Below are 72,089 nucleotides of genomic sequence, written 5' to 3'. Positions count from 1 at the left end.
ATATATATATATATATATATATATATATATATATATATATATATTCCAGGTGAGGTGGCACTCAGGAATTTAAGTGAATTTGTAGTCTGTATCAAAAGGGTGTATTTAATCCATTCCATCCAGCATAATTAACATACCTTACACCTGCTGCCATGTGAAACAAGCTGTCTGAAGTGTTTAAAGTGCTATCCCAGCATGCATTGCAGGGGAATAGCACTCCACTAGATCAAAACTGCCAATAAAAAAGAATGCAATGCAGGGCAACATCTTCATAAGGGGCGTGGTTAATAAACGTCACTATGGCAACCCAAATTGTAACCATGCAAAAAAAAACACACACAAATTTTCTAATGCAAAGGTATTAAACCAGCGTCTGTTTACCCACTGATCGCTGGATGACCACTTAAAGCGCAATAAGTATTTAAAACTACATTAAGTAAAGACATTTAAAAAGAAGAGGAAAATGCATATATGTTGATATACAAATGGCTAAACCACACTAATTGTACAATATATCAGTGTGACTTATCAATATCTGCACATATATGTAAGCTATATTTGATGAATGAAGAGAACTCTTACAATTATTAATTAATGCATATATTAACCATTAATACTACCAAACTACCAAAAGCAGTTGCAATCTGATTTTCTGTATAGAATGATACTATATAAATACATCATCTATTTTTTGCATGATCATATCTAAATAAATAAAGCACCTATAGACCACTAAAAATACATTGTATATTCTAATGAATGTTCAATAATGCATGCCCATGGGAGACCACCAAGGCTCGGACAAAAGAGCCTGGGAAGTTTCACAGGCAGCATGCATCTAGATCTCCATGAAACAATTTAGAGGGAGATTCTCATTACGGGAATGTGGAGCCACTGTATTCAAGCGATATATATCCAAGTAGATTCCAATTGCATTCATTTATTATCTCACCTCTAAGCAATGGTGGGACATGGTCAATAATTTTATACCGGAGCATAGCCATATTGTGTCTAGCATTCAAAAAATGTCTAGGAACTGGTTGTTAAGTGTTGTGTTTTTCTATGGCCATTCTTATAGCTGGTCTGTAAAGGGCCATCATTTCCTTGTATTTCCAAGAAGTTTAGTCCACGTAGTAAAGGCCACATGGGCACATGATGATATACACTATGTATGTACTGGTGCAGGATAGCATAAAATTATTTTTGTATTCTTTGCCTGAGTGAGGATGTTTAAAGGTATTTCCTGTCCATATACTGACATGTTATACAATTTGGACACTTAAAGCAACCTGTGCGTACTTTTGTAAATCTATCAATATTTTCAGATGATTTGATGTTTGTAATATCCTTGTGCATCACTAGGTCTTTGATGTTTCGCCCCCGTTTATAACAGGGCATAATGGAGCCTTCTCTTAGCGACGACAGTTCTGGATCCGTTTGGAAAATTTGCCACAAAGACTCCACTTTATTAGCTGTACTTGGACTTTATGTGCTATAACATTGTACTCATGGTTATTTATTAACCAATTTTGCCAACTTCTTATTCATAAGTGTATCAGGTTTTGGTATCTTCAAAACTTTTGCTTTAATATTTTCTAGTAGCTGTTTAGAATATCCCTGTTTGAGAAATTTTTGCAATGTACTTGCAACATCTGTGAATAGGGTAAACCCTCTTTAAGGGCTATAGGATTGTGACTATTAGCCAAAAAATTGTATTTATATCTGTAGATTTGTGGTATATAGTAACTTGTGTCCTTGATTTGTTATAGTAATATCTATATAGTGAATCTCCTGCAAGTAATATTCATAGGTAAATTTGATGGTGGAGTCAGAGATATTGATAGCTTTAAAGAGGTCTTCAAAATATTTGCATAGGATGGTGCCACATTAGATCCCATTGCGCAGCCTGTACATTTTAAATAAAATTGTCCATCAAAGTAAAAGAAATTTCTAGCTAGTGTTAGTTCCAATAATTGCATGAAAAAGTCAATATGTGGACCTGTATACATTGGATTATTTGATAAAAAGTCTCTTACTGCTGCAAGTCCATCTAAATGAGGATTGCTGGTGTATAAGCTACATACATCTACAGTGCAAAGCAAACTGTCTGTAGCTAGCAGTGGTAAATTTCAACAAAAATGAGGTTGTATTCCTAAGATATGTCGGCTTCTTTTGATATACATGGTTGTAAAAAGTTATCCAACAATGTGGCAATAGGTTGATATAAAGACCCGCGGGCTGAGATGATAGGCCTGCCTGGCGGCTCCTTGTAATTTTTATGTATGTCGGAACTGTATATAACAGTGGTATATTCGGAAACTTCTGCATCAGTGCATCACAAGTAGACATAGAGATTGTGTTATTGTTGGTGGCTTCTATAAGGAATAAATCCAATTCCTTTTTGTACATATTGTAAGGATCACTGGCTAACTTTAAATATGTGGTGATATCATGCAGTTGGCGGTACACTTCTGATTTATATTTGATGGTATCCTGTATGACAATAGCGTTTCCCTTATCAGCAGGACGAATAATAATGTTGGTATTTCTGTTAAGATCTTTCAGTGCCCTAGCCTCACCCTGAGAGAGATTTGACCATCTGTGTGATTTAGATGTTCCATTATTCACTGAATTTTCTAAAAGTAAAACATTTAATGGAGGCATTATTGGAAGGTGGGTCAATGTTGATTTTCATTTAATAATGGAACCTCGTGACTCCTCAGTAGCAGCTTGTAAGTCAGAGTTGATGTTTTTATCTTTTTTTAAAGTACTCCTTCAATTTTAATTAAAGATTAAGCTTCATAATGTCAATCTTACAACTTAGTTGACTTTGTACATTAGTGGGAACAAACGATAACCCTCGATAAAGCACTGATGTCTCTGCTTGAGCGAGCTTATGTGAGGAGAGACTAAATATTAGGTTCTCTGTGTGTTGTAGTTCCTTCTTGACCTCCCTCTTCTGCTGACTGCCCCTTCTGGTGGTTTTAATCTTGGACCTCCTAATTGTGCCCTAGTAGTCACCCTTAAAGGGGATCTTTTGTTTTGTAAATTGGATTTATTGTCAGAATTGCCACCATCACTGTCACTGATTGAAGAAGAATATTGTGTACTAGAATATATTGCTTGACGAGATAGCCCCCCTCTAGTGACTTTAGGGGTTCTGAATCGATTGTTATTTGCTTGATCAGCTCCAGTGAGCCATTGATACGCTTACATACATACATTTGTTTTGTGTAATCTCTATTTACTTTATGTTATTTATCCTTTTAAAAGAAATTAGTTATTTTTTATATACTTCAATCTGATTTTGTACTTTTTTTTAACCAATCATTATTGGTGTTAAGTTGCAAACTCGTTATGTGTTGAGCCTTAAATGATCTGATTTTATCCTTAATTGCTACCATTCCTCTCTTTGATTCCTCCACTACCAATAATACTAAATCCAAAGAACATTTATTTAAAATGGCCACCCACAGTCTGCAAAATTCCATGTTATATCGACCAATAGTATGAATATTTTTATTCTAAACCCTCTGGGTATTTTCTTTTCTCAATGATAATGAGATAAAGTGACCATGCATGTAAAAGCCAATTTCTCATTTCTTGATCTTAAGCAACTCCCCATATATCTTTTCTCTATGGGCTGTTCCTCCACTAGTTAATAAATTCTCTTTAAATAAAACATTTTCAACCTCTATATCAGAAAAGCTCAGTTTCTCCATTTGGTAGATTAATACCCATAAGTACACCATCAATTGAACACGCAGTATCAGCCACATTGCAAACAATCCAGATCTCAATTTAAAAACAAAACAAAGTGTCCAATGCAAATGGTATAACCAGCAGAAAGATATTGTCAAGTGTGAAACAAAAACTCAGGGTCCCCCAGAATTGTTTCCATTACCTCCGTTTATGTAACAGATTTATATATATATATATATATATATATATATATATATATATATATATATACATACACATGTGTATATATATATATATATTATATATATATATATATATGTATATATATATATATATATATATATATATATATATATATATATATATTCAATTAAAATGTTTCAGTACTCTTTTAAATGGCAGACCAAGCCTCGGTTTGAATTACATTCCTGACAAGGGCTCTATGTCCCCAAAATGAGTTGAATGTTAAAGTATTACATTTTCTGTAAATAAATGAATTCTTGATTTTACTATCTTGTATGTTCAGTGTTTACCACTTTGTCATGAAAAGGTGAAAAAGGATGCCTGCCAATATAAACCTAGAACTGTAGTGTAAGCTCATGTATTGCTGTACGGCCATATCACCAGGTTCCAAGGGCACTCAACATATTGTCTAAGTAGTTCCTATTCTATAGTTCTATTACAAAGATTCCCCGTCAAATCAAAATGCCCACTAATTTTGGTAATATTGGCTTTCACTTAACTGAGCAATTATATGAAGTCCAGTAAGGACTATTTGTCAGTATCTGCAGTTTAAGACATCACTTGCCTACCTCCAACACTCAGTAGTCCACTAATTGCTGACCTTCCCAATTAGAATCCTTAACAGAACCCAGTTGAACTCAGCCTCAGGCTAGAGATAACACCTCTCTCACGTGTTACCTCTAGCCTTCAGTATAGATGACACATGTGGGGAAAACTAATCAACCAGTCACTATACGAATATGATCAGTGCACTCTTCTGTGTCTGAGAATCAATTGTGTGCAACATTGATATTCTCGTTCCAGGACTATAATAGGAAGAATAGCTGTTACTCTTGTTTCTTCAACTCCTGTGTCCAGTCTCCCTGACAGCAGCACACTTATACCCTCATTTCCATCTTCAGTGTTTTTGGCTGAGTCCTCAAATCAGCTAAAGTACTCTCCCGCGACCTGGTTCCTCACTGAGTGAAGTCCATACCCTCTTGCGTGGATCAAAAAGTGCCAGCGCATCAGTGAACCTTATTGCATGCTAAGTGCTGTTGAATCAGTGCCTATAAACTCTGTGTACTCAGTTGCACGTTACCACATCGGCATACGTCGTGTACTCAGTTGTACCTCAGCAGTTTGCCTACAGTGTCAAACATCTCAGTGCATTCCAGTGGTACAACCTCTTTTTTGTATCACATTCATACATTTTCTGATGTGTTCCCTGGTAGATACAAAATCCCAAGTTCTCACACTGTGCCATTCCTTCAGTATATCCACTTGTGAAATCTCCATAAGCCCCACAACACATTAATTATATTTTGTTGTTTTCCAGGCAGCTTAAGGTCATATTTAGAGCAATGGTTTTTTGTTGACATTTTTTTTTCCATTGATGAAATATGTAACTGGAATTTCCCATGACACACAAGACAGTTTAAGCCAAAATACATTGAGAGATAATTCTTTGAAGATAGCAGCCTTATCAACATCAACTGCATGTTTTTTTATGTGTTTTATATATCAAGGATGTGTAGATATCTTTGAATCCCAAGTGACAGAGTGATGCTGTAGACATCAAATTCAAAATTCTAGTGTTTTCTGGTCAAAGATAAAAAGTCTGCATTATAAAGGTGGCGGGAGTGAACTGCAACAACAACACTAATAATAATAATAATAATAATAATAATAATAATAACAATAATACACTTTTTATCATTGTACTACATGTAGTACTATGTGTGCTACATGAAAAAACAGTCAGTATTTAACTTATGTGCAAAACAGAAAACTAGTTTGCACCCCTTGCAATGAAACATGGTTTTGTCCAGGAGACTGAAATAAGATACCTCTTTATTTAAGATCCTTATTGAATCAGGCCCTATGTTACTAAAGTTAGGCGACACTTTGAAACAGTTCCTAATTAAGGGTCTTGTTCTCAGTCTAGCTAATGTGGAGCTCTGAACGTTAAACATCATTTGGGTTGATGAGGGGAAGATGAGGATTCCAGCTGTTTGAAAAAAAACTTATTAAATTAGCTGATTTTATATGCACTAACTAGTTCATTAAAATTAATACTTTGTCATCTGCATATACCATTGCTAACACTGTGTTAAATAGTAAAAAAAAGTTTGCTATTTTATACAAGCCAATTCTTATATTTGTCTAATACATTAACTCTGCCCTAATTTAGTATATTGTTTAGTGTTGTTCCACCTATTATTTTTGAGTGTGACGGGTAGCATTAATTCCCCTTTTTTATATTGTTATACTTACTTAAGGAAAGTAGGAACCTTACCATTTTACAGCTGGAGCATCCTAAAGTATTTCTGAGCACTGTTAAAATTCTATTTATTTGTTTTGTTCCTGAGGAACACTTACATACTGCACCCTTACCACTACATACCAACAAATTAGGGACCCTAATTTAGAAACAAGAGAGATGTGAACATAAGCCAGGATTAAGATCTAGGAAAACCACCAGGAACATATAGCAGAATTGAAAGGGGAGAGTCCGAAAGCCAAGCCGGGACCAAAAACATGACCACTCAAGGAACCAGTCAGGCACAGCTGGGAGAAGTGTGAGCCATAACAGGAAGCTTGTGCAGGGAAGCCTCATTCTCTGACACTGAATAATTTTCAGAGTAAGGTTTAAATAGACTGGCTCATTTTGAAATGCCCCCCCATGTGACATCAGCGGTCACATAAGAGTAGATGGTGCGTTAGGAAAGAAGGGAAAGGTTCACTGCAAAAGACATGACAGGGACAAACAAGGATGACAGAGAGTGGACAGACAATAGACATAGAGGGGGGGCACTTGCCTTGAGAGTCTACATTTTAGAGGGAGGGGACAATAGAAGTAGAAGGGGCATTAAGGTTAATGGTCCAGGTGAGTAGCAGAGGAGGTGGAAGCTAAACAGTCAGTGGCAGGTGGATGTGTTGAAGTCGTTATAGGGTAGGTCAAAAAGGGTAAGGATATTGGGCAGGGAAGTTAAGGATGAAGAAAGACAGTGAGGGTAGGGTCAGAGTGGGGAGACAAGAAAAGCAGTCAGTGTAATGTGGGTAGAATTAAGATGTAATACAGTTGAATAACAGAGTGCATAGACTGCAAAATGAGATAGGAATGTAGGCAGAATACAATAATGGAGGTGAAAGAGGAGCCGAGAATGGGACCACTGTTCTATGGCAGGCCGACCAGGCAGGGGTAGGCCTCAGTATCAGGATTGGACTATGTGAGAGGCTGGGCTGCCTGTGTTCGGTTGGGTAACCTGAATTGCATGAAAAATCAGGCCTTATGCAGATGTTATAACAGTGTCAGTGGATTACTGTGGCCGTTCTGTTCACTGTGAAATTGGGTTTGTGTTTAGGAGTCCAGGCTCTTTTGGCTTCAGAGGACCCACTTAAATCATAACAGTAGTGAATAATGGAAAAGCTAAATTGCCAAAAGTAATATTTACATATATGAACCAAATAATTTAAATGTAATGTATTTGTTAGGACTCTGTGTTAAGTCTGCCTTTTTTTTTGGTCTGGCTGCAGTACTTCTATGCCACCAGTGATGCTGCTGTTCTACATTTGAACATTTTCCCCTCACTGGCAGGAGTTAATATTCTGTGCCTTCTTAGTTCCACACCAGTGTCACTAATTATTTATGCCTGCTTCCCACAAGGCACCTTGTTGGTCATAGTTTGTCTTTTCCTTGGACTGCTTTTCCTGTGGAATCCTTGCTCTTTCCTGTACCTACTGCTCAGTAACCACTTACTGCTCACCTGTACCCAGTCAGCAGGATGTTAACCTGAAATCTGCTTTGTGTTTGGACATACTGCAAACTCACAGTTCCTATGAATTCCTGGCCCTCACTGTTAATCTTTGTTCAGCTAAGTTACCTATACCTGCTGTGTTGTTTTTATTACCATTTACTTTTTATCCTGTTACACCCAGATGTTTGTTTAATTACCAAGCCTTAGTCTAGGTACACACTGGAAAATTTGTTTTTAACTACAAGAATTTTACCTGCAATGGAATGTGAATTCATACACACAACATGATTGGAAGGTGATTAGAACAAGATTATCAAACAGTACGACCAACTGATTCTCGATTGTCAAATAAAACGACAATCGACACTTTGGAACAACTGTCGTTCATCATGTAAGTATACAAACTAATATGATATCTGAACGAACTGTCGTTTATCGGGTGACTGGCCCGATATTTAGATGAAAAACCTCCAGTGTGAACCTAGCCTTACCTGGTCTTTGTTTACCTGGCATTAGCTGGATTGTGTTCTCGCTGCAATAAATATTTTTTGTATCATACTTCTGGCTTCATGGCTGTCATCGCAAAGATCTAGTTTTGGAAAAGAATTGTAACAGTATTCTAATATATAATAATGGTTTTGCTTGCTTTTTTAACTACTGATACAGGGGTGATAATACATATAGCTATACAGTCTATTGAATTCTATATGACAACACCTCATTAACAAAGTACTTCTGCCCTGATATTTTAATTATCATGTAGATTATGGCTACTAGCTTTCCACTCAGTTCTGGCTCTTGAAAGCTTTTTTGTAGCATTGTCTGCTCTGGGAACCTTCTTTCTTTGCATATTCTTATCATGGTTTTTCAGCCAAAAAATCTACATTTATAGCATGCAGTAAATGGAACATTTCTCTTGAAATTGTGGGCAACTCTGATGTAGATGGGTATTGCTACAGCTATTTTTAACATGTTTATGACAATATAATACATGCACAAAATGTATCCTTTTATCATCTACTTTTATTGTGGTAACTGGAAAAATATTGGCATCAATCTCTTAGTACTCTGTGCAAAGTATTAATGAATGTATATGGTTATTATTGTATAAAATAATGGCACTAAAAGTCAGCCAGAGTTCCATGGCTATAAAAACACACAATGCTGTCATGACAGCATGGGGTCCCCATGTAATAGTAAGACACAAGCCGAGCCTGTTTTGTACAAGACTAGATTCCCCAGGGGAATCAGGCAATGCTTGCCCCCCTACTATGAAAAAAAGAAGTCCAGTGCTGAAAGAACTTGAGTTACTCCCAACACTTGTGGGTTCTGAAGAAACTGGGGCTGTGTCCCAGCCTGTTCCCCCTATAAAAGGGTGAACACACCCTGCAGGATTCCCGGTTATAGTGGGACCAGCCCTGCCTGTCATAGCCTAATGCTGGTTGTTGCTTTAGTGGGTGAGGGGAGCCCATACTATTTGTCTGCATTAGCAGCAACCAGCTCAGGCTCTAAGTACTGTTTCCCGGATCACATTTGGGGGTGGGTGTTTTTTTATTAACTTATTTATTAATAAGTCATATTTGTTTTATTTCTAATGCAAATGTACATGATGATCGTAAACATCAGCACAGAGATTGGCTTGAAGAGTGGGGCATCCACAAAAGATAAGCCTGTCAAGAGCAGTATCTGCTGCTGCATCTACCTCTAACTATAGAGCAATTACATGAACACCTTTACTCTCCCTACGCTTGCATGCCCCTTTCCTCCCCTTCAGCCTTCCAGGCATAGGGAGAGGCCAGTCAGGGATACACAAAAATATTAATACAGATATACCAATATGCATTTTTGTTGCACATGTTCATAACGAAAATGTGTATTTCACACAAAAAATTAGGGCTTGCATAAAACTCAAAATAAGCCTCTAATTTAATAAAGAGTGGCAAGGCATCAATTTACTCAGGGGGTACTTTGAATAAATGTGTACACATTCAGGTGTACATAATTTAAAAAACAAACACATTTTAAGGAATACTTGAAAAAAGATTTACCATAAGAAAACTAATACATGGTACCAAAAAAAAAAAATCAGGAACATAGCTGTATGCCATAATTCTATGTATAGTTAACAGGCAGACATAAAATATTACCTGTGCATTATGTATTTCTTACGGATAAACATAGTGATGGCAGGAAGATGAGTGGCATTTATAGTCACCTGCCAGGAGTAGCTATAATATTCAAATTATTCATGTATATTTTACATTTGCTTGACTCTTTCCTTCTGAAGTGAAGTCTTGTTAGAATAAAATGCATTTTGATTGATTTTATCTCAACTATGTTTGACCTCTATGCTTTTGAATTGGTATATAATTGGCACATCACAGTGATTGGTAATTCCACTGCTTTGATTATAGCTCCTCTGGGAGAAAGCAAAGTATGAACACATGGTTATTTTACCACTAGCTATTGGCAAATAAATGATTGATTCAAAGACTGAGAACATCTGCAATTACTTATCTGGTAAACTGTAATTTTATAGTTATATTCTATAGTAATTGCTATGGGAAACCATTAAAGGAATAATTATTATTGATTATGAAAGAAAATGTTACCATATCCAAGTATTGTATTATGAATTACTCTGATATGTCTATTGATTCATTGTATGTTCATGTTTGATTGTAATACTTTTGCTTGCTTTCTCCAGTGCTGAAAATGGTTTACTGGAATAAAACCAGAAACCATTCAATCATTGACACTCAATCAACAGGAGCAGTGCTGGGGTAGATTTGTCATGCTAATCTACAGCATTTAATTCATCTGATATGAAACTTGATATTTCCAAACTAGTGTGCAAAAAATATTTTCTTTCCAAATAAAAAAACAAAAACTGTAATATACATGTTGTAGAATACTTTTAAACTATTGATGTTTGACAAACAAGACTAAAAGGCATTTTACATGATTTATCAATAAATTAACTCAGATCCCTACTTTAATTATTATTTATATTCCTTGCATAATTGTTTTTGTTTTGATTTGCTTTGTTGTTGTTGTTTTTTGGGTGAAGGGGCTATATTTGCATTTTTGCTTAGAATATTAATTTTTATTTTATTATATTTTATTTTTGTATCTATTCTGACACATAAGAAACATGCTATTGATACTATGCTATTGATATCTCATTACCAGTATAATTAATTTTATTGTATTTATTAATGGTTCCAACTAGTCTTTCTATACAAAATTTGTCTGATGCGTATAAAATCTCCTAAAATCATACAAAAAAAGTTTAAAATGAGTATTTATTTACAGAATTGTACTCATAAAGGGTGTAAACAACATATTCAGATTTCTCCATTGCTAATTGTAATTGCTGAAATATAAATTATAGGCCTGCCTGGCATGGGCTAAATCTGCAGTTACATTTTATTGTACCATAGCTCACTCAGGAACAGGAGAGGTGGCAGGGTTCAGTGCTGAAACAAAAATTGTAATAGGGCTGTCAGTGTTCTTCAAGTCTCCGTGAAATTGTATTGTGCCATAGCTCATACAGAAACAGGAGGGGTGACATTGTTGATGTCTCAGTCATGTTGATACTAATCCCTCTAACTCATGTGTTAAAGCCTATGTTAAAGTGCATAGTGGTTTTAAGTCAGGCAAACAAATATGTAAATAAAAAGCTTGTACCTTTTTAAAGCAAAAAACCTCTCTAAAAAGGGTGAAAGTTTATTGTAGAAAAACATAAAATTACCAAGATACCATTCTACCCAAAATTTTACCAGGCATGCCAGCATCAGGTAGCTCCCTTCTCTTAGCTAGATTTCAGCACCTGTTGCAATCTACACTGTCATCATATTCACCCTCATCATTGTGTACATCTTCCTCAAACAATACTAATTCATCCCTGCTGGAATCGACCATCATAGATGTCTGTGTACTTTGATGTAATTGCCAATAAAGGCCTTCCTCATGGAATTTGTAGTTCATTTTATGGCAGAGCTGTCACGATTTTTGGGCAATTCTTTTAGAGCAGAGCAAATATCAAAATGTTGTGCTGACTCCTCTGCATCACCACTGGGAGTCTTGGGAAAGCTAAGTTTTTTCCGACAAACAGTTGGCAGAGAAACTGAAAACGATATTACAAGATGTTGATAGCCCTTGGATCCTGGCGAAGCGAATTAAGTACTTAATCTACAATTACAATATAGTTAGCAGATTTACTTTGTTTTTTTTCATCCATAAAATTTCTCTAGCTGCTTCTCAAAAAGTATAATTAAGGCAATCACTTGACTCAAGCTAAACATGTCTGCACTCTCTTCACAGGTGACTACTTTGCTGAACTAAAGTACATTCCCCTCAAATGCTAGTCTTCTTGCAGCTGCTGCATTCTCCTACATGCTGTTGCAGAATTCCGAAAGTGACCCTAAATTTTTCGAGACACAAACAGCATCTCCTGCATGTCATTGTCATTTTTAAAAAGTTCTGTAACACCAAGTTGATTGTGTGAGAAAAACACTAAATGTGATGGAATTCCCCCCCCCCCCCCCGCTGTAATGTTCTAACAATATTGTTGTCGTTATCAGAAATCACATATCCTCAGGAGAGTCCAAGCAGGATTAGCTATGTTGCAATGACATCCCTTACTTTTTGTAACAGATTGTCAGCTGTATGCCTCTTACCGAAGCCACTGATACACAGAGTAGCCTACTTCTGAAGAATGTGACGTACTTGGGTACATGCTGCTGCTGTTCCTGCTGGTGAAGGCGAATCACCAACCCAGTGGGTTGTCACAGTCATATAATCTTTAGTTTGCCCAGTTCCGCTTGTCCCCATATCTGTGGTTAAGTGTACAGTGGGTAGGGAATGCAATTTGTAACCCAATAATTACATTTTTATGAGCATTCTGGTAGAGGCGAGGAATAGCTTTTCTAGTAAAATGGTGTTTTGATGGGATTTGGTAATAGGAACAGAAGACCTCAAGTGACTGTCTAAAACCAGCTGCTTTAATAGTGGACATTGGACGCAGTTCTAATACTAGCATAGTCCCCATGGCGCCTGTGATCCGCTTTGCGACTGAGTGACAGCTTTCTTTCTTTCTTCCTCTAGCAATGGATTGTTTAACAGTCAATTGCTGTAAACTACTAGCAGTCTACTGTTAATGAGGTTAATAATAATGTAGATACAAAATAATGCCTAAATTATGTGATTTTACCCCCAAAAATGAAATTTAATAAAAAATAGCTAAACAAAACCAAAACCAAAATCAAAACACGCAAGGGTAGTTTTGGCAAAACCAAAACCAAAGCCAAAACCCGAAGCTAATCCAGATCCAAAACCAAAGCCAAAACCAAAACACGGGGGTCAGTTAGCATCTCTAGTAATTATGGCATAAATATTAAAAACATCTTTGCATTGTTAGGAACTCCCTAGCCAGCACAATAAAACTCGAAGTCTACTCTGAAAGCCTGGTGTTCGCTGGAGCCTCTAGTGGTGGGGACAGACTTGGCCGCAGGCTGACAGAGGGTCGAGAATCGTATACCGGCTAAGGAGAACCCAGGAGTGGAGTGATTGGAGGACAGCAGCGTGGGGTTCAGGCAGAGTAAACCAAGGTCAGAGGTCACAAGAACAGGTACGGAATCCAGGAACAAGCGAAAGATCAGGGGTACTGGCGGAGGAGCAGAATCCGGTTTCCAGACAAATGGTCAGGGTCAGAAGAGTAGGTTCAAGGTCCAGGAACAAGCGAGGGTCATACATGGGAAGTCAATCACAGGTTTTAACACCAAACAGAGAGAGAACAAGCAGGCAGCAGAACTGTGAACAGGACGCTATAACTGGCAGTGAGGTTCTGATCTCACTGCCTTAAATAGCACTAAGAGCCAACCAATCAGGACAGAGGAGGATAGGGCTGACAATCAGCCTCAGGAGGCAGCTAATTAATTACCAGCTAGAACTAGCATAAGTAATAACAAAACCAGAAAGGATGTATAAAAATATAAGTGAACCAGTTTAAATCATAAGAGAGCTCCCCCTGGTGTTGGAGGCTGTCCCTACACCCTTCTAAATCTATGCCACAAGGAAAATAACAGAGCATAGAACCTAAAGCACATGCCTGGCTGCTAGTTCACGCCAGGATGTGGCATACAGCCGTGGCTCGTCACAGTATTCCCCCTTTGAGGAGGGGTCAAAGAACCCCGACAACCAGGCTTCGTGGGAATTTTTTTTAAAAATTCCTTCTTGAGTCTCTCAGCGTGGAGACGCTTTTGTGGTATCCAACACCGCTCCTCTGGACCATAGCCCTTCCAGTGCACTAAGAACTGGACCTGCCCTTGAACCTTCCTTAAGTCCAGAATTTTTTCAATGATGAACTCGTGGTCTCCATTTATAAGCAGAGGCCGAGGTCTGTTAGAGGAAGATTGATTGTATTTGCTGGGATCAACGGCTTTTTTCAGAAGAGAACAATCAAACATACAAGGAATTTTTAAAGATGGTGGTAATTTGAGTCAGAATGCCACTGGATTCACTTTCTTTTCAATCATAAATGGCCCGATGAATCGGGGACCAAATTTCCTGCAAGGTTGCCTAAATTTGATGTTCCGTGTGGACAACCACACACAATCTCCTGCTTTCAATACACATGGACCACGATGGCGATCAGCGAAGGCTTTAGACCTAAGAGAAGCTTGACACAGAGCGGAATGTACCTTCTTCCAAACTTCAACCTGACAATGAAGGCAGCAGGGGCAAACACAGGATTTGTAGAGGGGGGGGTTTCCACACCACGCTGTCAGTGGGCGTGGCCAGCCTGCATGGGGGCGTGGCTATAATTTTAGACAGTGCTTGGCTGCTCTCCAACTCTTCCTATCCCTATAATATACATGGGCAACACTGTGTACACTACTGTTAGGTGCACACAGCTCTCCCTTTTCAAGCAGAGCCGAGTGAAGCGGGGGCAGGGCCCAGCCACCTCAATTATACAGTGCCCCAGGCTTGGGGGGGGGTTTCCAGGCACTAGGAAATCCCCCCTCGGTTTGCCTATGGGCAGGTATTCCAGGATCACCAAGGGAAACAGCAGAAGAGAAGGAGTTAGATTTTGGGTGGAACCCGAGATTACAGAAGAATGAGGAAGTGTGTGTAGCAGAATCGCAGGAATTATTGTACGTGAATTCCGCCCAGGGCAAAAGAGAGGACCAATTATCGTGGAATTTGGAAACATAGATGCGGAGGTACTGTTCCAAAGACTGATTTGTCCTTTCCGTCTGCCCATTCTACTGAGGGTGGTAAGCGGAGGACAGACTGATACTAATTTCTATGGAATTACAAAAAGACCTCCAAAATTGTGCAATAAACTGTGAACCTCGATCTGAAACAATGTTTTCTGGGAGGCCGTGGAGACGGAAGATATGGGTAATAAATAAGGTAGCCAAACTTCTGGCATCTGGCAATTTGAGTAAGGGTATAAAGTGTGCCATCTTGCTGAACCAATCAACAACTACCCAAATGGTGTTATGACCCAAGGACAAAGGGAGGTCGACAATAAAGTCCATAGAAATATGGGTCCATGGCCTATTTGGAATTGGCAAGGGTAGAAGTTGACCCGGAGGACGGATTCTGGAAGACTTGTTCCTGGCACATACTGGGCAAGCCTGGACATAGTTTTCTGCATCAGACGACAAGGTGGGCCAATAAAGCCAGCGGGAAAGTATTTCTATGGTCCTCTGGATACCGGGATGACCTGCTAAGCGGTTGTCGTGGCATTCGATGAGGGCCGACTTCCTCAGATGAACTGGGACAAACAATTTTTTAGCGGGTGTCTGAGCTGGAGCAATTCTCTGAAAGCGGCGGAGTGTGACCCCGAGATCCTGAGTTAAACCAACATGAATGGAGGTTGAGGAAATTATAGGTTGCGGGTCAGGAGGCTGAGGATGGGATGCCATAAAACTCTGTGAGAGAGAATCAGCTTTGATATTCTTTGATCCCGTCAATAAGTGATGAGGAAGTTGAACCGGGTGAAAAATAAAGCCCAGCAGGCCTGTCGAGGGTTAAGAGTTGTGGCGGTCTGGATGTACTGAAGATTTTTGTGGTCTGTGAGGATGGTAATAACATGAGCTGCTCCTTCTAACCAATACCGCCATTCTTCGAGGGCCCACTTGATGGCCAGTAACTCCCTATTCCCAACGTCGTAGTTAATTTCTGTAGATGAGAACTTCCTGGACAGAAATGCACGCAGGTGTAATTTTTTACTTTGATGATCTCTTTGAGAGAGAATGGCCCCTCCTCCTACATCCGAGGCGTCTACTTCTACATTAAACGGAAGCTCCGGATCTGGATGCCTGAGGATGGGTGCAGATGTGAAGGCAACTTTAAGGGCAGACAAGCTTGCCAACGCCTCTGAAGACCAACTAGCTGGGTCTGCGCCCTTCCAGGTAAGGGCAGTAATAGGAGCCACCAAGGAAGAAAAGGAATGTATAAACCTCCGGTAATAGTTGGCGAAGCCAAGAAACCTTTGGATCACCTTGAGGTTAGTAGGAAGGACCCAGTCTTGAATTGCATGGACTTTATTAGGGTCCATGTAGAAGCCAGCCAAGGAAATGATGTAACCTAAGAAGGCCACCCTAGGGACTTCGAACTCGCACTTCTCCAATTTTGCGTAGAGGTGGTGTTGACGTAACCTCTCCAAGACTTCTCGGATGTGTTGGCGGTGCTGGGACAAGGACTGGGAATAAATTAAAATGTCATCTAGATAAACCACCACGGTCCTACCCAAAAACTCTCGTAAGACATAATTGATTAGATCTTGGATGACTGCCGGGGCATTACTCAATCCAAATGGCATCACCAGATATTCATAATGCCCAGAGAGGGTATTAAAGGCTGTCCTCCATTCATCTCCCTGTCTGATGCAGATGAGATTGTAAGCGCCCCATAGGTCAATTTTAGAAAAGATGGTGGCAGACTTGAGCTGGTCGAACAGAACCGAAATCAAGGGCAGTGGATAAGTATTTTCAATTGTGATCTTATTCAACCCGCGATAATCGATGCAGGGTCTCAGACTGCCATCTTTCTTAGCCACGAAAAAGCACCCAGCGCCTACAGGAGATTTGGAGGGGCGGATGATCCCTTTCTTCAGGTTCTCCTCCACGTACTGTTCCATGGCTTGAGTTTCGGGAGCAGACAAAGAATACAGACCCCCTTGGGCAGTTTTGAACCTGGCACAAGCTCGATAGTGCAATCAAAGTCTCGGTGAGGCGGAAGGGAGTCAGCCTTCTGTTTGGAGAATACATCACTGAAGTCCTGGTAGGGTGCAGGCAACAATTTTGGACTAGGCTGCAGGATTCTGAGAGGCAGGGTCAAGCAAGACGTAAAGCACTCTGGACTCCAACGGATAATTTCCCCTCTTTTCCAGTCAATAAGGGGATTATGGCTGCGAAGCCAAGGATACCCCAGAATCAACGGAGCAGAGGGACATGTAATTAGGTAAAATGAGAGTTCCTCCGTATGGAGGGCTCCCACAGACAACCGAACCATTGGAGTCCTTGCGAGAATTCTACCCACAGGCAAGGGGTTACCATCCAACCCACAGGTGGCAATGCTTGATCCTAACTTGATATCTGGAATGTCAAGCGTCTGAGCCAAGTGTATGTCCAGGAAGTTACCTGCCGCACCACTATCAAGAAAGGCTGTCATATCCATGGATTTCTTACGGAAGGCTAGACATCCAGGCACTAACAAGGAATTCTCTGAAGAGATAATTTGAAGAGGTCACAAGCACAGGTACAGAATCCAGGAACAAGTGAAAGGTCAGGGGCACTGGCGGAGGAGCAGAATCCGGTTTCCAGGCAAATGGTCAGGGTCAGAAGAGTAGGTTCAAGGTCCAGGAACAAGCGAGGGTCATACACGGGAAGTCAATCACAGGTTTTAACACCAAACAAAGAGAGAACAAGCAGGCAGCAGAACTGTGAACAGGACGCTATAACCGGCAGTGAGGTTCTGATCTCACTGCCTTAAATAGCACTAAGAGCCAATCAGGACAGAGGAGGATAGGGCTGACAATCAGCCTCAGGAGGCAGCTAATTAATTACCAGCTAGAACTAGCATAAGTAATAACAAAACCAGGAAGCATGTATAAAAATATAAGTGAACCAGTTTAAATCATAAGAGAGCTCCCCCTAGTGTTGGAGGCTGTCCCTACACCCTTCTAAATCTATGCCACAAGGAAAATAACAGAGCTAGAACCTAAAGCACATGCCTGGCTGCTAGTTCACGCCAGGATGTGGCATACAGCCGCGGCTCGTGACATATATTATCTTTTAGGCTATTAGGTTTATCTTAAAACACATACACAAACCCTTAAATTGGTGGCAGAGGTTGATGTCACACTTTCCTGTGTTTATGCTGATGATTCTACAAGAATATATACTAAAGGGAATGATAAACCATACGAGAAAATAAGTCTGTATTATCCTTTCTCTGACCTGCCTCCCCCTCTATATTCTCCACATCAGCTGATGAGCTTCCCTGCTTCGTTACTGCCTACTGCCCATGGTAGGGGTATATTTTGGCTAAGTACCAAATTATGCAGCAGACAATATCAGCCACCTTAACTGGGGCATAGAAGCACACCACAAGATTTATCAAGGCACCTGAATCTGGTCTTCAATAGGCCATAGGTACATTCTATCACACCTCTAGCGGCTGTGTGTGTCTCATTATATCTGTGTTGTGCAGGATCTTTGAAAAGGAGTCTGTGGATTCAACAGAGGTATCATTAACCAGGATTCACACTCATATCATGAGTCACCTATATTGAGACATAAATACATTTATCAAAACTCAAAAAAATGCATATATAATGCATGAAACTGCATGATTATAAATCACATACCCACTTGCCATCCCTCCGTTATTTCATCATTCTGAAATTTGTGAAATAGAGCTGACAGGAGCAAGATATAGGCATCATGAGAGGAGCCAGGATAGGCTACAACACTCATGATTTCCATGTTTGCATCACAGAGTGCCACTTGCACATTCATAGAGTATGAATGTTGTCTTTTGGTATACACTTCAGCCCTTTGACGAGGTGGTCTCAGCTCAATGAGTGTGCAATCTATGGCCCCAAGACATTAGCTAATCCTGAGAATCTAAAGAAAGCTACCTTTAACTTATGCCATTCAGAATCCTGTTGGGTAAGTAGGTATATGTTAGCAACAGTTAGTTAAGAGCACTTAACACTACTGTTAAGTGCCTGGAGAATGTTGCAAGTGTAAGCCCTACAACTTGTGAGCATACAGACTGAAATGAGCCTGTTGCAAATAAATGTAGAGAAAACAATAGCGTTTGCTCCAACATTGGAGCGAGATGTTAATGGCTCCAAATCATCTTTTTAACTGCTCATACAGCTGCAGGAGATTTGCTATGTTAAGCCTAAACATTTGAACAACCTCCTGCTCTGAGGCAGAGTCCTCGGTCAAACGTGTGGTGATGTTCCTAGCTCCTTCTCTGTGCAGTCTCCAAATGCTCATTTTCCTCAAAAATAGTCAACAAAACATTTCCAAGCCACTCCATTTTCATACACCCTCAGAATAATATATTTTTGTGGCTGTTTGTATATACATCATTAGCCTGCATAGACCAATAGCTGATGTGGTTGCTAATCTAGCCTATCCAAAGCAATGTGTCGATTTTGGTTTTCACAGCGAGATTGCAGGTATTTGCAAAATCTCAGCTTCATACATATGGTGATGTCACAAATCGGGATCTTAGCCGCACTTACCTCATCCGCCGCTGTCATATCACGGCTACCTGGGTCCCTTCTGGTCGTCTGCAGCATTCCCATCCTCCACACCTCCGTTTGTAAACAAACACATACTGTTTGTTCTGCTGCATGGGCGCGGCCATCTTGGATGCAGTCAGGTGATCATTCCAGACCAATCAGATTCTGCAGCTGTGATCACATGAACTGATCAGCCAATAGTTGTTTGGGACACCCTATTTAAACCTGCTGCTGTGATCTGTTCATTACCAGAACAACACACTTCTCTCCAGAGGATAGTTCTTGGCTCCAGTGTTCTTGACTGCATTCCTAAGTGCAGTGTTCCTGACTGCATTACAAGTGCAGTGTTCCTGACTGCATTTCAAGTGCAGTAATCCAGTCTGCATTTTGAAGTGCAGTAATCCTGTCAGCACTCCTAAGTGCAGTGTTCCTGACTGCATTACAAGTGCTGTGTTCCTGTCTGTATTACTAGTGCACTGTTCCTGTCTACATTTCCAGACTGCTCATTCCCCTGCTATATTCTACAATCAGCAAGAACATGAGCAAGAAGATCATCCAGGCTGCTAAGTTCTGTTTCACTCCTGCTCCAGCTAGTTCCAAGGGTCCCGAATCGGATCAAGAAATACAGACGACCGTGACAGTTTGTTCTTGCCCAATGGATCCGCTAGGGGAACATACCCCGAGGGAGGACTCTGTCCAAATATTAGCTGAACGCATTGAGAGACAAGAAACTAACCAGGGGCAAATTTTGAGATTACTGCAGGATGTTTCTACACGTATGGATACCTTGCAGGTATTTCGCAGTCAACCATCCCATACTCCGCCCGAGCCTGTAAGACCTGCTTCACTACCTACTTCATCTGGACTCCATCTTCCCACGCCAGCTAAATACGACGGCGATCCGAAGAATTGCCGCGGGTTTCTCAACCAGTGTAGTATACACTTTGAATTACAACCCAGGAATTTCCCTACTGCACATACCAAAACTGCTTATATTGTTTCGCTACTATCAGGGCAAGCTCTGGCATGGGCATCACCGCTCTGGGAAAAATCTGACCCAATTTTATCTGATATTGATAGCTTCCTGTCTACCTTCCGCAGAATATTCGACGAGCCTGGAAGAACATAGTCAGCCACTTTAGATATTCTGCGGCTTCGGCAAGGGCAGCAGACCGTGGGCCAGTATGCCGTTCAATTTCAAACACTTTCCTCTGAGCTGTCTTGGAATAACGATGCTCTTGTTGCAGTCTTCTGGCAGGGCCTGTCTGACCACATTAAAGATGTATTAGTGTCTCGGGATTTACCTACAACGCTAGACCAATTGATTACCATCTGCAATCGGGTTGATCTTCGGTTCAGAGAGAGAGCTCTAGAAAAGAGGAGGCTGAAACACCCCACGTTCCTCCCTATTCAACGGGTCCATGCATTGTCTCCTTTCCCTGAAGGACCCATGCAACTAGGCAAAGCACGTCTTTCACCCACCGAGCGACAACGGCGAGTTAGAGAGAAACTTTGCTTATACTGTGCCAGTTCCGGACATCTGTTACATCATTGTCCTCGTAAGCCGGGTAAACATACCCTCCTAGCTGACTATGAGGAGGTGAGCCTAGGTGTGGCCCTTCGCTCTCCACAAGGCAAGGACTGTATTATCCCAGTCACCCTGAAACACTCTCAAGGCTCCCAATACATTTCAGCCCTGCTGGATTCAGGAGCAGCTGGGAATTTCATGTCTGCCAAATTAGCTGCTGAACTAGCCATTCCACTAGTGAAAATTCCAGTGACCATCTTTCTCTCTGCGGTTGATGGTAGCCGTATTCCAGGGGGTACCATTACGCATCAGACTTCTCCAGTGATGCTCCAAATAGGAGTTCTGCATTCTGAATCTCTTACCTTTTTGGTCATCCCAGAAGCCACTAGTCCTGTGGTTCTCGGGTTTCCATGGCTTCAATTGCATAACCCCCATATCGACTGGTCGACTCCACAAATCTTGGCGTGGGCTCCAACTTGTTTCGGGTCCTGTTTACAACGTGTTCTTCCACATTGCTCCACCTCTGATAAAGAAGTTTTGACAGTTCCTTCTGCCTACCAAGAGTTCCCAGACGTTTTCAGTAAGCAGGCTGCTGAAACTCTACCACCTCATCGGGATTGGGACTGTCCCATTGATCTTGTTCCGGGTAAACCCCCACCGCGTGGCAGAGTCTACCCTCTTTCTATCCCTGAGACAAAATCTATGTCTGAATATATAAAAGAGAACTTGGAAAGGGGCTTCATTCGTCCATCCTCTTCATCAGCAGGAGCCGGGCTCTTTTTTGTAAAGAAAAAGGATGGTGGATTACGTCCCTGCATCGATTACCGAGGTCTCAATGACATTACCATCAAGAACCAGTATCCTCTGCCCCTCATCACAGAGTTATTTGACAGAGTCAAAGGTGCCCAAATATTCACAAAATTGGATCTCCGTGGGGCCTACAATTTGATTCGCATTAGGCGTGGCGACGAATGGAAAACCGCCTTTAACACCAGAGATGGGCACTACGAATATCTAGTCATGCCATTCGGTCTGAGCAATGCCCCAGCAGTTTTTCAGAATTTCATAAATGAAATCTTTCGGGACTTACTGTACCATACTATTGTGGTATATTTGGACGATATCCTCGTTTTCTCCTCTGATATCCAGTCCCATCGCAGACATGTTAAAGAGGTCCTCAGCCGTCTCAGAAGGAATAAACTGTATTGCAAGCTTGAAAAATGCACCTTTGAAGTTGAATCCATTCCATTCTTGGGGTATATCATCTCAGGTACTGGTCTCCGTATGGACCCAGAGAAGGTGCAAGCTATTCTTAACTGGCCTCAACCATATACACTAAAGGCAGTACAGCGATTTCTGGGATTCGCGAACTATTATCAAAAATTTATTCGTGGCTACTCTACTGTGGTAGCATCACTCACCGCCCTCACCAGAAAAGGAGCTAATCCTGCCAAGAGGTCTGAAGAAGCCCAAACAGCTTTTCAACTTCTGAAACAAGCATTTATTTCTGCTCCCATACTCAGACAACCAGATTTAACCTGTCCATTCTACTTGTAAGTTGATGCTTCATCTGTCGGAGTAGGGGCAGTTCTTTCCCAAAAACCAGCTGATGAGCAATGGCATCCCTGCGGGTTCTTCTCCAGGAAATATTTACCAGCTGAACGAAATTATGCCATAGGGGACAAAGAACTGCTTGCCATCAAATTGGCGCTTGAAGAGTGGAGGCATTTACTTGAGGGAGCTCGTTATCCTGTCACAATATACACGGATCACAAGAATCTGCTCTACCTTAAAACTGCACAGTGCATGAATCCACAACAGGCCCGATGGGCACTATTCTTTTCTCGATTTGATATCCATGTCACCTTCCATCCCGGTTCCAAAAATCGCAAGGCCGATGCTCTGTCACGTTCTATGGTGAAAGAGGAAGATTCCATCACTGTGGATACACGGCCTATTATCAGCCCACTCAGCATCGCAGTCAGTAGACCCGACAATACACCTCCCCAGGGAAAAACTTTTGTTCCTGAGAATCTGCGTAAAAAATTGCTCCAATGGGCACATTGTTCCAGATTTGCCGGTCATGCGGGCATCCGCAAAACTCAATCTTTCATATCGAGAAGCTACTGGTGGCCTACGCTTCATCAGGATGTTCAGCAATTTGTTTCCGCATGTGGCAGCTGTGCCCAACATAAAAGTTCAAGACAATCTTCAGCTGGTCAACTTTTGCCTCTGCCTATTCCCACCAAACCCTGGACCCATATTTCTATGGACTTTGTTTCCGATTTGCCAAATTCTAATAATTTCAATACCATCTGGGTCATCATTGACCGATTCTCTAAAATGGGGCATTTTGTTCCTCTCCGTGGCCTCCCATCAGCACCTATACTGGCTCAGCAATTTATAAAGGAGATCTTCCGTTTGCATGGGTGTCCTGAAGAAATCGTCTCAGATAGAGGAGTTCAGTTTGTGGCGAAATTCTGGAGATCCTTATGCCAAGCACTACAGATCAAACTAAACTTCTCTTCGGCCTATTATCCACAAACCAACGGGCAAACGGAAAGAGTCAATCAGGACCTAGAAACATTTCTCCGTTTGTACATATCTTCTTCTCAAGACGACTGGGTAGATCTGCTTCCTTGGGCAGAATTTGCTCATAATAATCATTATCACAAATCTTTTGCTTTCACTCCATTTCATACGGTCTATGGCCTACACCCCAGGGTACCCTTGTTTACTCCACTTCCTACAGCCTCAGTACCTGCCTCTGAAGTTTTCCTAAAGAATTTTGCAGGCCACTGGCGCCAGGTACGGGAATCTCTACTTAAAGCGTCCCAACGCTACAAAATTCAGGCCGACAAAAAGCAACAAGCCATTCCAAGCTTGAAACCTGGAGACAGAGTATGGCTGTCTACTCGCAATCTACGCCTCTGAGTTCCATCTATGAAATTCTCTCCTCGCTTTATTGGACCATTTAACATCTCCCGGGTCATCAATCCAGTGTCCTACAAATTACATTTACCATCTTACCTCAAGGTACCCAACTCCTTCCATATTTCTCTCTTAAAACCACTGGTGCTAAATCGGTTTTATACACCCAAACTGGTTTCTCCTGAAGTGCAGACTGAACATGGTGATGAATATGAAATTAAAGAGATCTTAGACTCTCGGTTTCGACATAAGACCTTACAATATCTAGTCGACTGGAAGGGCTATGGTCCAGAAGAGAGAGCCTGGATCAAAGCTTCTGATGTCCATGCTCCATCTCTCATCAAAAAATTTCACCGCAAGTTTCTAACTAAACCCCAATCTAAGTGTCCAGTGGCCACTCGTAAGGGAGGGGGTACTGTCACAAATCGGGATCTTAGCCGCACTTACCTCATCCGCTGCTGTCATATCATGGCTACCTGGGTCCCTTCTGGTCGTCTGCAGCATTCCCATCCTCCACACCTCCGTTTGTAAACAAACACATACTGTTTGTTCTGCTGCATGGGCGCGGCCATCTTGGATGCAGTCAGGTGATCATTCCAGACCAATCAGATTCTGCAGCTGTGATCACATGAACTGATCAGCCAATAGTTGTTTGGGACACCCTATTTAAACCTGCTGCTGTGATCTGTTCATTGCCAGAACAACACACTTCTCTCCAGAGGATAGTTCTTGGCTCCAGTGTTCCTGTCTGCATTCCTAAGTGCAGTGTTCCTGACTGCATTACAAGTGCTGTGTTCCTGTCTGCATTACTAGTGCACTGTTCCTGTCTACATTTCCAGACTTCTCATTCCCCTGCTATATTCTACAATCAGCAAGAACATGAGCAAGAAGATCATCCAGGCTGCTAAGTTCTGTTTCACTCCTGCTCCAGCTAGTCCCAAAGGTCCGGAATCGGATCAAGAAATACAGACGACCGTGACAGGTGACTTGTATTGTTAGAATTGCCAAAAGTGGGGACTGAGATTTATAACGTGTCAATTTTGGTTATATCAGTTTACTGGTGATTTACTATCAACTCGGACTGTCATACATCGGCAGGTTCAAACTCGTCCGAAAAAAATTGTTGGAAGATGCAAATCACAACTTGAACCACAAAGGGGGGGATTCAATTATGCCGCGAGTAACACAGTGCAAAATCTATTACCGTTAATACTTAATTTTAACCCTTTCTTCACGCGGCTCACTGAGCTGCAAGCAAAAACCAGCGTTAATGATTACCGTATTAACGGTAATTATGCGCGCTATTACTGTAATATCGGTAAATGTGCGCAGGCCAATTCAATTCTCTCCATAGTGTGGTTCTGAACAGATGGAACAGCAAAGTACCACCAGCTTCAGATTTCACTGGTGTCCAGTTCTTTTTACTCACTATGTCTCTAGAGGACTTTTTACTAACTATGTCTCTGACATTTAGCCAACCAGCATTTTGCCAAATGGATGTCGTTATTAAGGTACAGCCATACCCTTCTCCTTGTGCCTTGAGCAGACACTAATTAACATGTCATTTCCTGTTGAACGTACAACTAAAACAGATAGAAATTATTTATGATCTATTTGTTCTCTTTCTTTCTAGTCCTTCTTTCATCTATGTATGTCTTCTCTTTTGTGCATTTGTAGGTACATATTTATTTTTAATGTAAGACTACATCACTTTAAAGTGTTCTATTTTCAAGATCAATGAAGCCTAAACAGTATTATGACCATGAACAGGATATCCCAAAATCTGGCTGTCCATGTGAAAACCATACATGTAATAATCCTATGCCAACATACTACAAAGCACTACACAAATTAAAGCCCTCTATTTCTGCTTTTCCAACATATTTTCCACCACTAAGGATGAATTATTTAACAAGAAGGCATTGGTGGTATAATATGAATGTATTACTTAACTGGATGACAGTAATATAATATTATAATATGTGAGACTACTGTTTGTATTCTTTGATGTGTCTCTGTTGATATTGGAGGGCGGCAATGCCAGTGTCACTTATGGGTATTACTGCTTGTTTAATGTGTGGCTACACTCCTTATATAATCATTGAAAACAGTGTGGCTATTATGTGTGGGAACACTGCTTATAAAATGTCCAGAGTACATACACATTGAAGGATTGAGTCATTAAGGAGAGCAAAGCAAAAAAAAAAACGAGTAACTTTGCACCTCAGAAAATAATATTGTATTGGAGTGGGAGGTAAATTTCAAATGTCGGTACAGATTAATAGTTGGGATAGGGCATGTCCTAGATCAACTTTAAATTTCAGTGTAAAAATAAAGTTATCAAGTATTTGTGTGCTACATGACAAAAAAGTCAGTACTTTCTTTATGTGCAAAATAATAAACTAATTTGCACCCCTTGCATTGTAACATGGTTTTGTCTAGGATCAAATTTACTCATTTTTTGCCTTGCTCTCCTTAATGACTCATGCCTTAAATATAAAAAAAAATGACATATTAAACAATATTAACATAATATTAACATAAAATACATTTGTATGTTTAGTTAATTTCTTAATTACATCTGTAAGGAAAACTAATTTTAAATGCGTTGTTCAATGTTTCATATGTTCAATGTAAGATCCACCAGTTAATAGACAAACAATATCACCCGAAACATATTATACTGCCAGGCTTTTGAATAATCATCCAATTGCCTAAGGTAGTAAATAAAATAATTTATTGTAGGGCCATAACCAAAGTAACACATATTTGTATTAGGATAGTGTGGGATAATAAAATAGAAATATTATTACTTTAATCATCATTAGATCCTCTAACAAAGCAGTAACCTTTAATTATACTTACAGTGGTAAAACAATAGCATTTTCCATATTTCCCTACCAGGGCTGTCATCAGAGGAGTAAATGCAGTACAGCTGTAAGGATCCTCGACAGACCCTTATGACTGTCCGAGCCACCTAGTCTGACCACTGTGAATCTGCATCCCTCTGCAATGCGGCGGCTACGAGTCACTGGGAGCGCATTGCATGGTGGTGGTGACATTATCACTGCTTGGCACTCCCAGTCTATCAGTGTCTGGGAGCCACAGCATTGGATCAAGGACCAGGTAAGTGAATTGGGGAATGTATTGTACAGGGGGGGGATTGCATTGTGCAGAGAGAGCGCAGCGTTTATTGTGAAGAGGGGGAATGTGTTGTGAAGAGGGGGGCATGTACTGCTAAGAGGGAGAGGGTATGCAGTGTGAAGAATGCAGCATTTATTGTGCAGAAGGAGGGGGGCATGTATTGTGCAGAGGGAGTGTGGCATATATTGTGCAGAGGGAGGGGGAATGCATAACGAAGAAAGAGGGATGCATGTATGGTGAAGAAGAAGGGGGGGCATGTGAGGTGAAGAGGGATAGGGGCATGTGTGGTGAAGAGGGAGGGGGGCAAGTATAGTGAAGAGGGAGGGGGCATGTATGGCGGAGAGGGGGACATGTATTGTGCAGAGGAAGGAGGTCATGTATTGTGAAGTGGGAGGAGGCTGCCAGATTATTTTGTACTGGGCCCCACAGTTTCTGATGGCAGCCTTGTTAACTAAAGTACATTTTGCTTCTCCTAAAATGTGCAGCTTGACACAGCTACCCAGTTTGCTAGAATATGAGCGCATATATGTACATATTAATTAAAGATGGGCGGGCTCTGATTTCGCTAATCCGAGCCCACCCGAACAGTGCGATCCGACGGGATCCGAGCACTGTTCGGGTATTTCCGCCCGCCAAATGAATCCAAAACGAGGCTATGACATCCAAGTCTCGCGTCGGATCTCGCGAGACTCGGATGTCATAAATTCCCCGGTCGCGGCCGCCATTTTCATTCTGCCTGCGATCACTGAAGAGGGAGGTTGTGGTTTGGGAGCCCCTGTATATATATCTTCAGTGAGAAGCCTTTTGCACAATTTTAGGTACATCTGATGCAGGAACCAGCATAGTTATTAGGTATGCTGACAGATTCTAGTGTAATGACATAAATGAGCTACTAACAACAAGCAGAAATTATTAGGAGTAAAAAGAAAAAGCAATTAATGTATTTCTTGGAGTGCTAGTAGTCAGGAATCCAGAGTGGGTCATACAGAGTCTTTTTGTCGGGGAAGAAGTAGAGTATACTGCAGGCAGATAAATACCCATTTACACATAATTAAATGCTACTTGTCTGTATTTCCTGCTATTAGTAAAAACCCTTTTTATATTAAAATGTGTTTATGTGCTTAAAGGATGCAGCTCCCAGCAGCAGGAGTGCCCATGTTACAATCACTATACAGAGCACTACAAGGTAAAAAGTCATTCCAGATTTTCAGTGGTTACTTGGGAGATCCTGTGCTCTGTCCTGCTGATCAGTTGAGTGGTGCTTTGGCCAGTGCTCTGTCCTGCTGAGTCCAGTGGTGCTTTGTTCTGCTAAGTCCATAGTTATTTTAAAATTATTAAAAAATCATAAAAAAATAAAAAAAAATTAAAAAAAATGTAAAAAAAATTATACAAAAATAATTTAAAGAAAAATATAAAAAAATTATCTAAAAAGTATAAAAAAAATTCTAGTGCAATATATTCTTGCAGTCCAGAAATATTAGTACTGCAATACCTACGTTCACTGTTCTTGTAGTCCAGAAATATTAGTACTGCAATATTTACCTACGTTCACTGTTTTTGCAGTCCAGAAATATTAGTACTGCAATATATACCTACGTTCACTGTTCTTGCAGTCCAGAAATATTAGTACTGCTAAATTAAAATACGTTCACTGTTCTTGCAGTCCAGAAATTTTAGTACTGCTAAATTAAAATACGTTCACTGTTCTTGCAGTCCAGAAATATTAGTACTGCTAAATTAAAATACATTCACTGTTCTTGCAGTCCAGAAATATTAGTACCAGAGATTTAACTATAATGGAGCATAAAGTAGGGAAAGATCAAGAACCACTTCCTCCTAATGCTGAAGCTGCTGCCACTAGTCTTGACATAGACGATGAAATGCCATCAACGTCGTCTCCCAAGGCCGATGCCCAATCTCCTAGTAGAGGGCTTGTAAAATCCAAAAAGCCAAAGTTCACTAAAATTAGCAAATAAAGAAAACTAAAATCATCTGAGGAGAAACGTAAACTTGCCAATATGCCATTTACGACACGGAGTGGCCAGGAACGGCCTAGGCCCTGGCCCGTGTTCATGACTAGTGGTTCAGCTTCACCTAAGGATCTAAGCCCTCCTCCTCCACCCCCCTCAAAAAAATTTAAAAGAGTTATGCTGTCAGCAACAACACAGCAAACAGCTCTGCCTTCTAAAAAGATGGCATCACAAATCCCCAAGGCGAGTCCAAGGGTGTTGGTGGTTGTGAAGCCTGACCTTCCCATCACTGTACGGGAAGAGGTGGCTCCTTCCACCATTTGCAGCATGCCCTCTGCATATGCTGGAAGGATCACCCACAGTCCAGTTACATATTTGGCTAATGAAGGTGTCAATGTTGTACACCGGGAGGAGGATATTGATGTAGCTGGCGCTGAGGAGGAACTTGACGAGGAGGATGCTGATGTGGTTATCTTAAATGAGGCACCAGTGGGGGAAACAGTTGTTGTCCATGGGATGAAAAAGCCCATCGTCATGCCTGGGCAGAAGACCAAAAAATCCACCTATTCGGTCTGGAGTTATTTTTATCCCAATCCGGACAACAAATGTATGGCCATATGTACCTTATGTAAAGCTCAAATAAGCAGGGGTTAGGATCTTGGCCACCTAGGGACATCCTCCCTTATACATCACCTGAAGAACCTTCATAATTCAGTGTTTAGTTCAGGACCTGTGGCTAGGACCGTCAGCAGTCCAGGGACATCTAAATCCCTTGGTCCTGTTGTATACACACCAGCAACACCCTCCTCGTCAACTTCCTCCACGATCTCCATCAGAGATAGTCCTGCAGGCCATGTCACCATCATGACTGAGTCCTCTTCGATCCGGGATTTTTCCGGAGGATCCTGCAGCGGTACGCCTACTACTGGCGCTGCTGCTGTTGCTGCTGGTAGTCGGTCATCTTCCCAGAAGGGAAGTCGTAAAAACGCTACGTCTTTCACCAAACAGTTGACCGTACAACAGTCGTTTGCCATGAGCACGAAGTACGACAGTAGTCATCCTATGGCAAAGCGGATAACTGCGGCCTTAACAGCTATGTTGGTGTTAGACGTGCGTCCGGTGTCCTTCATCAGTGGAGTGGGATTTAGACAGTTGGTGGAGGTATTGTGTCCCCGGTACCAAATCCTGTCGAGATTCCACTTCACTAGGTAGGCGATAACTGGGATGTACAGAGAAGTACGAAAAAGTGTCCTCAGTGCTCTGAAAAATGCAGTTGTACCCACTGTCCACTTAACCACGGACATGTGGACAAGTGGTTCAGGGCAAACTAAGGACTATATGACTGTGACAGCCCACTGGGAAGATGCATCACCTTCCGCAGCAACAGCAGCAGCTGCATCAGTAGCAGCATCTCCACAACGGCTGCTCGTTCCAAGGCAGGCAACGTTGTGTATCACCGGTTTTAGTAAGACGCACAATGCTGCCAACCTCTTAGAGAAACTGAGGGAAATAATCTCTGAGTGGCTTACCCCACTTACACTCTCCTGGGGATTTGTGGTGTCAGACAACGCCAGTAACATTGTGCGGGCATTACATATGGACAATTTCCAGCACGACCCATGTTTTGCCCACACCATAAATTTGGTGGTGCAGCATTACCTGAAGAGTGACAGGGGTGTGCAGGAGATGCTTGCGGTGGAACGCAAAATTGCTGGACACTTTCGGCATTCTGCCAGTGCCTACCGCAGACTCGAGCAACATCAAAAAAGCCTGAACCTGCCCTGCCATCACCTCAAACAAGAGGTTGTGATGCGCTGGAACTCCACCTTCTATATGCTGCAGAGGATGGAGGAGCAGCAAAAGGCCATTCAAGCCTACACAGCCACCTACGACATAGGCAAAGGAGTGGGGATGCGCCTGAGTCAAGCGCAATGGAGACTGATTTCCGTGTTGTGCAAGGTTCTCCAGCCGTTTGAATTTGCCACAGGTGAAGTCAGTTCCGACACTGCCAGCTTGAGTCAGGTGATTCCCCTGATCAGGCTGTTGCAGAAGCAGCTGGAGAAAGTGAGGGAGGAGCTGGTAAAGCATTGCGATTCAACAAAGCATGTAGCTCTTGTGGATGAAGCCCTTCGTACGCTTTGCCAGGATCCGAGGCTGGTCACTCTTTTAAAGTCAGAGGAATACATTCTGGCCACCGTGCTGGATCCTCGGTTTAAAGCGTATGTTGTTTCTCTGTTTCCAGCGGACACAAGTCTACAGCGGTGCAAAGACCTGCTGGTTAGGAGATTGTCCTCTGAAGAGAACCGTGACATGCCAACAGCTCCTCCTTCATTTTCTTCAACACCTGTGGCTGCAAGGAAAAAGCTGAGTTTTCCTAAACGTCCCGCTGGCGGGGATGCTGAGAACATCTGGTCCGGACTGAAGGACCTGCCAACCATTGCAGACATGTCTACTGTCGCTGCATTGGATGCTGTCACTATTGAAAAAATGGTGGAGGATTACTTTGCTGACACCATCCAAGTAGACATGTCAGACAGTTCTTATTTTTACTGGCAGGAAAAAAAGGCAGTTTGGAAGCCCCTGTACAAACTGGCTCTATTTTACCTGAGTTGTCCCCCCTCCAGTGTGTACTCGGAAAGAGTTTTTAGTGCAGCGGAGAACCTGGTCAGTGAGCGGCGAAGGAGGTTGCTTCCGCAAAACGTTGAAAAAATGATGTTCATAAAAATTAATTATCAATTCTTCAATCAAGACCAGCACTGGCCTCCAGAGACTACAGAGGGACCTGTGGTTGTGGAATCCAGCGGGGACGAATTGATAATGTGTGAGGATGAGGAAGTACATACTGAAGGGGGCGAGAATTCAGAGGATGAGGATGAGGACGACATCTTGCCTCAGTAGAGCCAGTTTAGTTTGAACAGGGAGGGATGAATTGCTTTTTTGGTGTGGGGGCCCAAACAAACCAATCATTTCAGCCACAGTAGTTTTGTAGTCCCTGTCGCTGAAATAATTGGTTTATTAAAGTGCGCATGTCCTATTTCAACAACATCAGGGTGGGTGGGAGGGCCCCTGTACAGTGCAGAAATATTAGTATCAGATATTAAACTATGTTCACTGTTCCTGCAGTGCAGAAATATTAGTATCAGATATTAAACTACGTTCACTGTTCCTGCAGTGCAGAAATATTAGTATCAGATATTAAACTACGTTCACTGTTCCTGCAGTGCAGAAATATTAGTATCAGATATTAAACTACGTTCACTGTTCCTGCAGTGCAGAAATATTAGTATCAGATATTAAACTACGTTCACTGTTTCTGCTACATCAAAAAAGCATGAACCTGCCCTGCCATCAACTAAAACAAGAGGTTGTGACGCGCTTGAACTCCACCCTCTATATGCTGCAGAGGATGGAGGAGCAGCAAAAGGCCATTCAAGCCTACACAGCCACCTACGACATAGGCAAAGGAGTGGGGATGCGCCTGAGTCAAGCGCAGTGGAGACTGATTTCCGTGTTGTGCAAGGTTCACACTGGTACACACTGTAGGGGGCGAGGAATCAGAGGATGAGGATGAGGACGACATCTTGCCTCAGTAGAGCCAGTTTAGTTTGAACAGGGAGAGATGAATTGCTTTTTTGGTGTGGGGGCCCAAACAAACCAATCATTTCAGCCACAGTAGTTTGGTAGGCCCTGTCGCTGAAATGATTGTTTTGTTAAAGTGCGCATGTCCTATTTCAACAACATCAGGGTGGGTGGGAGGGCCCAAGGACAATTCCATCTTGCACCTCTAGCAAACTCTTGCAAACTGCCATCCTGTCTGCCACTGCAGTGCCACTCCTAGATGGGCCACGTGTTTGTGCCGCCCACTTGTGTCGCTTAGCTTAGACATCCAGCTACCTCGGTGCAACCTTTTGGACTAAAAACAATATTGTGAGGTGTGAGGTGTTCAGAATAGACTGGAAATTAGTGGAAATGAATGTTATTGAGGTTAATAATAGTGTAGGAGTGAAAAAAAAACAAAAATATGGATTTTAGCACTTTTTATGCTTTTTTTTAAAAAAATCAGAACCCAAAATCAGAACCAAAACCTTTCGTCGGGTGTTTTGGCAAAACAAATCAGAACCCAAAACCTCAAGCTAATCAGAACCCAAATCCCAAAACACCAAAAGTGGCCGGTGCACACCCCTAATATTAATTCCTTTTTCAATTATTTGATTACCCAGGCCACCTTTATTTCCCCTTTTGCATTAACAAATGTAATGCTAAGGACATATCATCATCATCATCATCATCAGTTATTTATATAGCGCCAACATATTCCGTAGCGCTTTACAATTGGGGACAAATGTAATAAACTAATAAACAAACTGGGTAAAACAGACAAAGAGGTGAGAAGGCCCTGCTCGCAAGCTTACAATCTATGGGACAATGGGAGATTGACACATGAGGTTAAGTATACATTTTGCATCTTGGCCCAGCCAGACTGCAAAGGTAGGGTGACTCATAAGCTAAATGATCCTGTCACACAATAATGTTGGTCCGGGGGTAGTTGTCTTGTGTGAAATTGTGTAACAGGCTAAAGGTAGTGAGGTTAAGATGGTGGTTGAGGAATATTATACGCTTGTCTGAATAGGTAGGTTTTCAGAGAACGCTTGAAAGTTTGTAGAACAGAGGAGAGTCTTATTGTGCGAGGGAGAGAGTTCCATAGAGTGGGTGCAGCCCGAAAAAAGTCCTGTAACCGGGAATGGGAGGATGTAATGAGGGTGGATGAGAGACGCAGATCTTTTGCAGAACGGAGTTGCCGAGTTGGGAGATATTTTGAGACAAGAGAGGAGATGTATGTTGGTGCAGCTTTGTTGATGGCCTTGTAGGTTAGTAAAAGTATTTTATATTGGATTCGGTAGAAGACAGGCAGCCAGTGTAGAGACATACAGAGTGATTCAACAGAGGAATAGCTATTTGCAAGGAAAATCAGTCTTGCCGAAGCATGCAAAATAGATTTTAGGGGTTTGAGTCTGTTTTTGGGAAGACCAGTAAGGAGGGAATTGCAATAGTCAATGCGGGAGATGATTAGTGCATGAATTAAGGTTTTAGCAGTGTCTTGTGTGAGATATGTGCGGATTCTGGAAATGTTCTTTAGATGTATGTAACATGATTTAGATATAGAGTCAATGTGGGGAACAAAGGATAGGCGTGAATCAAGGGTTACACCTAGGCAGCGAGCTTGTGGGGTGGGATTTATGGTCATGTTATCAACAGAGATAGAAATGTCAGGTATGCTCTTGTTGGCGGGTGGGAATATTATTAACTCTGTTTTAGAAAGATTAAGTTTGAGTTGACGAGAGGACATCCAAGATGAAATGGCAGAAAGACAGTCAGTTACACGGGACAACACAGATGTCGAGATATCAGGAGAGGATAGATAGATTTGGGTATCATCCGCATAGAGATGATACTGAAAGCCAAAGGAACTTATTAGATTTCCAAGAGAAGCGGTATAGATAGAGAACAGCAGAGGACCTAGCACCGAGCCTTGTGGTACTCCAACTGATAGGGGAAGCGGAGCAGATGTGGCTCCAGAGAAATTAACAGTGAAAGAGCGATTAGAGAGGTAAGATGAGAACCAGGATAGAACTGTGTCTTGAAGACCTAGGGATTGCAGCGTTTGTATGAGAAGAGAGTGGTCAACTGTGTCAAATGCAGCCGAGAGATCAAGGAGAATTAGGAGAGAGTAATGGCGTTCAGTCTTAGCAGTGATCAGATCATTAACAACCTTGGTCAGCGCAGTCTCTGTGGAGTGTTGAGAACGAAAGCCTGACTGAAGAGGATCCAACAGGTTGTTTGCGGAAAGAAAGCGTGTGAGGCGAGTGTAGGCAAGTCTCTCTAGAAGCTTGGAGGGGCAAGGGAGCTGAGAGATGGGACGGTAATTTGAGAGAGAGTTTGGGTCGGAGTTTTGTTTTTTTAGAATAGGAGTAATCACTGCATGCTTGTATAGTGATGGAAAGATGCCAGTAGAGAGTAAGAGATTACAGATTTGAGTTAGAGGTGAAATGAGCACAGAAGACAGGGATCTACCAATTTGCGAGGGAATAGGATCAAGAGGACAGGAGGTAGAGTAGGAAGATAAGAAGAGCGTAGAAATTTCCTCTTCATTTGTGGGGTCAAATGAAGAGAGGGTGTCAGAGGGTAGTGGGAAGGAAATGAGCTGATGGCTTGTTGAGGAAGAGGATACCATTTCTAGTCTGATCTTATCAATCTTGTCCTTGAAGTAGGTAGCAAGATCCTGAGCACTGATAGTAGATGGAGGGTTCGGGGTGGGAGGATTGAGAAGATGATTAAATGTATTGAAAAGGCGTTTGGGGTTAGAAGCCTGAGCATAGATAAGAGATTGAAAGTATGTTTGTTTTGCAGTGTCCAGAGCATTTCGATAGGAGTGGTAGACAGAAGTATATGTGAAGAAGTCATTAGAGCTTCGAGATTTACGCCAGTGACGTTCTGCTTTACGGGACAGTTTTTGAAGATTTCGTGTTGCTTTGGTGTGCCACGGTTGACATCGAAGTCGACGTGTAGTATGAAGTGTCGCTGGAGCCACTTGATCAAGGGCCGTTGCTAAGGTTAGGTGAAAATGAGGTACTGCCATCTCAGGGGATGAGAATGTAGAGATAGGGGAGAGAAGGAGTTGGAGAGAGGTGGAAAATTGTTGAAGATTAATAGAATTCAGATTTCTACGAGTATGAGGAGGCTTGGTTGAGTTAGACAGTAGAGAGGTTAGAGCAGTGGGGGTGAGAGTGTAGCTGATAAGGTGATGATCCGAGAGGGGGAAGGGTGTATTAATAAAGTTAGAAACTGAGCATAGTCTAGAGAAAACAAGATCAAGGCAGTGGCCATCCTTATGAGTAGATGATTCAATCCACTGGGAGAGGTCAAGTGAGGATGTTAGAGAGAGTAGTTTGGAAGCAGCTTTGGAAGGTGGGTTATCAATGGGGATGTTGAAGTCACCCATGATGATGGTGGGGATGTCTGAAGATAAGAAGTGAGGGAGCCATGCAGAGAAATCCTCAATAAATTGTTGGTGTGCTCCAGGGGGACGATAGATCACCGCAACACGTAGGGAGAATGGATTAAAAATGCGAATAGCATGTACTTCAAAAAATGTGAACGTGAGTGATGGGACATTTGGTAGAACTGTGTATGTGCACTGTGGGGAGAGAAGTAGTCCAACCCCACCTCCTTGTCTGCCTTCAGGTCTGGAGGTGTGGGTGAGATGGAGGCCACCATGTGAAAGTGCTGCAGGTGAGGCAGTGTCTGATTGCATGAGCCATGTTTCTGTTATTGCCAGAAGGTTGAGGTTTTTTGAGAGGAAGAGATCATGAACGGAGGTAAGTTTGTTACAAACAGATCGTGCATTCCAAAGGGCACATTTAAAGGACTTTGGAAGAGAGGGTAGACAGGTGATGTGTTTGAGGTTTGCTATAGAACGGTAGTGTTCTGATGTATGTGTGTGTGAGGAGTGTGGGGGACCTGGATTAGGTGATATATCACCAGCTAATAGAAGCAGAGTGAGCGAAAGATAGGCAAGGGGATTGTAAGATGTGTGGCCTTTTATTTTCTGGCGACAGGTGGAGGCTGTACTTGTTAGAGATAATAAATAGGACAACAGTTCATGGGTGTTAAATAGAGGTGAGTGGAGTAATGCAGGTGCAATATGAACAAATTTGTGTGTTGGTGGAGGGGTGAAAGATGACACAGTCCTAAAGATCATGCCATGAAATGAGACTACGAAAAGCAATTTGTGAAACATTGTGAAAAAAGGGGGTAAAAGCAAAAAGCAAGGGTATTTTAAGAATTACCTCTTAGCAGTCTTCCATATAAATAGACAAGTAGTGCAGAAATAGGCTGTGGCAGATGCTGCTTATTGCTGGGAGTTAAATCAAGTCAAATGTAGTCCAATGTTTGTCTAACTGTGCATTTTCGTCCACTTTGTGAGAAAATCCCACTTAGTGTAGAAATCACACACGTCTAACCCCACATACGTCTCCCCATAGAATGAAGCTAAGATGTAGTCAGTCTAATTTAGGAATACACTACAGATGTGCTAATTGGTCAGCTAATCAAAGGAAAAGAAAACATTTGTGGGAAAGGATAGAGGAGGCCAGATACCTATCATAAATTAGGCAGCAATAAAAGACTGTGCCAACCTAAGTTTAAACAGATAACAGTTTCCTATAACATACTTAAACACAGATTGCAGGGATGAAATTCACAGAATAATGATCAGAGTAGTAGTAGCAGCATGGATGAACATACTTAAACACAGATTGCAGGGATGAAATTCACAGAATAATGATCAGAGTAGTAGTAGCAGCATGGATGAACATACTTAAACACAGATTGCAGGGATGAAATTCACAGAATAATGATCAGAGTAGTAGTAGCAGCATGGATGAACATACTTAAACACAGATTGCAGGGATGAAATTCACAGAATAATGATCAGAGTAGTAGTAGCAGCATGGATGAACATACTTAAACACAGATTGCAGGGATGAAATTCACAGAATAATGATCAGAGTAGTAGTAGCAGCATGGATGAACATACTTAAACACAGATTGCAGGGATGAAATTCACAGAATAATGATCAGAGTAGTAGTAGCAGCATGGATGAACATACTTAAACACAGATTGCAGGGATGAAATTCACAGAATAATGATCAGAGTAGTAGTAGCAGCATGGATGAACATACTTAAACACAGATTGCAGGGATGAAATTCACAGAATAATGATCAGAGTAGTAGTAGCAGCATGGATGAACATACTTAAACACAGATTGCAGGGATGAAATTCACAGAATAATGATCAGAGTAGTAGTAGCAGCATGGATGAACATACTTAAACACAGATTGCAGGGATGAAATTCACAGAATAATGATCAGAGTAGTAGTAGCAGCATGGATGAACATACTTAAACACAGATTGCAGGGATGAAATTCACAGAATAATGATCAGAGTAGTAGTAGCAGCATGGATGAACATACTTAAACACAGATTGCAGGGATGAAATTCACAGAATAATGATCAGAGTAGTAGTAGCAGCATGGATGAACATACTTAAACACAGATTGCAGGGATGAAATTCACAGAATAATGATCAGAGTAGTAGTAGCAGCATGGATGAACATACCTGAAGATGAAAAGAGAAGAGAAAGATGAGGATTAGTTGCTGTGTTGTCTAACTGTGCATTTTCGTCCACTTTGTGAGAAAATCCCACTTAGTGTAGAAATCACACACGTCTAACCCCACATACGTCTCCCCATAGAATGAAGAATATATATAGAACAGATAAGTTCTCCTCATGCATCCAACATATAGACTTAATAGCAAGCCCCTTACAAAAATATATTTAGATTTAAAATGTATTTTATGTAACATCTAAAATAACATCTAAATTATGTTAACCAAAAGATTAGCATATATCTGCTTATTTGATGCCAAAGGAATTACAAAGCTTTATCCCAGCAGAGACTGCTTGATAAACCTTGACCAGAGAACGCATCAAAAGTGTTAAATTAGCTATTTGAATAAATCCCTGTTTTACACATCATGTCAGTTCTATCATCTAATCATCTTTCAAATTAACAGCAGCACATTATCTATTCAAATGCTTGCTATTAAAGATTTATCTTAAATTACTCTTGTAAATGTTAATAAAGGAATTTGCTTATAATATATAAGGGGAGCAGTGGCAAAGTATGAGATTTTAGTGAACACCTAAGCTAAAGAGGTTTGAAGTGGAGCATGCTGTGCACACATTGTTGTCCAATGGTTAGTATGCACAGAGTACAATGGAGAAATCCATATGTGTTTTTCTTTTCCTAAAGTATTCTAATTGCAATGAAAACTTTTGCATCCAGCTGTTTGTTTCTACATAGAAACTACCCCAACACAGAGACACCAGGATCTGAACACCCACTCAATTGTGTCACTATGGTACGGCCACAGACAACATAACTACCAATAAGGCTATTATGTTCTCTTGAAAGATTAATAATATGTTTCAAGCAGGCATATTAAATCACTTGTAAAGTATTGATTTCAATCTGTAGAAAAGGAAATGAAACAACACAGGCACTGTGATTTAATTCTGATCTATTATACTTATTCCTGTTCATGTAATTTGCAGCTATACATGAGATCAATTAAATAACAAATATATATATTCATCCAAAATTTTAGTTTTAAAATCACTCAGCACAGACAGCATTTAATAATGTGTGCCCTGACATTTTTTATTAATTATTGTAATGTTATTTGATTTTTGCTATTTAATGCAATTTATTTTTTGACATTTTTTTCTATTTTTATTTTATTTTTTGACAATTATTATTGTTTATACAACAATTGTATTACACAGCACTGTACAAATGATATGCAGTCATTCATTTAGTCCCCATAGGAGCTTACAATTTAAATTCCCTAAAATACACAGATTAGGGTACATTTTGTCAAAAACCAATTAACCGACCAGTATGTTTTTGGACTATCAGAGGAACAGAAGCACCTGGAAGAAACTCACACTATCATAGGGACAAACTCGACACAGATTGGTCCCCGAAGCGAACTCATGAACCCAAGACTCTGGGGTAGCAATATTAACCACTGTTCTAACATGCTGCCATAAGAGTAGGCAACATGTACTCATCAACTATTCTTAACCTACAACTCCAAGCTGGCTCATGGGTGGGGCAAATGATTATGTGTGAGCTTCTCATCCTGTAATAGTTACACCCTTTGGTTAGGAACCCCACTAAAACAATCAATACATGCAATCCTCTGGCACACTGTATTAAAACTTTAAACAACATCAGCTTATGTTCTTATCCATAGACTATGAAGAATCTGCAGAACTTAATCCATAGAGATGAATTGTTCATAAGAAGAAAAAAAATAAAGCAAAGATGTGAAAAAAGAAGATGTATAAAATAACCCTGAAAGCAATATTGTTAGGCAGTGTACATTGAACAAATACAACATAAGACTTCTGGATATATTCCTAAAGTTGCAGAAAAGTCACTATAAGTCCTTGTTCTGTAGAAAAAAGTGTGCTCTCCCACATCGGCAAGCTTTCTGGAGAAGAAAACCATTACAGATATCACTGCAATTACAGCCAAAAGTAGAAATGTTTACTGACCCCCGTGTTTTGGTTTTGGTTTTTGTCGTGAACATAGAGAACTTACAACTATTTATAAGGGTTAAACCATCACATAATTGTGTGCAATAAGGGATAAACTATAACTGCAGTGTAAACATGTTATATCAAATGAATCCATTGATAAATTGAGCTATTAAAGTGTAAAATGAGAAGACATAATGTCTGATTTGATGGCTTTGCACACTCCAGTGTGAGAAGATAGGAGTGTCACCTGTGGGAGCTTCAAAGAGCCCCTGCTGTGAGATATAGTCTGGCCTGGGATGGAGTTTGACACCTGAATAGACTTTTTAGAGCCTCTCAGCATGGTGTATGGATCACAAAGCTCATCTGCTAACTTGGCTATACTTTATATAGACAAATAGAATTCAGTTATAAAATATGCCACTTAAAATCAGTAAAAGTGGTGATCAACCACATATAGCATGATGAAGGGCAACTCATATGTCAAATTCAGAATTCTGCCCCACAGAGAAGTTAAGGAAATGAGTATAAGCTCTACGATTACATTGTATCTGGGCGAGTTTGATATCAAAAGATGGACCAGTTCATAGGGGATTTATTAATGACAAAACTGGATCTGTGTGACGATCCACAGAAAAGGTAGGTCACATAGTAGAATTTTTTAGTAAATCAGGCACATGCAAATAGTGATTGAAAAAAGTGTCACGGGCCACAACCCCCTGGGGGTAAGAAGAGGTGTGAAGGGTCTTTAAAAGACGGAGACCTGGTACAGCAAATTGTCAGACTATGGGAAATCAATTCACATTGATAAGCTGTCCATCTTCCAAGCCATTTTCCCTTGGCCAGAATATACCACTTTGATGTAAGTTATACTCTGAATCTAATCCTTTTTATTTTAAACTGTTTTGCTTGTGTATGTTATGTCAATCTATTAATTGTTCATTAATTATTTTTTATATCAGAATGCCCTGTACTTTTGTATATTAAATCTATAATTTAATATGTTGCGTCCTTGATACTCTAAGAAATCCAGTAGCCTGTTAAGAAGAAATAGCTCGACCAAGTTAACCCTTTGAATGCCAGTGTGTGATTTGTTGATATATTTGATTATCAAGCTTAGTGTGTGCTTGCACTTACATTTGTGTAACAGTCTAGAGATGTGAAGAGTTAACCCTTTGTTCGCTGGTGTGGGTCTTGCTAGTCTGTTAGCAGCTAGAAGGCTTGTGTGCCAGTGTGTGACAGTATATTGGGGTCCTATTGCCCATATTCAATAGGTAGTGGCAAACCTGAAGTGTGTGGGGGTGTGAGCGCTATTTGGGGACGATTCAATAGGTCTATAACCTGTGTGATTGGTAGAGAGAGACTGCGGGCTGGAATCGTGTGTGAGCTCATACAGCAAACACCAAAAAGTCACGGCAGCTGGAAGCGTAAGAGTGACAGTTTTGGTTTTGGATCTGGATTAAGTTCGTGTTTTGGTTTTGGCAAAAATGCCCTTGCATGTTTTGGCTTTGGTTTCGGATCTGTATTTTTTAGAAAAATAGCTAAAATATGCTAAAAATCACATCATTTTGCTCTTTTTTTGTTCCTACGTTATTATTATTAACCTCAATAACACCAATTTTCAGACATTTCTAGTCAATTTTGACCACCTCACAGGTCACAATATTATTTTCATAAACTTTTGCCCAAATATTGCTTCGGGCTGGCTGGATGCTAAATGACAGAGCAACAACACAAACACACGGCAGTTCATAGCAGATCTAGGAAACATTTCACCACAGCAGTTGCAGAAAAGAAAAGTGGTGCCAGATGGAATTGTCCTTGGGCCCTCCCACCCACCCTTATGTAAGATATTGAAAAGCACATGTAGTTTAACAAAGCAAGCACTCCAGCAAAAAATAGTGCCACTTTTGTGGCTGAAGTTCTTAGATTGTTTAGGCCCCCACAAAACAAGCAACCAATAGCTTAGCTGCCTTAAGCACAACAGTGCTGTCAATGAACTCTACATTATTAAACCATGTCTGCTCGTGCTGCATCTTTAATCTCTTTCTCCTCTCTGGATACATTCCTCTCATCCCTGAAGAACTGCCAAACTTTTGTAGACACAGCAATGGATATTACAACTGGAGTGGCATTACATCTGCTTCAGAGAAACTGACACAGAACATGTGGGCAGCGTGGAATCCATCATCTTGGAATAGGTTGCATTGAACAGAGATTTCAACCAATATATAGACGCAGTTGAGGAGACTGTACTTAAGTTGAAGCGCGATCCACCGGATGAGATCTCGGATGTAAGAGAGCTTTGACACGAGAGATACACTGCGCTTCAGAAGAATAATACAGAGGAGGCCCTGAGGCAGGAAGATAAATATGTCCAGTTTAAAAACAGCTAATAGACCTGAGAAAACAAATGGGTGTGTCACGTGCTCCTGCAGACAATCCCAAAAAAATAAAATATATCTAGGTACCTTTGACGTAAAGTGCAGATTACAAACACTTTGTGCAATACTGAAGAAAAAGTGGAAGGTTTTAGTAATACATATACATATCTATTTATACATTCATGGTTACATTACTTCTGCAAGCAACATTGATCTTTGTTACTAAAACATCTAGGTAACATTGGCACACAGCGGTAGCTGGAAGAAAAAGTGGTGCAAGATGGGATTGTCTTTGGGCCCTTCCACCCACCCTTATATTGGATCTTAGTAAAGTCTTGCGCACTTTAACAAACCAAGCTCTTCAGAGACAAGGAGTGCCACTTTTGTGGTTGAAGTGCTTGGTTTTTTGGGCCCCACAAAACAAGCTAACAATGGGCTTAAGGCACCTAAGCTAACAGTGCTGTAATTGAACTCTACAGTGGCAAGATGTTATTGTCATCATCTTCTGTCTCGTCCTCACCCTCATCAGTGTGTACATCATCCTTACACAATATTAATTCATCCCCGCTGGAATCCACCATTACAGAAGCCTCTATACTTAGATGTAATTGCTGGTAATGGCCTTCTTTGTTAAATTTGAAGTTCATTTTGATGAACATCATCTTTTCAGCATTTTTAGGAAGTAGCCTCCTACGCCGATCACTGACAAACTTCCAGTCTGTGCTGAAAACTCTTTCCGAGTACACACTGGAGGGTGGACAGCTTAGGTATTGCCAAGCGAGTTTGTACATGGGTGTCCAAATTCCCTTTTTTTCCTCCCAGTATGTAATGGGACTGTCTGATGTGTCTATTTCTATGCTGTTGTAAAAAAAATCCTCCACCATCCTTTGGATGTTGATAGTAGGATCAGGTGGAGTTACGGCAGAGGTGTCACGTTTTTTGGTCAATTCTTTTAGAGCTGTCCAGGGGGTAAATGTATCAAGCTAAGAGAGTTTTCCAGCGGGTTTGAAAAGTGGAGATGTTGCCTATAGCAACCAATCAGATTCTAGCTGTCATTTTATAGAATGTACTAAATAAATGATAGCTAGAATCTGATTGGTTTTTCAAACCCGACAAAAAACTCTCAGCTTGGTACATTTATCCCCAGATGTCAAAATGTTGTGCCGAGTCATCTGCATGATCCCTGGGTTTCTTGGGAAAGCTAAGTTTTTTCCTAGCAGCAGTTGACTGAGAAACTGAAGGAGGAAACGCCATCCTGTCACATAACACTTGAGCTGTCATCTTGCTCACCAGGAGCTCCTTGCATCTCTTGAGATCTGGGACGGTTGGAAACAAAGAGAAGACATAGCACTTAAACCTAGGATCAAGTCACCAAAATGTATTAACCCGATTTCAAGATTTTGATAACTCTTGGATCCTGGTAAAGCGAATAAAGTACTTGATCTACAAGTCCGACATACTTAGCATAATTGCATTGTTTCATCTCCTCCTTCAGTTTCTCAAGCTGCTTTTCCAAAAGTCTAATTAAGGGAATCCCTTGGCTCAAGCTACTAGTGTCTGAAGTCTGTTCACAGGTGACTACTTCGAATGGTTTCAGCACCTTGCACAACACGAAAGTATTCTCCACTGCGCTTGAGTAAAATACATCCCCCTCCTTTCCCAATGTCATGGCTTGTGGAGTAAGCGTGGATGTCGTTTCGCTGTTCCTCCATCTTTAGAATCATATACAGGGTGGAATTCCACCTTGTTACCTCCTCTTGCTTCAGTTGGTGGCAGAGCAAATTAAATTGCTCTTGTAGCTGCTGCAATCTTCTATATGCTGTTGCCAAATCTCGGAAATGTTGAGATATTTTACGGGACACAGACAGCATCTCTTGTACGCCCCTGTCATTGGTTTAAAAGCTCTGCATGACCAAGTTTATTGTATAAGCAAAACAGGGAATGTGATGGAATTCATTCAGCTGTAATGCACTAACAATATTGGTGGTATTATCAGAAATTACATATCCTTAGGAGAGTCCAAGAGGGATATGTCATGTTTGCAATGACATCCCTTGCTTTTTGTAACAGATTGTCAGCTGTATGTCTCTTAGTGAAGCCGGTGATTCACAGAGTAGCCTGCCTCAGAAAAATGTGATGTACTTGGGTACATGCTGCTGCTGTTCCTGCTGGGGAAGGCGAATCACCAACAAAGTGGGCTGTCACAGTCATATGATCTTTAGCTTGCCCAGTTCTGCTTGTCCACATATCTGTGGTTAAGTGTACAATGGGTAGAATGGCATTTTGTAGCCCAATAATAACATTTTTACGAACCTCCTGGTTGAGGTGAGGAATAGCTTTTCTAGTAAAATGGTGTTGTGATGGAATTTGGTAACTGGGACACAATACCTCAATTAACTGTCTAAAACCAGCTGCATTAATAGTGGATATTGGATGCAGATCTAATACTAACATAGTCGCCCTGGCGTCTGTGATCCGCTTTGTGACTGGGTGAGAGCTTTCATATTTGCTTTCTCTTGCAAAAGATTGTTTAATAGTCAATTATTGTAAACTACAAGTAGTCTTCTTCTTGGTCTGCTTCTGGGATGAAGATTCACCACCAGCAGCAGCAGCAGTGGGACTAACGCTTAAGAATTCTTCTGAGGAATCCTGGATAGTGAAGGAGTCATCTAGCCTTAGCAACTTGGATGCAGGACTAACTCCGATCACTACTGAGAATACTGATGAGGAAGGTGTTGTGGGTGTAGATTGCAGGTGCCAGGATCTAGGTGAGAGAAGGGATCAAGCTGATGCTGGACTGCTTGTTGTTATTTTTTTAGCAAAAGTTTCAGATTTTTCCATACAGCTTGCCATGAACTTGCTTCAAATGGCGTAACATGGATAAAGTTCCTAGATGGTTAAGGTCCCTATCTCTACTGATTGTGGCTTACAAACACTACAAATGGCTAGACAACTGTTGGCAGGATTTGGGTAAAAATAATTCGATACATAAGAAGTAGATTTTTTAGTCTTATGCCCAGGCATGACAATGGCCTTCATCTTGTCACGTGCAAGAATTGCTTACACTGATGCAGGACACAAACAACATCACCCTCATCAACATCCACATCAGTGCCGTCATCAACTGCACAAATACCCCCCCTCATCCTGTTGCAATTCCAAAGTGGCATCCTCAATTTGTGTATCACTTACTACACTTGGGCTGCTCATCCACACATCTGCAGAAATTCTGAAAGGAGGCTTCTTTATGGGTACAGTATCAGAAAGGTCAGGCTTACACACAGCACTCGTGGATAGACTCTCCTCAGGGATTTGTGTAATTTCTGAATCTGAACATGCATTTTCTTCTAATGCCTTACTGTTTTCTTCCAGCTCAGCTTCTATTTGTAAAAGCATTTGGCCACCACTTTTTGAGTCAGAATGACAAGGTCTTGCTTGGTTATAACTGAAGATGCCTCACTGACAGTTGCAGAACAAGCACTCAGAGAATGGCAAAGGCCTGATTCTTCATTTGCCACTGCGCGTGTAGTATGGTATGTTGGCAATTTCATTTTTTTCTGTAGTTAATTTTGCCTGAATTACAGGTCTTTTTTTCTTTACCAAGATAAAATGTGGTTTTTTTACATTTTTGTTTCCCTGACTGAAAAACACTATGCACTTTAACAAAGACTTTAGCAGATGACGTAGAGGGATTACTATCATCATGACTGGTGCCAGCACCTGATTGGTGCTCCTGGTCTTCTGTGTACTGCTGTGAATCCATTTTGATTGCACAGTACAATGTGAATGCAGATTTTGAAGAGCACTGACAGCCCTATTATTTCTATTTCAGCAATGACAATTAGCAATAGAGCAATGGCAATTAGGCTGTAGACTGGCAACAACACTGGGACCTCTCCTGTTTCTGTGTTAGCTATAACTCAGTAGATTGTCGCTGGAGACTTTTAAGAAAACTGCCCCCCCTCCTCTTTTTCTTTTAGATATGATCCAACTGCAGTAGAGACTGTCAAGAACCGTGCTACCCCTTCTGTGTCTCTCCGTGAAATGATGCCGGATCTCCGTGGAGGGCAGTACTTATAGAATCCAAAACTTGCGAGATTCGGCGACACAGCAATGATGTTTTGCCTCGTTTTCACTTCCGAGAGCGAGCGAAAGTACCGACTTGGATCTGTGAAGTTCGGGTGGAGAACCAAGCCCAAGCATCTCTAGCCAAAAGCAAAACACATGTTCATGCTGATATAAATGACCAAGTCCTTCTTTTTGTTCTACGAAAGCATGGAAAATATAATATTATCTTTAACTGTAGGTATTGTTTTCTAGCAGTGGAAAGCTTTTTTAATATTAAAGCACTTATTAATTTTACATACTTAAATATTTGTAGACTTGTACAGTATATTATCCTTGCTAAAATTAATTAATTAAATGAAATACAGCAATCTTCTTAATTACCTATGGAAGATGCAAAGTTAAGAGGGAATCAAATCCAAATTTAACAGGACATAGTAATTGAAGGATCAATTTTACAATGGACAACATTGTATTTAAGTAGAACCTATCAATATCTGTGCTTTGAAAGTTACCACCTTAACTCTTTACTCTGACAGCTAACAACATCTAAAAATGGTCGTCTTAGCAGTTCTATCCTATATGGAGATCCTCGCAGTAGAGGGGACTTCAGATCCCTTCCCAACAGGCTTTGTGTTCCTCCCCTCCTTGTTATAGTGTATTCTAAGCCTTTATGGCCTCATGTCGCAGTGCAAAGGCCAGGTCAGAACCTAGAAGTAAAGTGATCATGATCACTTTTCTATAGACTATTAATTGATTAATTTTAATAAATAGGCCTGTTAAACAATATCTTATCACTGCTATAAGAAATGATAATTAAGTTGAAGAAAATATGATGGGTTGTAAATAGACCCTTATGTCTCTATGTCCTAATCTTCTCTGTATTTTTTAATTGTTTTGTCACCCTCTTGTAACAAGCACTACTTCCTTTATCACTACCCACGTTTCTCTAGCTGTATCACAACATAATGTCAATTTATCTACTAAGAATAATGTAGATTTAATTAATTCTTACAAACTCAAAATAAATATAGCACATAGTTTCAGCTCTTATTTGGATAAAGACTTTAAAAATCTTTGGAATAATATATACATTGTTAATATGCAATTGTTGTTGTTTGACACATTACATCTGTTTTATTCAGTAACACTTTCCACGCTCTACTTAGCTAATTAGGGAAACTAAAAAAAATGTTAGATTATTTTCAAGAAGTGCAAACAGCCACTCTGCAGGATTGTCACCAAAAAGCCCCAAAATTACTCCTATAGCAAAAACATATTAAGATATGCGGGTATATTTACTAAACTGCAGGTTTAAAAAAGTGGAGATGTTGCCTACAGCAACCAATCAGATTCTAGTTTTCATTTATTTAGTGCATTTTGCAAAATGGTAGCTAGAATCTGATTGGTTGCTATAGGCAACATCTCCACATTTTCAAACCCGCAGTTTAGCAAATATATTCCATGGAGTCACAAAATTCAGCAATAATCTATTCTCTCTCCAAATTGAAGTGAAATTTAGCCCCAGCTGAAAAAAATTGGGCCCCCCTAGGTAAAACCAGCCCAATGCTCATAGTAACTTCTTTGATAGTTTGTTTTTCATTCATAACCCACGTGTGGTATAGCCACAACTAGCCAATCAGAGTGGCTTAAGATATGTGCAACTCAAAATGCACACACAATTTTGCGACCCACATTTTATGTGTATGTTAGGGTCGCACAACTGCGATCAACTTAATTAAAGCTCCACGTGTACAAAAACAAGAATAGATTGCAAGTTGTTAAAAGCACGTAGTAGCTCTCTGTGAAACACACACAAGAATGAAAAATACACTACTACAGTAGCAACATATGTGGACTAAGATTGCAATTGAGTTTATGTGTCAGTGTTACTAGTGTACTGATTAGTTAAATAAGCTATAAATTACAAAACAAATCTCAGAACCTTAAGCCACTGATTTTTTAAGTTACCAGTCAGTGAAATTCTTTTTCAGTTTAAGCAAATTAATTTAGTCATCACTACTTACCCACACAGCTGTACAAGAAAAAAAGTCTCAAATGAGCTTTCAGAGAAACATGTAGTACAGATAGTGATTATAATAATAACTATTACTTGTCAGTGAAGGAAAAAGTTATCAAGCAATAAAAATATTGTTAGTTCTCAAACATAATTTAAAAAAAAGAACAATAGATAGGGATTTTAACAAATTACTAATGGGAATTTGGCTAACAGTGGTCATCTTCCTCTATGTTGATGATGTCATCATCACCCTCATCATCATCCTCATCACTGATGTCATGATCATCATCATTACACAATATTAATTCATCCTCACTGGAATCTTCTGATTCTGTTTGTAATTGGCAGCAAGAACGGTATTCCTCATACAATTTGTAGTTCATTTTGATGAGCACCAGTTTTTCTACATTTTTGGGAAGTAGCCTCCTCAGACGATCGCTCATAACATAAACATTCTTTCTCAGCACACACTGGAGGGTAAGCAGTTTAAGTACACCATAGCTAGTTTGTACAAGTAGTGTCTGAGATGCTAAGCTCTACTTTATCATTAAAATAATCCTCCACTATTCTACTAAGACAAGGTGTATCCTATTGAGACAAAATAGAGGTGTCAATATATTTTGGCATTTCTTTTAAGCCTGACCAGATGTCATAACCGTTCACATTGGTGTGCTGATGTGTTGTTGACTCATTATCAGTGTGTCTCTTAGAAAAAGGAAGTTTTTTTCTGGCCCTACCATTTTTAAGAGAAGATAAAGCAAGGGACATGTCATGTGCAAAATTATCTGATAGCTTGGTCAGAAGGAACTGCATGTGTGAAGATTTGTTTCAGTTTGAAGGAAAGACATTACATATGACTTCTTAAACCTAGGATCAAGCAGGGTTGCCAAAATGTAAATCATAGGGTCCTAGTGAAGCGAATAAAGAACTTGATCTACAAGGCCGACATACTTATCAGAATCGCTAAATTTCATCTCCTACTTCAGCTTCTCCAACTGCTTTTCCAGTTTGATAATGGGTATGACTTGACATGCTAGCAGTATCTGAACATACTTTGTTTGTTCCAATTTCAAATGATTTCAGTAGTTTGCTTAAAACAGTAAGGATTCTCCAATGTGCTGGAGTAAGGTAACATGACCCCTATCTAACGGTTTGTAAGGTTGCATGACCTCCCTATCTCACGGTTTGATGTGTAGATCTTGATGGCTTGTTGCTGTTCCTCTAGTTGTTGAAGCATATAATGTATGGAATCTTACTACCTCTTGCTTCAGTTGATGGCATGGCACAATTTTTTACAACCACTGCAATGTTCTACATGCGGTCACTGAATGTCAAAAATGCCCAGAAATTTTACAAGCCACGGACTGCATCTCCTGCACTGACCATTCATGTTTTCTGAATTTCTGAACCACCAAACTTATTGTGTATGCAAAGCATGGTACATGTTGCAATTCACCAAGTCGGAATGTTTGCTCCGTTATTGCAATGAGGAATCCTGAGGAGAGTGTTCATGGGGTGAGCCATTTTGCTATGACATTCCTGAGTTTCTGACATTCCTGAGTTTTTCAAACAGAGTGACACCAGTATGTTTCTTTGTGAAACCAGCAACACAAAGTGTAGCTTGCCTATGAATGACCTGACATTGAGTGCTGGTTTCACTATGTTGGAAGGATGAGGAGAATGATGTTAAAGCTGCCAGCGCTGCTGCTACAAATGGCAATACACCTGCCCAGTGGACTGTCATGGTCATGTAGTCCTTGATTTGACCAGTGCTGCTTGTCCACATATCAGTAGTTAAGTAGACAGTCAGTACAATTGCATTTTCTATGGACTGAATGACTTCTTGCTTAACCTCCCAGTACATCTGATTGATTGATGTTCAGGAGAGATGGAATTGAGATGGAATTTGGTAGCATGGACACATGACCTCAACTACTCATCTAAAACCTGATACATTGTTGGCGGAAATTGGATGCACATCCAATGCTAACATAGCTGTCATGTTTTTAGTGATCTGCTGTGCAACAGGATACTGTCTGTTATATTTGTTTAGCCTTTTTGGATGCTGGACTACACACACAAAATTAGGAGGTTAATGATGAAGGTGTTGATGCCAGTGGGGATTGCAGCTGTCTATCCATTTGGCTACTACCTGATGCTGGGCTGCTTGCTACTGTACACAATGTGACACATTTAGAAATACAACTTTAATGAACGTGTTGCAAATTACGTAACAGGGAGGAGGTACCTAGATGATTAATGTCCCTACTTCTGCTATTTTTGGCCTCACAAAGGCTACATGCCTTGACAAATGTTGTCTGGGTTGGAATAAAAATATTTCCAAACAGAAGAGGTGCTTTTTTTCATCTTATGCCCTGGCATGATAATGCACTTATCATGGGTATGAGAAGTTGGTAATACTGGTGGCTGCCTTAGTTCAACACAATCATCATTATTCCCCTCATTATCTCATTTAAATACCAAATATTAATTTTCAGATCCACAATTATCTCCCTCAACCTATAGCACATTTGCAGCTTCCAAAGTAGCCTCCATAGTTTCTATGTGTAAATCAGTATCATTATTCAAGTTACTAGTACTACTACTCATCCTCATATTTCCAAATGATTTAGGCATTTTGGAAGGAGGCCGCTCTATAATGACAGTGTCAGAATCTGAAACTCTTTAGACTCTCCACAGGATTCTTTGAGTGTCCAAGTTGTTCTTCAGCCTCAGTGTTCTTTTCAGGCACTGATTTGGCCATTTTGGAGGTAACAGTGACAGATCAACACTCAGAGCGAGAAAACGGTGCATGGGAAGTTAAGGAAGATGCATGAACGTGTTATGCACTCTGTTTTTGCAATTGACATTCTAATACATATATCAGCAATGGCAGGACACCTACTAGTAAAAAGTGGACATAGTCTGAGCCTTGCCTTGTCACTGCCGGTGGGGTATGGAATGTTAGCTATTTTCCTTTTTTTGGAAAAATCATCACACTCACAATAAGCGTCACTCTTAATCCTCATCCTTACATCAAGAATTATTAAAAGTAACAAATAGTGTTTGGATTTTGAGGATGCTTCAGCCAATTTTATTCCTGCATTACCTTTTTTACTAGTAGAGGTCGTAATGTTAAAAGTACTACTGCCACCAGTACTGTTACTGGGCTGCTCCTGATCTGTAGAGTGATACATGGTTGCCAAGAGGATTAATGCTACTTGAACAAGTTGGAGCTACTTGTACCTGCCTGCCACCACACCAGCTCCCAATGAGATAGGGAAAGGAGTCCTATGACACTGCTCCACAAAATACTTCTAATTTAGAAAATTTGCTTTTATTTCTTAAACAACAAATGTTTTTTTGGGTATTGCTGCTCCATCTCAAAAACAACACCCTATTATTTGCCCGCTTAATAAAGATGTCACTGCTTGTCCCTGACAAAATTAGCTTTGAGTACAAATGAGAAAACACTTAAGTTTTTATAAGAAAAAATATATTGTTTTTTGGGGGGTCCTGATACACTTCTGCTCATACTAAAACCCAAAACCCTTTTTATGCATACTTAAATAAAGAGGTCACTGAGACTGTACCTCACCAAATTTAAAATTACTGTGACCAAAAGAGAAAAGATTTGCTAGGCAACCACACGTGCTGCGAGACTGCACAGGCGGCCGTCCCAGGGAGATCATGGGACGGCGCCTAACAGTCAAGGTGCAATCGCACAATAAATACCGCAGGCATACACTTACACTTACACATTCACTTGTATATAGTTCATTTTTATAATAGTTCCAATGCACAATCGTTTATCAACAGATGTTGTTGAGTTTATAGTTAAATACTATAAGATTATATGTACACGTTAGTGAGATCTAAGGTTCAGGTCACAGGAAACATATCATGTCTGGTATCATTCTAATGCCCTATTTATCTGCAGACATCCGGTTTAATCGCCGAAAGGATCGCACCTTGCGTATGCTAGATATGAGTTATAGGAAATAAATGATCATGAATGGTATTGTGTGTGTAAGGTAAATAGACCAGTTTGAACTAGTTCTTGGTGGGAAAATTAGCATGCATCTTCTGGAGAGCTGACCCTCACCCTTGGATGGCATCGTTTGAACTGGCCAATGACCTGCATCACACTGGACCTTCCTGAAGCCTGAACCTATGGAAACATGCCAAATCATCTGTATTGTTTTCACTGTATCACTGGCTGTATATAAGCAGGGACTCTGGGACCAGCATGCAGTCACATTGACCACAGACTTCAGGATTGAATGACTGTATGCTGGATCCAGGGCGTATTGTATGTACTTATTTATTGAACGTATTCTTTTGCTTGTGCTAATAAATTGCTTTGTGTTTTGGAACCACACAAATTGCATAGACAATGATTATTGGTAAACGATAAAATAACTTTGGTACTCTTTACACACTATTTTAGGGGCACTACCTGCAAGCCACCTTCCTCCCTACAGACTGTCTGTTCTAAAATGGCAGATGAGGATAGAGGGGAAGGCTATATATACAGAACTCGTGAGAGTTTAGTAAAAAAAAATAATCCAGAAATTATGTTTTGCCTCTTCTTCAGATCCAAGTTTGGTGCAAAGAATCGAGTCGTGTTTTGTTTATACTCGGATCCACAATTCTCGGATCTGATTTATCCGAATTGAAACCACTCATCTCTAATATTTATTAAATGTAAGTGCTATTAATTTATTGCCAGAGTGGGGGGGTCTCTACTTTCATATGGGTGGGAAGTAGGCTATTATTTTAATGGTGATCTGTGGGCTGGAGCTAATTTTTTAATGGCAGGTGCTATTATTTTATTTGTGGGGCTATTAAATTTAATAATGGGGCCTGTGAAATTAAAGATAAGTTGACAGGACCTTTAATTTATTGTTGGGTGGTTTGGGTATATTAATTGAATGTGTGGATGCATTTGGGGAGGAGCACATTTTATTAAATGTTAATTTGAATTATTTAATCCCCGAATGGTTGTTGGAAATAGTTATATTTATTAAACATAAATGCTATTAATTTATTGCTGGGCTGTTTGGAGGGAGGGAAATTATTAAATGAGAATACTATTAATTTAATCTCAAGATTGGTTCAAGGGAAATAAATCTATATATCAAACATGAATACTAGCATTTTAATGTTGAGGCTAGAGGGAGGCCTGATTATTAAATGTGGGTGCTATTGATTTAATGCAGTCTGCCAACTGTCCTGAATCTAGTGAGGAAGTCCTGAACTTGGGTCAGGATTTGGTCCGATTGCAAGGACTGTTCCAATGTCCCACTTTACACTGTACTACTCTTGAAGGCAGAGCTATGTTTGCCTAACTAGAGTGCACACGGTATCACCTGTGTTTATTGACTATTTGTCTAAAATGGTGACCATATTGCACCATTGACTTCCCCCTGACTTAAATGCCTGTGTGTCCCTAGATACTTAATCCAGTTTTGGATGTGCCATTTGTACTATTTCATAAGTGAGAATGACGCAGAGGTAGCGTATTCCTACCTTGCTGTTTCCATTTTGAAACTGTTATTAACTTTCACAATCACCATAGACAGTAATGGAGAGTAGGACGTTTCAATTTCTGTACTATAGCTCTTGTAGCAGAAATAAGGATATGTTTAGCAACATCTTTGTGATGGGATCAGGGGTCAGCACCAGGACGGATCCTGTGACTTACGTAATGAGACTGGTTTTACAATCAGTCAATCCCAAAACACATGTAATAAATCGCCAATAAAACCGCAGTTTCTCCAAAAAAATTGTGAGTGGCTAGAACATATTTTGTGTTGTCTGGCCATTCTATTTATCAATTTAATTATCCTTTAGCGAACCCCAATATCCTGTCCCACAATGACATGCAATGAGCACTCCTAGTTACACACATTTAGCAAGGAACCAACAATCAAAGGGTTAACCCTTAACCACTCAAGGCTCTATGACACAAATGTACATGCAGGCACACACTAGGCTTGGTATTCAAATGTTTTCGCAATTCACACCTCAGCAATGAAAGGTTTTAGCATGGTCAAGCAATCTTATCTCTTCTACATAGGCAGTGGATTCGTTTAGAGCAATAAGGACATAACTATTAAATTGTTAGATTTAATATACAAAAGGTACAATGCTTACAGATAATAAAAAAAACAATTAGATAAAGATTTGACATACAAATAAAAAATTGCAAACAGTTATAAAAACACTTACTTACGTGTAATAATCTGTGTGCCTGGGGGTAGGCAGAAATGAAGGACAGTCCTTCAATTAGATTGATCCCCAAGAAACTGTCAATTTGACCCTTCCCAACACAGTTTTTTTTTTAAGCCAAATGAAATGGGATGGCCTTCACAGGGGCAGTGTTAATGCTAATAGGGGCAGGGATTTCCCCTGGGTGTCACTATAGTTTGCTCACAAATATTCCAAAAGTTTTGACCTTTGGTAATATCTCACAGATATATCCCAGAGACATAACTCCTGCTTCAATAAACCAGTCATAATCTCCCGCACATTTAAATACCAAACATGATGGAATTATGTGACATACCTTTCCCACAGACATGTGATTATAGCTGTTCCCGGATACCGCCAGTACCTGTTATTCACAACCCTGGTGTGATTTCTGCTCCCCAGTGTGGAATGGCACACAGTTTTTCGAAAATATGAACTATGAGGACATTTACTTGTGAAGTTCATATTTCTATGTATCTGTATGGGCAGTCTTCAAATGCTGTCTTTGTCTAAAAGGATCTCGCCTAGGCATATGGCTCTCTAATTTACACCTAGTGGTTATATTGTGTTTACCTATTGAAAGGAAGTCAATTAGGCAGTGGAATACATGATCAAAAACAATGGATGTCTAGGATCTGCATATCTTAATCTGGTCTCCTCACAAATTCAACCTAATTACCTCCTACTGGGCTAATTGACCAAATGTTTTAAAAAGGAAACAAACATTTATCTGACAGGAAATCATGTTTAATTCTATGTATCAATGCAATATTTTATTTGGGTCCTGACATTTAATATTTTATTTTATCATATCATATTTTATGCCCTCATCCTGACATTCGCTAAGACATTTTGTTTGTGAAAATATAATATTTATAGTGGAGATCAGTGGTTCAAATTGTATTGAATCCAAAAGTACTGAGTTTGACCTCATATTGACAAGGAACTTCTTTCTACCCTTGGAAATGAAAGCAAAGTGCCACTTTCCCATAAAATTGGAATGTTGCAAGCTTTGGACTCTCTAGAGTAGATTTATCGGTCACATCTCATCATGGCCATCATTTTGTCTTGGAAAATGGGAGAAAGATGGTACAGAGCCTGGTGTACACAGTTTGCAGCAAATAACATTGCAACTATGTGCTGCAGTGCAAATCAAATGCAAATAACTTTAAAATAATAATACTAATAACATTAACCTTTAATAGCAATAATAATTTAATGGGAATCACATTCCTGTATACTGGAAACCTGCAGAACAGTCACTCTATCAGGCAGGATACAGACAAGGGATATACTATATTCTATTTTACAATGAAAATGGTTATAATATAGGTACCTATCAGTACTAAACATACGCATACCTCATAGTGAAAATGGTGACTGTTTGTTACTCTTGTACCTTGGACTCTTTTAGTAATTATTAAACAGACTATAAAGTAGAGCTGTTCACTGACCCTTGTGTATTGTTTTGGTTTTGGTTTTGGATCTGGATTAAATTCATGTTTTGGTTTTGGCAAAACCACCCTTGCGTGTTTTGATTTTGGTTTTGTTTTTGGATCTGTAATTTCTAGAAAAATTGCTAAAATATGTTAAAATCACATATATTTGCTCTTTTTTGTTCCTACATTATTATTAACCTCAATAACACTAATTTCCAGTCATTTCTAGTCAATTTTGACCACCTCACAGGTCACAATATTATTTTCATACACTATGCCATTCGCTGGCAAGGTTTCCGTTTGTGCTGAAAACTCTTTCCGAGTACACACTGGAGGGTGGGCAGCTTAGGAATTGTAAAGCGAGTTGGTACTAGGTCTCCAAACTGCTTTTTTTTCCCTCCCAGTATGTAAAGGGACTGTCTGACGTGTCTATTTCTATGCTGTCTTTAAAATAGTCCTCCACCATCCATTGGATGTTAATAGTAGGTTCAGGTGGAGTTATAGCAGAGGTGTGACGGTTGTTGGTCAATTCTTTAAGACCACACCAGATATCAAAATGCTGTGCTGAGTCATCAGCATCTATCCTGGGTTTTTTCCTAGCAGCAGTTGAGTAAGAAGCTGAAGAAGGGGACACCGTCCTGTCAAGTAACACTTGAGCTGTCATCTTGCTCACCAGGAGCTCCTTGAATCTCTTGAGACCTGGGTCAGTTAGAAACACAAAGAAGACATGGGGCTTGATTCATTAAGTATGTTCACTTAAGAAACTTCTTATTTAAGTCTCCTGGACAAAACCATGTTACAATGCAAGGGGTGCAAATTAGTATTCTGTTTTGCACATAAGTTAAATACTGACTGTTTTTTCATGTAGCACCCAAATATCAACTTTAAATTTCAGTGTACAAATAAGCCATCAAATATTTGTGTGCTGCATGAAAAAACAGTCAGTATTTAACTTATGTGCAAAACAGATTACTAATTTGCACCCCTTGCATTGTAACATGGCTTTGTCCAGGAGACTTAAATAAGAAGTCTCTTAGTTTAACATACTTAATGAATCGAACCCATAGCTCTTAATCCAAGGATCAAGCACAGTCAACAAAATGTAGTGATCCAATTTCAAGATTTTGATAACTCTTGGATAATGGCAAAGTGAATAAAGTACTTGATCTTCAAATACAACATACCTAGCATAATTGCTTTTTTCTGCTCCTCCTTCAGTTTATCAAGCTGCTTTTCCAAAAGTCTAATTAAAGGAATCTCTTGGCTCAAGCTAGCAGTGACTGAACTCACTTCACAAATGAGTACTTCAAATGGTTTTAGCACCTTGCAGAACACGGAAAGTATTCTCCACTGCGCTTTAGTAAAATACATCCCCCCTCCTTTCCTATTGTCATGGCTTTTGGAGTAAGCAGGGATGGCGTTTCACTGTTTCTCCATCTTCAGAAGCATATACAGGGCGGTATTCCACCTTGTTACCTCCTCTTGCTTCAGTTGGTGGCAGAGCAAATAAAATTGCTCTTTAGCTGCTGCAATCTCCTACATGCTTTTGACAAATGCCGGAAATGTCCACATATTTTATGGGCCACAGACCTGTACGTCCCTGTCATTTTTCTAAAAGTTCTGCACCACCATGTTTATTGTGTGAGCAAAACAGGGAATGTGATGGAATTCGCTCAGCTGTAATGCTCTCACGTTATAAGAAATAACATATCCTGAGGAGTGTCCAAGCGGGATAAGCCATGTTGCAATGACATCCCAAACAGATTGTCAGCTGCATGCCTCTTAGTGAAGCCTTTGATACACAGAGTAGCCTGCCTCAGAAAAATCTGACGTAGTTGGGAACATGCTGCTGCTGTTCCTACTGGTGAAGGCGAATCACCAACCAAGTGGGCTGTCACAGTCATATAATATTTAGTTTGCCCAGTTCTGTTTGTCCACATGTCTGTGGTTAAGTGTACAGTGGGTAGAATGGCATTTTGTAGCCCAATAATTACATTTTTATGAACTTTTTTGAACCAGTGAGGAGTAGCTTTTCTAGTAAATTGGTGTCGTGATGGAATTTGATAATGACCTCAATTAACTATCTAAAACCAGTTGCATTAATAGTGGATATTGGACGCAGATCTAATACTAGCATAGCCGCCATGGCGTCTGTGATCCGCTTTGTGACTGGGTGAGAATTTTCATACTTACTTCCTCTTGCAAAGGATTGTTTAATAGTCAATTGTTTTAAACTACTAGTAGTCTTCTTCTTGGTCTGCTTCTGGGATGAAGATTCACTCACACCAGCAGCAGTGGTACTAATGCACAAGAATTCTTCTGAGGAATCCTGGATAGTGGAGGAGTTATCTAGCCTTAGCAACTTGGATGCAGGACTAACTCCAATCTATACTGAAGATACTGATGAGAAAGGTGTTGTGGGTGTAGATTGCAGGTGCCAGGATCTAGCTGAGAGAAGGGACCCATATTGATGCTGGACTGCTTGTTATTATTTTTTCAGCAAAAGTTTCAGATTTTCCCAACAGTTTGCCATGAACTCATTTCAAATGGCGTAACATGGATGAGGTTCCTAGATGGTTAAGGTTCCTATCTCTACTGATTGTGGCTTACAAATGCTACAAATGGCTAGGCAATTGTTATCAACATTTGGGTAAAAGGAATTCCACACATAAGAGGTGGATTGTTTGGTCTTATGCCCAGGCATGACAATGGCCTTCTTCTTATCAAGAACTGCTTCCACTGCTGCAGGACTTACAGAAACAACATCATCCTCATCAGCATCCTGATTAGCACTGTCGTCAGCTACACAAATATCCCCCTCATCCTGTTGCAATTCCAAAGTGACATCCTCAATTTGTGTATCACCGCCTAAGCTTAGGCTGTTCATCCACATATCAGCAGAAATGCTGAAAGGAGGCTTCTTTATGAGTACAGTATCAGAAAGGTCAGGCTTACATAAAGCACTCATGGATAGACTCTCCTCAGGGATTTGTGTAATTTCTGAATCTGAACATACATTTTCTTCTAATGCCTTAGTCTTTTCTTCCTATTTGGCTTTTAAACGTAAAAGTATTTGGACATCACTTTTTGATTCAGAATGACAATGTCTTGCTTCGTCATGACTGACCTTACAAGAAGATGCCTCACTGACAGTTGCAGAACTAGCACTCATAGAGAAAGGGGAAGATCTGATTATTTGCATGCCTCTGCATGTGTAGAATGGCATGTTGGCAATTTTTTTTTTCTGCAGTTAAGTTTGCTTGATTACAGGTGTGTTTTTTTCTTTACCAAGATAAAAGGTTTTTTTTACATTTTTGTTTCCTTGACTTAAAAAGACTATGCACGTTTTACATAGGTTTTTGCTAATGATGTAGAGGGATTTCTATCATCATGACTGGTGTCTGCAGCTGCTTGGTGCTACTGGTTTTCTGTGAACTGATGTGAATCCATTTTGATTGCACAGTACAATGTGACTGCAGACTTAAGAACAGTGCCAAACTACCAAGAACACTGGCACCTCTCCTGTTTCTGTGTGAGCTATAATAACACAGTACAATGTGACTGGAAACTTTTAAGAACACTGCCAGCTCTATTACTTATGTTTCAGCACGGAACACTGGCACCTCTCATGTTTCTGCGTGAGCTACGGCACAGTAGAATGTCACTGGACAATTTTAAGAACACTGCCAGGTTTATTATTTGAATTTCTGCTTCAGCACTCAAAACTGCCACCTCTCCTGTTTCTGTGTGAGCTATAATAACACAGTACAATGTGACTGGAGTCTTTGAAGAACACTGCCAGTCCTATTATTTCTCTTTTCAGCACTGAACACTGCCACCTCTCCTGTTTCTGGGTGAGCTATAATAACACAGTACAATGTGACTGGAGTCTTTGAAGAACACTGCCAGTCCTATTATTTCTGTTTCAGCACTGAACACTGCCACCTCTCCTGTTTCTGGGCACGCTATGGGACAGTAGAATGTGACTGGGGACTTTGAAGAACACTGTCAGCCCTATAATTTCTTTCAGCATTGAAAACTGCCACCTCTCATGTTTCTGTGTGAGCTATAACTCTGTAGAATATCACTGGAGACTTTTAAGAACACTGCCAACTTTCTCTTTAACTTTCATTAGTGACACTGCCCAACTGCACTGAAGACTGACAAGATCCGTGCTACCCCTTCTGTGTCTGGAAGAAATGGCGCCGGATCTCCGTGGAGGGTGGTTCTTATAGAATCCAAAACTCACAAGATCCAATGACGCGACAATGATGTTTTGCCTTGTTTTCAGTTTCGAGGACATGTGAATGTACCAAGCCGCCTCGGCTTGGCACTGAAATTGACTATGTTTGGCTCGACTCGGTTTTTCCGAAAACCAAGCCCGAGCATCTCTACTATAATGTTAAGTTTAATAATTCATGTAGCATAGCTAATGCAGCAGTAAAACATTAGTTAAGCAAACACTATCTAAAACAAATTTGTAATACTTTGAAAGAAAATTAGTCAAAGAGAAAAATCAGTGATCAAGTCAGAAGACTAGTGAGGTAACTGCTATTGAATATTATTTGATTACTACTTTGCAAATCTTCTTACATTATTTTAAAGAACATTGTGTGTGAATATGTTCCCCATGAAACACACTATGTTAGTTTATGCAGGAAACCGTTTGGTTATACCCAGCATCAAAACCTGACATAGCTTGGATGACAGTAAACACAAATATGTCCCTGACCCTTCAGAGGACCAATAGCAGTGATGAGATACCATTGCAAGGTTGCAGTACAAAGATAAAAAACACAGAATCCCTTTTCTGCCACACAGCTACTGCAAGCATATCATGCCCCAGGCAAGAGGGGGGTTTCCAGGCACGAGAGAACCCCCCATGTGCACCTGTAGATGACCTAGTACTGAGCCTTGTGGTACTTCAACTGATAATTGAAGTGGAGCAGAGGTGGAGCCAAAGAAATTAACACAGAAACAATGATTAGATAGGCAGGATGAGAACCAGGATAGGACAGTGTCTTGAAGACCTAGGAATTGTGGCGTCTGTATAAGAAGAGAGTGGTCGACGGTGTCAAATGCACCAGAGAGATCAAGGAGAATTAAAAGAGAGTAATGGCCTTTAGTTTTAACAGTGATCAAATTACTGACAAACTTAGTCAATGCAGACACTGTGGAGTGTTGTGAATAAAAGCCTGACTGAAGAGGATCCAATAGGTTGTTTGCAGAAAGAAAAAGTGTGTAGGCAATTCTCTCTAGAAGCTTAGAAGGGCATGGGAGCTGCGAGATGGTTATTTGAGAGGAAGTTTGGGTCAAAATTTAGTTTTTTTCAGAATATTAGTAATCACTGCGTCCTTGAATAATGAAGGAAAGTTGATCATACATTACTATTTACAACATACACATTAATTTACAGTCATTTACAGTCTTTTTTTAATGATCTCTTCCCAACTGCCACCCCACAACTGAAATGATTTGAGAAAATTGCTGAAGCAATTTTTATGTTGACAATAATATCCCTAACCCTATCCCTATTCCTAACAGCAACCCAATCCCTAACCAAATCTCTAACCATATAATGCTGTCTACATTTTAATTGTAGGCCTAGTAATACTGTTGACATTTGAACTTTCAATGTACTGTTGTTGATTTTCTGAATGTCAACCAAATGAATGTCTAGCTGCTGATCAAATACATTTGAAAATGTGAGGATGAGTTGTAATGATGATTATTTAGAAATAAAAATTTTGGATGTAACTTTGGAACTCACTAATGTGCAATAGAATAAAGGAGATAATTGTGGATCTGAAAATGTTACAGTGTGTTATACTTGAACAATATAATAAGGAGAATGATGTATGTGTCTAATTAAGTTAGTCACCAGTGGTACCACCTCATGCCCAAGATAAGTGCATTATCATGCCCGGGCAAAAGACCAAAAAATCCACCGCTTGCATGCAGAAATATTTTTATCACAACCTAGGCAACATTTGTCAAGGCATCTGTAGCCTTTGTAATGCCATAATAAGTAGAGATAGTCACCTCCTATTTTCATCATCATCATCATTATTAATTTATATAGCACCAGCAAATTCCAAACAGTTGGCAATAAACACAGTAATAAAACAATACTGGGTAAAACAGACAGACAAAGAAGTAAGAAGGCCCTACTCTTAAGCTTACAATCTCTCTGTTACATTATTTGCAGCAAGTTCATTCAAGTAGTATATAAATGGGTAAAAAAATCATGTATAATAGCAATCATTCCAGGATCAGCTACCAGCAGAATGGATAGGCACCTCATGCAATCTTCACTGTCAACACCTTAATTTTCAATCGTATTAGTATGTAGTCCAGCATCCAATTTTCAAATGCAAACTGACTCCCCTAATGCAATCCATGAATCTCCAGGGCATTATTGAACACTATAGGTGCTGCTGCTGTTGCTGTTGCTGTTTGTTACTGGGAGTGAAAACTTCTATACAGAAGGAGACCAATGAGAGTAAGCATAACTTTAAACATCAATTGTCTGTGAAGCAAGTATTTGCAAGTAAGATAGCCAGCATCCTGTTGCATAGTAGTGCCCTAAAGCCATATATATTAGCTATTGGATGTGCGTCCAATTTCCATCATCAATGCATCAGCCTTTAGCAGATTAGTGAAAGTCATGTGTCCATACTACTAAATTCCATCTCGATTCTATTTCTTCCAAACAGCAATTCCTCTACTGTACCAGGAGCTTAAAAAAAAGTAATTCAGTCCCTAGAAAATGCCATTGTACCGACAGTGCACTTAGCTACAGATTTGTGGACAAGCGGTACTGGTAAACAAAAAGAGTATATGACCGTGACAGCCCACTGGTAGGTGTATTGCCGTCAGCAGCAGCAGTGCCTGTATCATCATCCACCTTATTCCTTTGGCATAGTAGAGCTAGCGCATAGTGCCAGGTCATTCACAGCACCCTGACTTTTGTCCACTAAATAACTTTAGATGTCTCTGATACTACCCCTTACACAATGACTTGTAGATTGGAACACTTTTAAAAGCAAAAAACTGTTTATTTTTTTAGGTGTGCTGCTCAGAGTTATACAGTACCCTGCTTTTTCTCCACTAAATAAATAATATGTCAATACTATATATATATATACTATAATATACTATTAGAACAACTAGACGCCACTGCCAGGGACAAATGCAGGATTTATAGAGATGGGTTATATGCCATGCCACCAGAATGTATGCAAGTGGCGTGGTTATCATTTCAGACAGTGCTAGTCTTCTTTCCAACTCTTTCCATCCCGTTCAAATACATATGCAATGGTAGCCAACAGCTTCTCATTCTGGTAGGGTTGTCCCAATTTTGTATGACTGTCCTGCTCAGTCGGAACTTAGTTAAAACTGCAAGGATAGTTGTAAACTGTTCTGAATATTAAGGGCGTGATGCTTGCATCTAACAATAGTACACACAGCTGGCCATTAGCGAGCAGTACAGTGGGAAGCAGGGCATACCTCCCAACTATCCTTGCAGTCGGGACATAGTCCTGAGCAGGACATTAGCATAAAATTGGGACTGCCCAACCAGAATCTGGACAGTTAGCACACTAAACTGATATCCTCTAACTTTTTTGAAACTCCCACTATTTGTTGCTGCTCATGTCTTAAGCTGCTTGTCTGGATCCTAGAATGATAAGGCCCTGCTTGGAAAAAAGGGACAGGTATATAAAATATGAGGTCTAACAGAGAGTTAACCATTGACCTATCATATTTTATCTTTAATTACCATATTATTCACAAGTGGCTTTAATTTATTTTTGTTGGTCCTTTCATTTGAGTATTTAAATTCCTCATATGCAATGGACGTATCCTGCAGTGTCCTGATTAGTAGAGCAGTCCTACATCCGTTTTCAACACCAGACGTATCTTCACATCCTGTTCGAGTTGAATTCAGGAGTACGCATACCTGATTTATGTGCTTTTTTAAACAAATGCACATTGCGCACAGTATACATCCCTTAATGAATCAGGATCTAAATGAATAGCATTCATATTTAATAAATAGACCTATTGCCTCCCTACCAGCTCTGACATTAAATTGTATTTACATTTAAGAAATATACCTATTTCACCCTATTAGTACCAACATTAAGTTAATAGCATTCAGAATGAATGGATAGACCTACTCCCCCTGAACATGCCTTGACATTAAATTAATGGTACTCACATTTAATAAATACACCTATTTTCCCTGAACAGCCCACATATTATCATCAAATAAATTGCCAATCCCAAATAAATTAATATTTCCCACTCACCATTACATGATTAACACCCACCCTCCCCCAACACTTACCTTTGTCAATCTGGCACTGTAGATATCAGAGGCAGACTTTTCTGTGTGCCTCTCTTTATTTTCTTGCTGCACTAAATTCTAGCAAACCGATCTCTAAATAAACTACATTTTAATCGCAACTTTTGCAATAGCCTCTTTCACCTTGTCCAACCATCTCCAAGGGATTTTCTTAGCACAGAATTTCAACCAAACTCCTATCCATATATCATATAATTTCAAAGTGCCGGCATTCAAAGTAATCAGTATGTAGCGTAAGGATGCCGAGGATGTCCACTGTCATTTTTATTTTAAGTCATTATTTTAGTTTTGTAGGCATTCTTTAAATAGCAATTTTTTTGTAGGTTTAACCGATGTCGGAATTGCCAACATCGGAAAATGGTACCCAAACCATTGGAGTACCACAGTGAGCATGAACCATAATGAATCAATAGATCAAAATCCATACTTTTTTACTGACCAAGTGTCTCCAAAATTGTGACATAGCCTACTGCTGAAGGGCCTGATTTGTAAAACAATGCACATATCCTGCCTGATCTACATCATAAGAGACAGTGGGATGGCCCAAGTCTTTATAGTGTTACCATATTGGATCTATTGCCATCTTCTTGTACTAGTGAAAAAATGTTGGGCTTTGTAATGGTTGGTTCCAATGGTGAGGAGCTTGTATTGGGTGATAAAAATTTATATCAGTGCTGGCACTGATGAGGAGGAACATAATGACAAGCAAATTGAAGAAATTGCCCACTCTGAGCTTCATCTCTAATCCATAGTTCAAAATATATAATCTTACATAATTTTATGAGCTATTTTATTATCTTTCATCAAATTTTGTGAAGTCCAAATCAGAGCCGGATTTAGACCACATGGGGCCCTAGGCAAGAAACTGGTTTGAGGCCCCCTCCCTGAAAAAATCCATAGCACTATAGTTTTTTAGCATAACATATACCCCTATTCAGGGGCTGGCTGGAAAACTTTAGCCCGGGGGGGGCAAGCACATAGCACTGGCCCATAAGTAACGGCCCATTTTTAAAGGGTGGTATCACCTCCAGCCCTGGGAGGGCCCTCTGGGGACTGCTGGGCCCTAGGCAATTGCATAGGTTGCCTAATGGACTCCAAATACCAAAACAAAATACCAGACTGGGTTTGCTAAAATCAAAACCAATGTCAAAACACAACAATGTTTTTTGAAGCAAAATCACAACAGAAGAGGGTTCACTCATCTTTAATTTACATTATTAAAGCCTGACCTGGATGCTCTAATAAATATAGAACCACAATTCATTTATTTTTGCTGCTTTGCTTCCTAGACCTGCAATCATATACAAAGCTCATTCTGACCTATCTCCTGACAAGTACAGTTTAACAAAAATCTGAGGCACTAAACAATGAAAAGTGTTCTCACTTATTTAATAATGATCTGTAAAATGCTGGTTTCAATTGTACTGCTTTATAAAGCAGATATACAATGAAAACAGGTTATAAATTATTACATTCATTTAATACATAGTTTAGTCTGTCAGTCCTACCATCTGCTAGAATGCTCACATCCATGGAGATAATATCTACACTGCTAGTGTTGTGTTAGTAAGTGGTGCGAAAAGAATACAAAAGGCTGAAGGGTTACAAATTGTAGCACGGTGGCTAAGTGGTTAGCACTGCTGCCTCACAGCACTGGGGTCATGAATTTAATTCCCGACCATGGCCTTATCTGTGTGGAGTTTGTATGTTCTCCCCATGCCTGCGTGGGTTTCCTCCGGGTACTCTGGTTTCCTCCCACACTCCAAAAACATACTAGTAGGTTAATTGGCTGCTATTAAAATTGACCCTAACCTTTCTCTCTCTGTCTGTGTGTGTATGTTAGGGAATTTAGACTGTAAGCTCCAATGGGGCAGGGACTGATGTGAATGAGTTCTCTGTATAGCACTGCGGAATCAGTGGCGCTATATAATTAAATGGTGATGATGATGATGATGAAATTGTATTTTTAAAAGTAGAAGAGAACATTTAAATAAATGCAATTTAGATATAATGTGTACCTATTGAGCTGTTATTGACCCATTGAAGAGTTTACCATATGTCCCATGAACTAATGAAATGACATTAGAATGCTAAAACATTATTGCACCAATTAACCAAATACCAGCACTCTAGATATTCATAGTTCAGATCCTTGATTTCAAACCAGGCAACAGATTATCAAAAAGAGCAGTACAATTCTAAATTATCGATGAAGCCCATAAATGAAAGGAAAACTATGCTATACCTGGCTCACTAGAATTGTCCTGTACACAGTTATTTTAACAGGGTGTTTCCCAACTTTACCATAAAATGATCAATTTTAAATGGCAGAGCAGAAGGTGAATGTGTAGAACTGTAATATAAATGGCTGGTTTGTTTTAATAAATTCAATTAATGACTACATATTTAAAATTATTGTTTTCACAAGCATACAAAATATAGAAATTTGGTGCAGGTGATGCATACAATGGGTACATTTTATCAAAAGTTGATATTTTGGACAGCTTTTTTTAAATAGGTTCTAAGCATAGTTTAAGTATGTTTATTTTTAGCAGTTGACTATGGTAAAATGAGTGACTATTGTAATAATCTGGCTTTAGGTTGGCTCCAAAACTGTGAATTTTTCCAATGCACAGAACAGCTAGGTTGGTTGTAGCCCTGGCCAATTGATTTCTTGTGAGATTACTGAGAAAAAAAATTAACAGGAGCTCACACCCTAGGAAAAACTAGCTTAAAAAAACCACATATTGAAAATGTATCTAAAAAATATAGAAAATTGGGTATTTTAATGATCAGCCTCTAAATGATATAAAGAAAACTGGAATATATGGTAATACTAGATTACTCTAGTCTCAAGAATAAATGGGTAGCTTTAGCTATAGTTATATGTAACATATGTGTCACAGCTGTCAGCAAAAAACACTGCAAACAATCCAGTCAAACATAACTCAGGTGTTTTTCTGCATATAAAAACAACCCTATCTATATTGGTGTACGCTGTTGATACCCTGTGATCAGCAATACTTAAAGCACACCCATCATTCATTTTCCATTCTCTTTACCTATCACTGGAAAATAAGCAATAGATGCTGCACTGGTGTGATGTTCTGTGAAATCTTAGGTTGACCAGATCAATTGATTAATCAGGGACATATCTTAAATGAATATGCAAGTGGATAGCATGAAAACTCTTTAAATCCAGTCACTGCCGATCTGGTATATGTATTTCTTTGTTATACTCTTCCCTGATTTAACATTTGATCTGGTCCATGTTAAAGTGCTGAGGAGATAGCTTATTCAGAAATTGTCAATACCCAGCCAGCATGATTGCAGCTGGCAATGACAGACCCTGGATCTATAGAAGTTTAACTATTTCATGCACACTTTAATATACATGACTGTATAGTCTATGGTAGTAACATAGTACTACAGCAAATGGACAGCTGTCAGAATAGAGACTGATGCCATGTCAGATCAGGTTATGGAACCTCGAGGAGCAAGAATAACCCAAATCACAGGGAGGAAAAAAGTCAACAATCAGGGAGAGAGTCTCGGCAGGAGAAAGACAACAAAAGAAGAAAAAGTTCTAGCAAAGTTGCAAGTCTATGCTGTAGGAAAGGTGACATGTCTCATTTCATAATATCATTATACAACCATCATGTGATGGCTACTGGAGAAGCTCTAACACCAGCCAAGCTTGTCATTTATAAAGGTGCAAAATATATTTAGGATTTCAAATACTGTAGCAGCTTTACAGCATATTTTAATCTAACCCAATGTTTCCTCCCACACAACCAAAATGACTGCTGCAGCATTGAATGGGTTAATACTTGATCTTGCTGTGCCAAATGGGTTAAACCTCAGCACTAAGAGATTAAAGATGTATTAAAGGGTATATTTATTCATTTAAATGTAAATATTTAATGTATGGATGATGTGGCACTGGTTAGTAAACGGCACGCAGCGCCATAAAGGGCTAAGTCCCTGCACTGGGCGCTAGGAGTATAAATGTAACATACAAAAATGAACCGCGCTGTGGAGAGTGGAATGTGTAATCATAAAGCAAGTATTTGTTCCACTGCAAAGAGCTCTCCTGCACCCGTCCGTATGCCGGAGCTGATGACCACTGGAAAGGTTTAATTACTGACGCGTTTCGTACTGAGTTCATAGAACTTTTTCAAAGTAATTTCCAAAACCCCATTCCTTTCTTAAGTATATAAGAATTATAGACAGCTAGGAGTATAAATGTATTTATTTTCATATTCATGTATTGATTTCTGATGCAATAGCCATTTGTTGGAGAAAATCTGTTTTGTAACTTCTAAATCATGCTAATTGGTTCTTTTCCCTCTTTGAGTGACCAACGCTTTTTCAGCCTGAATACACAGCAGGGAGCCATTACCTATTATCAGGTCTTGTTAAAAAGACAGGAAACCTCCTAACAATGCAGACAGCAAATTTTAGGAAATCACAGATTGATGTGAACTTTATAAGTTAAATTGCATTAAATGCAAGCTTAGAGAATATATTATATCGTGATGATAAATATTCAATGTAAAATCTCAGTCATTTTGGTGCCAATGTAATGTATCATTCCATCTGTAACCTTTGGAGAATTGCTGGTACCTCAATCTAGCAAGTAAGAGTCCTTGTCAGGGCTCTTGAGCAATAAAACATCACTGCTTGAAGATTCTGCATGTGACTATTACCTTCTGTATCCTGTGACCAACAGATAAAAGCTTACAATCTAATCCGTTCCCCGGCTTGCTCGTGTTGAATCCAACGTCTCTGTGTCAATGCTCTGCCCGATATCCAGCAGTCCTGATCCATAATAAGCGGTCAGGAGGTACCAGCCAGCATTGCAGCAGCTATACCAGCTACCTTAGAAATAAGCAGTTCTAGGCACCGTTGAAGGAGCCTAGTGGTGGCAGTTGAATTCTCCTACAACAATTGAGCAGTTGGCATTTGCAGTCAGTGAATGAATGGGTGCCAAGATGACACTAGTAGGAGTGGTCAGTAACTGCCGGTTACTGACGGTGAGAAGGAAGCCCAGATAAACTGTGCAGGAAGTACATCCCTCCTTTCATCTTCCCCCTAAAGACCGGGTGGCAAAGTTAGCCCATCCTGCCACAGATCTAGTTTAGATAAAATATTCAACACAAATTACTAATACACTTGTTTATATGAATGTATTTAAGAGAAAAGAAAAACTGCTATTGACCTATGTAAATGGCATTTTATATAAGCACAAAGCAATTTGCATCCAGAGTACTTTATTCTTCTTTACTACATTTTTACAGCCCTTCTAAGTACAAGGGTGAGTTTAAATAAATATAAATCTTAAAGAAAAGTATAGAAACTTAAAGATCCAATGCCTTTAACATAAAACTCATTAAATTTTGAGAACTACCTATTATCTATTACTTGCACGAGAGAAATCCAGAGAATGCCAGGTTTGGCATTCATTACTTGATTTACAGATAATGGGTCTGATTCATTAAGGACAGTAAGGCAAAAAAAAATTGTACGTTTTCTCCTGGGCAAAACCATGTTACAATGCAAGGGATGCAAATTAGTTTATTATTTTGCACTTAAGTTAAATACTGGCTGTTTTTTCATGTAGCACACAAATATTTGATAGCTTTATTTGTACACTGAAAATTAAAGCTGATCTAGAATATGCCTTACCCCAACTATAAATCTGCCATCAAATTTTATATTTGCCTCCCCCTCCATTGCAACATGGTTTTGCCAAGGTGCAAAGTTACTTTTTGATTTACTTTCCTTAATGAATCAGGCCCAATATCTTCATGGCAGTGGGCACCAAGTGACACCCACAACAAATAATAAAAAATTTTCTTTTGATTATAAACTCTCAAATATAGGAACATTTTAAAACACTTTCTGTAGGAGTGCCTGTCTCGCAAAGGACTGGATGACCAGCTCACAGAAAGTGACTGTGACTAAGGGAATATAACTGACTATACATTTGTATGCATTTGTTAAATGCACTTTAGGCTAGTTGTTTTTGCTCTATATTGCCATTTATCAAATATATCTTGAAGTATTTTTATGTGACATAAAGAATAAGTATTTCATTTATTTTAATGGTTGGTGAAAAACAAAAATTGAATAGATTTTAAAATAAATGCTTTGGGCTACAATAAAAGCATCACCCACTTGTTTTTATTGCTGGCTAGTAAATGATTCATTTGTAGCTCTGAAACATCTATATCATGTGTAAAACAATTTTTTGTTTAAATGACCTGCAATAATGTGTCAGGGATTTATTTGTTCTGCTTACTAAGCCTTTTGCTAAAGGAACAAACACAAAAATGATCTAATTACATGATTGAAACCCATATTTGCTGTTAAAGGTTCCAAATGTATGTGGCAGAATAATTAATAGCTAATTAATTGAAAACAGTAAGGCAGATAATGATCTAATAAACAAGATTTAGTTTCAGGCAGGGGCTGGTTTAAAACCTGTAGTCAGAAGTGGCCTGGTTTGTGTCACTGCTAGAGAATGAATGACCAAGCTACAGGGGAGGTATGCCACCACTAGACCTCCCTCTTCATTCGTGCACCAGGAAAAAATGCGTCCGTCCAAAAGCCCAGAAATGTAAATATAGTTTTAACATATATTTTTTTTTTAGAAATTCTTTATTTATTAGAAAGAGAAGTACAACAATGCACACTATCGATGAAGCACTGCAAATATGCATATAGTTACATTAAATACAGTGATATGTTGTCAGCGTAAAATATGCAAGGTCTAGATGATAGAGGTCCATCTGTCGATAAATACAATAAAGCAAGCAAACCAACTCTCTGTTTCCTCTTTCTATTTTTTTTTTTTTTTAATGAATCAAAATGAACACAATTTGACACAGGTGAAGAAAAGAAAAAGAAGGGGGGGCTGACAAAAGATAGGGATAGGTTAAAAACAGGAGTAAAGAAGGTAAAGGGCAGGAGGGGGGGAAGAGCATGAGAAGCTCTTCAAATTATCTTCAAATATTCACATGGTGAATGTTGGTAACTGTCAGATCATATACCTGGAAAGGTGAAGGGTATACCTATTTAAATTACCTTATGTAGGAATTAAAATGGTAAATTTTTAAATGTGTAGCCCTCAATCGATCGAGGTTGGAGTGTAAAGAAGGGTCTTAAATTCTTCTGTTTCCTTAAACTCCAACCAGCTAAACCACATGGCCGTGAAATCTGAGTATTTGTCGTTTACAGAAAAAATAATATCATCCATTGACATGTAAAATTCCACTCTGGCGAACCAATCCTTAACTGAAGAGGGGGATCGAGATCTCCAGTGGATTGGAATAACCACTCTAGCTGCATT

Source organism: Mixophyes fleayi, chromosome 3, assembly GCF_038048845.1.
Source record: "Mixophyes fleayi isolate aMixFle1 chromosome 3, aMixFle1.hap1, whole genome shotgun sequence".
NCBI lineage: Eukaryota > Metazoa > Chordata > Amphibia > Anura > Limnodynastidae > Mixophyes > Mixophyes fleayi.
Note: the sequence above shows the minus strand (reverse complement) of the source record.